The 66,787-nt window shown below is 44.8% G+C and overlaps 1 protein-coding gene and 1 long non-coding RNA gene across 2 annotated transcripts; one reads left to right on the forward strand and one right to left on the reverse strand.

Annotated features, from left to right (window-relative positions):
- Nucleotides 1–1,011: 1,011 nt before the first annotated feature.
- On the forward strand, nucleotides 1,012–18,104 carry LOC119803646. The gene is made up of 3 exons (XR_005283685.1): nucleotides 1,012–1,234; nucleotides 16,922–17,022; nucleotides 17,981–18,104. It is a non-coding gene; the product is annotated as an uncharacterized LOC119803646 (long non-coding RNA).
- A 20,350-nt stretch (nucleotides 18,105–38,454) lies between these two features.
- Nucleotides 38,455–57,854, reverse strand: Mrpl42 (mitochondrial ribosomal protein L42). The gene is made up of 6 exons (XM_038315107.2): nucleotides 57,768–57,854; nucleotides 55,807–55,957; nucleotides 49,325–49,388; nucleotides 46,332–46,416; nucleotides 43,140–43,303; nucleotides 38,455–38,627 (listed from the first exon to the last, which is right to left on the reverse strand). The coding sequence occupies exons 2-6, from the start codon at nucleotides 55,871–55,873 to the stop codon at nucleotides 38,582–38,584; spliced, it is 426 nt and encodes a 141-aa protein (XP_038171035.1). The 5' UTR covers nucleotides 55,874–55,957; nucleotides 57,768–57,854; the 3' UTR covers nucleotides 38,455–38,581.
- Between the last annotated feature and the right edge of the window lie 8,933 nt (nucleotides 57,855–66,787).

Below are 66,787 nucleotides of genomic sequence, written 5' to 3' on the forward strand. Positions count from 1 at the left end.
AGTACTTTCAAACTTCGGTTAGTTGAATCAGCAGACGTGGGCCTGATGACTGCGTATATTTTTATCCTCCCCAGCTCAGAAAAGGTCCGTTGTAGCTACAGCCACCTCCTCCTCTGGCTTGTCTCTGCTCTGTCCTTAAAGATGAAAAATGTTGACTGACATTGATTTTATTTCTGTAGGGGATGTGGCTGTACACACATGTGCTGCGCTGTCCATGTAGAGCTCAGAGGACACCATGGGTCCTGGGGATCCAGCTGATATCATCAGGTGTGATGGAAGCAGTTTTACCCACTGAGCCATCTTGTCCACCCTCCTCTGCTCCCTTCTGCCTCCTCTCCCTTAAACGTGGAGAGCCGCCCTTAATATAGAACCTGTCCAGAAGCTTCCAAAAGCCCAATCACAGATCACTGGAGCTTCCGCTCCCGATGGGGATTTGTGTGACTGGTGTAGGTCTTAATGACACTGGGAATTCTGAGATTTAACCTGTGTCTAATTGGGAACGTTGCTTTCCTGGGACACCTAACCCTGGGCAAACAATGCCCTGCCCAGACAACGCCTTGCACAAATGCTTCAATAGACTTTGTAGAACAAGCATCATATATTAAAATCATCTGCGCAGCTAGGCAAGCACACATTATTTATTTTCTCGAATTCATGTTCTACACTGCTGCCCCCAAAGCCTGATGCAGAACTGGGCCAGTTCTCTGACTCAGATGATGAACACAAGGAACTTGAGGAACTGTCACACACAGGTTGAGAGGGAAATGCCGCCAGGCTGCTGGCATTCCTGCTACTTGTCAGAGTCATAGAGGGCCTCGGGTATTCCTCTCTTTCCAACTGCTCCGCCCAATCAAGTTAAACAGTCCCTACGAGCAAACAAATGTGGCAAAGTTAAACAAATATTTTTTTCCACAGCTGGATTGGTTCATCCTTTGTGTGGGCTCATGTGGGGGAGGGGTGGAGGAAGCACCAGAATGTTTTGATTAAATCAGCTGTTGCCATCAAAGGCTGGTTTACGAACGGGCTGTCGTATTTCCTGTCGGTTATCTACTTAAGTGAGAGTTCTTGGTAGAGTGGAAAGGATTTCTCTCAACAGGAAGTTCACAGGGCTTCTTAACCTAATGTTCTCACCGCCTTACCAAGCGTGAAATCCTCAGGTCAGCCAGACACTTCTACAGGACCGCACAGGAGACCATGACGTTGAACACTCCCTGCATCCCGGTTCCAACGCGAGGTGTGTTTAGGATAACGGACTTCCCACGGTTCTTTGCAGCAGCGTGACGGAGTATTACCACATCTTGCTTCCTGATCGGAAGAACAATGATAATGTTCCTCCGCAGTGTCTGGAAAGGTCTTGGGATTGTGCGAGATGCCACCAAGCTTGTTTAGTTATTAACCACCCAGAGTGAGGGTGACCCTGCGCTAAAGGGGACAATGATGGTGGAAGATGGCGTGTATCGTATCTATGAAGCGCTAGCTGGCGCTTTAATGGTTTTAATCCCACTCCTCCTCGCAGCTACGGGGGGTAATGCTCATAACATTTGCATTTTGCATAAGAACAAAAGTGGGTGAAGAGATAATATCACTTGCCCTGACAGACATCCCAAGAGGCAAAGGTAGGTTCCACACCCAAGCAGTCTGGCTCCAAGGCCAGAATTATACTATATTACCAGATGTCACTAGAATTACTAGTAGGATTTCTTAAGTGTCCCCTATGTGCCAGCAGTGAGGCAGAGTTCTTTATAGGTATACATCTTTAATCGTCATAAAAAAAAAATCAGATAACTGTCATCACCTCACTGACGCCTACAAAGATTGAGTAACTTGCTCCTGGCAACCAGCAGTGGAGGAAGGAAACAGCTGCCCAGGTTGTGCAGGGCACACAGACTTTCCTGCCCTTGCTCACGGGCACTGTGAGCATTTCTTTAAGGAACAGATGCACATGACCGTGGATGTGACGGGGAGCAGATTTCTTCTCCTCTTAGAAAATCCCTAACAGGATGCCCAGAGACTGGTCCATAGATGCAGCTGCTCCAGCCTACTTTCCCTAAAGCCTACTTTCCCGTCCAGCACCTCCTTCCTTCTGGAAAGAACACTTTCTTTTTTGTTGTTGGGGGTGTTGTGGTTTTCGGTTGTTACTATCATAATGTCCGTCAAAGCAGTGACTCCAGACAACACAGACTGAGAATCTTAAAGTTCTGGAACTCAGAAGTCCAAACTGGGTCTCACTAGGCTAGCGTGAAGGTGTCAACAGGGCTCTGCTCCTTCTAGAAGCCTGCTGTAAAGTGTCTTTGCCTGCCCTCTTCAGTTTCTAGCAGCTTCCCACATTCCTTGGCTATAAAGCCGCCCTTCAAAGCTAACACCATCCAGGTATAGTCTTTTCTCTCTCCTTTGCCCCTGTTCATTCCTTTCCACTTTGAAGGACCCCCTAGGATCCCACTGTGGCTCCCCAGTGGTCCAGGATACTCTCCTCACTTAAAGGTCACCTCCCTTTGCCATGTGGCCCTCAAACAAGATCCAGTGGTTGGGAAAAGATCTCTGTGGGCAGTCTAAGAGACTTGGCTCTGCTTTCCACAGGGGGCTTCCCTTTCCTACTCTTACACCATATACTCCAGATCAGAACATCAACTCAGAGGTTACAATGGTACATACCTGTAATCTTAGAATTTGGAAGGTGGAGGCAGGGGGATTACCAGTTCAATGTTATCCTTGGCTATACACCTTGTTGGAGATCAGTCTGAGCTATCTGAGATTCTGTCATTTTCTCTTTCTCTCCATCCCTTTCTCCCTCCTTCCCCCGTCTCTCTCTTTCTTTTCAAAGCAGATAACTCAATAACCTTGACTCAGAGAACGGGCTTGTAACTTTGACTATACTTCGTGGGGAAGAGTTGCTTCCGTTCCCACGAATCAAGCTGATAGGGCAGGGGTGGGGCCTCTTCCTCTTCAGCTCCGAACACCTCTGTTTCAATTGTAAATGCTTGGGACTCTCCTTCCTGCTGGGAGCTACTGTGCCCACCAGCACCCAAACATGGGATGAGCTTGCCTAAAACACAGGCTCTCTCTGCTGTTTCCCCAGGGAGAGGCTATGGGGTCCTGGAAATGGTTTTTAAAAAAGAAACTATAATATATAGTACATGACATAATATATTTTATAGCTAAATAAGGTCTCTTAGGGTTGGCTACAATCATATTTCATTGTATACATGTATGGAATTCTCACGAGTAAAGAAAAATCATAATAAAAATGAAATATCTATTTAGTGGTGCCCCCACAAAAGCCTTCTCTTGGCAGGCTTGTGAACAGCAAGCAAACCAGAATCAGGCTAGCAGTTGACATAGTCTGTGAAAATGATAAAGCTTTTCTTTAAACAAAACAAAACTTGTTTATATTTGTGGGTCCTGGGTTTTTTTATTACAGAGACAGAAAGCACACACATATATACCTGATGCATATGTATGTACATATGCATGTATGACATGGAAGCAGAAGGGAGATGGGGCAAGGAAGGAGACTAGGAGGGAGAGAAAGGGGGAGAGGTGACTAAGGGGAGAAATGAGAGACATGAATATAGTTAACGTACATGATATATTTGAAAGAAATTGTCTTTGTGAAATCTAATGCTATAATATAACGAATATGTATCAGGGCTTTAAAAAAAGGAAAGATGGTGTTTGAATACATCCTCTTCAAACTCTTTATACAACTCTAAGTTCTCTGGACAGCCATTCTATAGCATTGTCAGAGACCTGCTCATCTGTACTGAGCTAGACTTGATGAGAGATGACAAATGTCTAGACGACAGACATTTTAATAAGCAGACACTGTAGGAATGGTCTTTGGAATGCACAGAGTCACCAAGGAACCTGCTTGAGGGATATTCAAGGCATTTAGACAAGTCCAGAAAGGCAGAAGCCTGTCTCGATTTGGCATCCTGTTATAGTCTCCATTGCTCTTTGGAGAACCACTCCCATGTCCTTGAAGTGTGGATCTAACTCAGGGTCTTCTGTGGATCAAATTCGAGGGCAGGGGATGATGGTTTCATGTTAGGGACTGTGTCTCTGAGCTGTGCAAACAAGTAGGGTCTTTCCTCCCTTTCCTGGATACAACTAATCCTATGAAGGTGTCTTAAGTTACTTTTCTATTGGTGTGAAGAGATACCACAAGCAAGGCAACTTATAAAAGACAGCATTTAATTGGGGAGCTCTGCAGTTCCTGAGGGTTAGAGCCCATGATCATTAAGGCAGGGAGCATGGCAGCAGGCAGGCGGGCATGGAGCTGGAGCAGTAACTGAGAGCTTACATCTGATCCACAAGCACGAGGCAAAGAGTCAACTGGGAATGGTTTTGAAGCCGGCACCCGGTGACACACCTCCTCCACCAAGGACACACCTCCTTACTGTGGAATATTAGTTTAAGATGTGTTACATTTGTTTACTCTGTGGAACATTTGTTTAATGATGCAAAGATGTGCTGCATTCTTTTATTCTGCATTTGTTTAACTCTGCGAAGCTATGTTACTTTGGCTGTATAAAACACCTGATTGGTCTAATAAAGGATAAGCGGGGCTGGCAGGCAGAGGAAAGAAACAGAAGTTGAAATCCAGGGAAGAGGAAGCAGCAAGAAAAGGAGATGAGGATGCCAGGGGCCAGAAACCCAAGGCACACAGCCAGCCTCGGAGTAAGAAGGAAAGAAAGACATATAGAATAAAGAAAGGTAGCCGGGCGGTGGTGGCGCACGCCTTTAATCCCAGCACTCGGGAGGCAGAGGCAGGCGGATCTCTGAGTTCAAGGCCAGCCTGGTCTACAAGAGCTAGTTCCAGGACAGGCTCTAGAAACTACAGGGAAACCCTGTCTCGAAAAAACAAAAAAACAAAACAAAACAAAAAAAAAAGAATAAAGAAAGGTAAAAAGCCCAGAAGCAAAATGTAGTTAACGTAATATAGGGTAATTTAAGTTAGAAAAGCTGGCTAGAAACAAGCCAAGCTAAGGCCGGGCATTCATAAGTAAGAATGAGTCTCTGTGAATTTATTTGGGAGCTGAGTGGCGGGCCTCCAAAGAACGAAAAAAAAAAAAAAAAAAACCCTACACCTCCTAGTTATTCCCAAACAGTTCCACCAACTGGGACCAAGCATTCAAATATATGAGCGTATGGGGTCTATTCTCCAGTGGGTTTCTATCTTGAGTACACTGTAGAAGGAACGGCGGGCTGCATCCCACCACCCGGCTGCCGGCTAGCTTTACACCCGAAATAATTACACGGAAACTGTATTCTTTTAAAACACTGCCTGGCCCATAGTTTCAGCCTCTTATTGGTTAATTCTCACATCTTCCTTTAACCCATATTTAGTAATCTGGGTAGCACCACGAGGTGTGGCTTACCAGGAGAGATCTTAACCTGCGTCCATCTTGGAGAGGAGCAGCATGGAGACTCCTATGGCGACTGCCTGAAGCATCTCCCCCACTCTACTTCCTTATTCCCACAATTCTGTTCTGTCTACTCCACCTACCTAATTTTCTGTCTCTTAAAGGGCCAAGGCAGTTTTCTTTATTAATTAACCAATGAAAGAAACATAGACAGATAACTCTCCTCCATCAGTACACTGTGTAAGAAATGGCTCAGTGGCTCACCAGAGGCACCATAGTCTCCCCTCGGAGATTCTTGGGTCAGCTGGGAGAGCTCTGCTCTGACGTCCCCTGTGAGATTTAATCGACTCCTTATGTCTCCGATTCTCCTTGAACAAGCAGCATCACGGGACATTCTCACCGTAGGAAACAGACGCACAAGGTCAGATTTGTTCAGATGCGCGAGGCTCCACACACACAAAGACCCCTCGCTTGAATTGGTGATCCGCTATCACCATCTCGAAGTAACTTCTACGCGGGGAAATGTGCACTTCCACCCTGCATCTCCTCTCCAAACTGTGGAGTCAACGTGGCCGACATTAGCTACGTTTATGGTCCCTGATGGAGAGGACTGATGCTCAGAACGGGAACCAAAGAGCTATGGGTCCCCAAGCACCAAGGTTCAGGTTGGTGAGATGATGAGACCTTTCTTTTAGTGCGTTTATAGCACGTGCTGTGACTGTTCCAGGTTTAGGGACAAAACACTGACCTAAGCAGCTGTGTCGTCTTTGTGCCTTTAACAACATGCCACCCTTCACGCAACTGCCCGCCCAGTTTCACGCGTCAGCTTTCACATATCAGCTATAATGGGACATGAGCCACAGATTTACCTACTGGGATATGCCACAGACACGGTCCTTCTGAGATCACACACAAACCCCAGAAGTCAGGGAGAACTCCTTGTATCCCAGTCTTTGCCTCTCCAATCAAATCAGAATTCGAGTCAGAGGGGTTCATAAAGATGGTAAATCTTCCCGAGATCCGGCCCCTTAGGATGATCCTGGTCTGTAGGCGACAAAGGGTCGGGTCTGTTTTAGAAGGTTTTCAACTGTAAAGACACCAAGCGCCGCGGGAAGTGCCACTGTGTGACAGTCTTGGGAGTGTGGCAGGTTCATCTTGCGGGAAGATCCGTGTTCTACTGTGTCACTCAGAGAAAAGGAAAGACGTCAAGTAGTTGACACTCAGGCAGCAGGGACTGCCCTGAAGCAAGCATCCTTTTCTCCTTGCTTGCTTTATAGAAATGTATGCCTTTGGCCCCTCCGTGTCCACCCAGCCTGACTGCTTGCTTCCTGACGGTTTGGCTGGAAGAAACGCATTAACAGCAGGCACACATGTCTCCCTGGGGAAGATGAGAGCACAGCCCAGTTCTGGGAAGCTTGCTCCTCTCTGCAGCGGTCCTCAAATGTCAACTTGCATCCGGATCATCTGGAGGGCTTATTGAAATACAGACGTAGGCAGTAAAGTGTTTGCTACACAAGCTCGAAGCCCTGAGTTCAATCCCCAGCGTCCATGTAGAAAGTCAGGTGTAGCGACACACACCTCTAACACCAGAACTGGAGAGGTAGAGACAGAAGGACCGCTGTGGTTCGCTGGTCACCAAGTCTAGCAGAATTGATGAGCTTCGGGTTTGGTGGGAGACCCTGTCTGAAAATAGAAGGTAAAGCCAGGCAGTGGTGGCGCGCATGCCTTTAATCCCAGCACTTGAGAGACAGAGACAGGCAGATCTCTGTGAGTTCCAGGCCAGCCTGGTCTATAGAGTGAGTTCCAGGACAGGCCCCAAAGCTACAGAGAAACCCTGTCTCAAAAAAACAAATAAATAAGGTAGTGATTGAGAAAAACACCTGATATCAACTTCTGGCTTCCTCACACATGTGCGTACACACACATGAACATGCACATACACACACACACACAGCCTATAGGGCCCCACCATAGAGTTTCTGATTCAGTAGACGTTAGGTAGGCCCCCTGTCTTAGAGTTTCTATTGCTGTGATGAAACACCATGACCCAAAGCTAGCTGGGAAGGAAAGGGTTTATTTGGCTTACAATTCCACATCTTAGTCCATCACTGAAGGAAGTCAGGACAAGAACTCAAACAGACCAGGAACCCGGAGGTTGGAGCTGATTCAGAGCCCATGAAGGAAGTGTTGCTTACTGACTTGCTCCCCTTAGCTTGCTCAGACTGCTTTCTTATAGAACCCAGGTCTACCAACCCAGGGGTGGTCCCACCCACAATGGTCTCTGCTCTCCCCATCAATCACTAGTTAAGAAAATGCCTTGCGCGCTTGCTTACCGCCCAATGTTATGGAGACATTTTCTCAATTTCAGATGATTCAAGCCCATCTCAAGTTTACACAAACTTAGTCAGCACACACCCAAACTGTGTTTATGCCTCCTAAGTTCTCAGTGCTGCGTCCCCTGAGCTAGGTTACCATCCTTCGAGCCTCCCGATCTAGGACCCATGAAGGGTGAAAGTGTACCTCTAGCCTTCACGCTGTTCCACACAAGTCCCAATTCTCTTTGGCTTCTGACTCTGCCTCTCACTTTCCTCATTCTCCCCTCATTCCTTAGCTCCTCTGTTGACTTCCAAGCCTGCACTCCACCTGAGACATTCTCGCCGATGTTAAAAGTGACATGCTTAGGGCCGGTGAGGTAGAGTTCAGATAGAATTTCCAGGTGTGACGCCCTAATTTGCTGGCTATAGGGATGAGTGTGCCTTCCTATAGTGATAAAGATATTACCCAAGCTCTTAGATCATGAACATTGGCTCTGAGACTAAAAACCCACATCAAACCAGTCAATCCTTTTCTAGAATTTTATAAACCGTTCCATTACACCACAGGATCTACTGAGGCAGAGAAGCGCTGTGCCTAAGGATCCACCCTGTTATGTTACGGACACCAGGAAACAACACTGTTAATCAGAAAACCAGAAGACGTAGATGAAGCCAGGCATGGTGGCCACATCTTTAATCCCAAAACTAGGGAAGCTGATGCAGGTAGATCTTTATGAATTCGAGGCCAGCCTGATCTACACAGTGAGTTCCAGGCCAGCCCAGACTACATAGTGAGACCCTGTCATCTACTCCACCAAAATAATAATAATAATTAATAATAATAATAATAATAATATAATATAACAAGCCCCATCCTTGAGACATTACAAGAAACAGAATGCCTTGCTTTGGGTCTTCTTTTCTAATGTGGTAGCTCTCTCCAGAGAGCCTGGCAGGATATGCCTCTGCACACAGAGTGGGTTTGTAGCACTTGGGTTCACTGGAAGGACTGTCATGGTCAAGCACCACAGACCGAAAGACTAATGCAGTTTGCTTTGTCATGGTCTCAGAGGTTGGAAGCCTGAGGTCAGGTTCCCAGCAAAGATGATTGCGCCTGAGACTTCTGTTTGGCTTGCAGATAGCCATCTTTTCCGGTGACCTCATTTCCCTCTCTGCTAAAGACACCAGTCAGATTGCGTTAGGGAACCGCCCCAGTGACTTCATTTAATCTAATCACCTCACTAAAGATGTAACAGCTTCAAATACGGGGGTGGGGGCTGGAGAGGTGGGGGCTTGGAATTCTCCAACACAACAGCAGTGGAGTTAACTTGGGAAGAGTCAGCGTGCTACCCCTGGAAGAATCTACCTCACTCCCCCATCTGGGGAATATAGAGCTGGATGATTAGGAAGATTTAAGAAGTGGGTTGAGTTGTCCCTCAAAAAATACGTCCGTGTTCCAGTCCCTGGAACCTGTGAATGTGACTTGATTTGGCAAAAGAATCTTTGCAGGCGTCATTAATGGAGGGCTCTCTCCAGAGAAGAGCATGCTGGTTTAGGTTGGGTCCTAAGTCCAATGACAGTGTGAAGAGAAGGGGAAAGTGGAGGGGAGCAAGAGAGGCACATGGAGATGGAGGAGGATTGACACATACAAATGAGACAGAAGGGGGGGGGGGGACTTTCGCGGAAAAAGCAGACATAGGTTCTCATGCCCTTAAACCATCAAACCTGTTACCCACCAGAGTTTCCCTCCTTCTTGTCAACAAGCTTGCCTCTGGTCTTTATCTTATGGCAAAAGATCCCAGATAGTATCAGGATGTCTTCAAGGACAAACTAGACATGGATAGGTGTCTTGCGCAGGAAAGTCCCCTCAAGCCATGAGGAAACTTCCTCGTGACTATCAAACCCTCAGATCACTCCCGAAACTGAAGAGGTTGCCTTTCCTCTCTCTGTGGGCAGCTTAAACCTCCCACCATCAGTGTGGCCCCTTTTCCTCACCTCCGATTTCCTTCCAGATAAAACGGTGCCTCTGTGTTCGTGTTTTAGCCTTAGTTTTTATCTCAATGATCCCCTGGAGAAAGTTCCCTGAGTCCTGGATCACAAATCTTGCAGCAGCCACCAGAGGCTCTGAGAGAGGTGGGAAATTGATTCTCCCTCTGGACCTGAGAATGGATCCGATCTTGCTGGCACATGATAGGCTCTTGGCCTTTAGAACTGTGAGAAAATAAATTTCCATGTTTCTAAATTACCCAGTATGTGATGATTGCTTATGACAGACAAAAAAAGAAAAGAAGCCAATGCTTCCAGTTTCCTTTGAAAAAGGGGGGGGGCTACCTGAGAGTTATAGAAAGTTGGGGGGGGGGGCATTTCAAAACCGCCTCTGGACAGGTCTTGGTGACGAAAAAGTGGTCAAGTCCTCTTTTACTGGCTTCTGGGACCCTACTCCTCATGCTGGGTCCCTTTGCTCAGCCTTAATACATGGGGCAGTGATTGGTCTCACTGTGACCTGATATGCCATGTTTTATTGATACTTACAGGAGACCTGCCCTTTCCTGGATGGGGATGAAAGGGGAGGGGTTTGGGTGGTGGGAGGGGGAGAATGGGGAGCAGGAATGGGAGGGGAGGATGTGGGAGAAGGCTACAGCTGGGATGTAAAATAAATAGTCGAATAAAAAAAAGTGGTCAATTCACCAGGGGACAGTTACTCTTCGAGCAGATGGCTTACAGTGTGTCCAGAAAGTAGAACCGGCTCTTTCATTTCCCAGGCTGTCGGACCCTTGAAGCCATCCTCTCTCTGGCAGACACTTTCATTGGGTAATAAATTAAGAATACTGTCCTAGTTTCACTGAAAAGCCGCTTTCCAAGAAAGCTTAAACTTGCTCTGCACCGTAATATCCGATAACGAACACTGATAGCAAATTCCCGTGCCCGCGTTCGCGATCCCAGGGTCATCACGGGGGCGTCCATTGCTTCGCAGCCACCCAGAGCAGCTTCTCTCTGCCATTTCTAGGAGATAGAAAAGGGAAGGGGAAAAAAAGGAAGAAAGAGGAAATTCTGCATTCGACTGATAACAGAGGAGAAGCAGGCCCATAAAGCAAATTCCCAATACTTGGCTTTATGCATTGAACATTTGTAATCTGCTCATGTCCCTAATCAGAAAAGTAAGGTATATATGCCAGAGCCTTTCGGGAGGTCTCCAGATGGTAATTATGGCAAAGGGTCAGAGGGACAAAAGGGGTGTGTGTGTGTGTGTGTGTGTGTGTGTGTGTGTTTAGTTAAGGAACTGGTTCACCAGTCAGGATATTATGACGAGCCCATAATATAAGGATACATACCTATATACAACCAAATTCAAAATTCAATGTGTAGTTTCTATTGAACAATATAGTACTCACACCACCATGAAGTTAATGGATTTTTTTTCAGGCAAGCCATTGTAAGTCAGGGACTCTGTGTATAATAATGAAAAACTGGAAGCAGCTTCAATGAACTGCTTAACACTGTTCCCATCTAACCCATTACTGAGCCATACACACACACACACACACACACACACACACGAGTCCATTCATTGCTCTTGGAGTGCTCTCTTTAGGTTGCTATTGTAGAATTTTATTATGGAGTGAGGGGGTGTTGTCATCGGATCTCGAAAGTATACCCAAGCCCCCATGTTAAATCTTGGTGCCCAGCCTGTGCCATTGCCCCCATGTTAAGTCTCGGTGCCCAGGCTGTGCCGCTGTTGGGAAGCAGTGAAACCTTTAAAAGATGGGACCTGGCGGGAGGTCTTAAAAGCCATCTGGGGCTTGTTATTGATTACCAGTCTTGTTGCTGCCACAATAGTGGCAAGAAACAGCTTAAGAGAAGGGTTAGTTCTGGCTTAAGGGTTTGAGGATACTCCTCACCATGGTGGCAAAGTCATGGAAGCAGGAGTTTGAGCCAGCTCGTCCTGTTGGGTCCACAGCCAGCAAGCAGAGAGTCATTAACCCTGGTGGTCAGCCAGCTTCCTCCATTTAATGAAAGACATCAGTCTAGGTAATAGTGCTGCCCACATTTGAGTTCCAATTTTTCATTATTATACACAGAGTGCCTATAATATTTTTTAACTTCATGGTGGTGCAAGTGATATTTTTTCAATAGAAACTGCATTTTGAATTTTGTTGTATATATGTATGTAACTCATCCTATACGTATGTAAGAAATTCAGTTAACCTAATCTACATGATCACTCACACACGTGCCTAGAGATTTGTCTCAAAAGTGATTCTAGATCCTGTCTGGTTGACAATATTATGAATCTTAGGGGTACACCCTTGAAGGTGTCTTGTAGAGGCCAAAGCTTTTTCCCTTCTCTCTTGCTACCCAGCCAAGGCCTAAGCAATTTTGTTCTGCCATGTGTTCCCACAGAATGCATGGCCTTGCCCCGCACCCAGTACAATGGGGCCATGATTGCAAGGACTGGGACTTCAGAACTGTGAGCTGGGGCTGGAGAGATGGCTTGGCCAGCAAAGATGCTTGCAGCAGAGACTGCTGAGCAACGTTAGTATCCCAGGGCCCAACTCCTGAAAGTTATCTTCTGGCCTCCATATGTGAACCATAGCACAAGAGTAAATAAAGAAATGTAGAAAATATTTTTTAAGGTCAAAACTAGGAGCAAAAGTAAAATCACCTCTTCATGAATTAGTCACCTCAGGTATTTGTGAGGGAAAGCTGACCAGTGCACCAAGTGCTACCTTGGTCCCTTTCTCAGTCCTATCTCTCCCATTGGCATCCCTCACGGATGTGGGATTCTGTAGTCAGAGGCTGCTCGTTTGTTCCCAGCTGCCCAGAACCAAAATAGTCACACAGAAACTGTATTAATTAAATCACTGCTTGGCCTATTAGCTTGTGGATATTTCTAGCTAGCTCTTACATCTTAAATTAACCCATTTCCATTAATCTGTGCATCACCATGAGGTTGCGGCCTACCTGCAAGTTTGACATCTCTCTCCTCTGGTGGTTACATAGCGTCTCCCTGACTCCACCTATTCTCTCCTCCTCTGTCTGCCTGGAACTCCTGCCTTGCCCTAATCTGTGCTGTAATAGGCCCAAGCAGCTTCTTTATTTATTTTGTTTTTTAAGACAGGGTTTCTCTGTAGCTTTGGAGCCTGTCCTTGAACTAGCTCTTGTAGACCAGGCTAGCCTCGAGATTACAGAGATCTGCCTCTCTGCCTCCCGAGCGCTGGGATTAAAGGCGTGCGCCACCACCGCCCAGCAGCTTCTTTATTAACCAATGGCATTCACAGCATGCAGAGGTGATGTGGGATACCCCTCTGCATAGAGCCATAGAGCCGCTGTGAGAGACAGATGCAGGAGACACACACCAACAGAACCTTACTGTGGGCCACAACCACATGGCAACACTCCACCAACACCTCACTGTATGTTTAAATGCATTGGCTGTCTCTGTGTATTCTTGTAAAGTATTGATTGGTATGGACTTTGGAATAGTGCTGGACTTTTGGGGACCCAGCCAAGAGGAAGTTTTCCTGAGAACATGCAGCTGGGTTTAGTATATTGTGTGTTTATTAATCATGCCATATCTTCTTGTTTTTGTTCAACATCCAAAATTGATTTTCTTTCTTTCTCTTTCTTTCTTTCTTTCTTTCTTTCTTTCTTTCTTTCTTTCTTTCTTTCTTTCTTTCTTTCTTTCTCTCTTTCTTTATTTTTCTTTCTTTTCTTCTCTTTCTTTTCTTTTTTTTGTTTTGTTTTGGTTTTTTTGTTGTTGTTTTTGGTTTTTTTTTGAGACAGAGTTTCTCTGTATAACAGCACTAGCTGTCCTGGAACTCTCTCTATAGACCAGGCTGGTCTTGAACTCACAGAAACCCACCTGCCTCTGCCTCCCTCCTAAGTGCTGGGATTAAAGACATGTGCCACCATTGTCTGACTTGGAATCATTTTCTTAAAGAGAATTTCCAAAAATGGTAACACTTTCTCCAGGCTTCACAATATGGGGTACCCACAAGGTGCAGTACAGGCTTCACAATATGGGGGACCCACAAGGTACAGTACAGGCTTCAGGGCTAGGGATGACTCTGGACTTTGATAGCTCTGTCCTGATCTCATGTTTAATATGCTATTTATAGGGAAGCCCCCAGTTTCTACTTAACATGTATAGCCTGTGATTCAGATATGGCTTTCAACCCACTATCTTCATACACACACACACACACACACACACACACACACACACACACAGAGAGAGAGAGAGAGAGAGAGAGAGAGAGAGAGAGAGAGAGGAAGGGATGGGCTTCTATGTCTAGTTCTGTTGCATTTCCTATTTAAATCAGACACTACAGCACACATTGGCCAGGAGATACTTTCTTGAAAACAAACTGAAATGTACCGGCAGATGCTTTTCAAGAATGTCTACAATCGCTGTCTTCAAAATAGGAAACCAGGCTGAAGTGGCAGGTGCCTCAAATAAGTCTTTGAATTGAGGCTAATGAGGTTCAAATGTTTCTAATTCTGTGCCCATCAAAACGGTGAAAGAGAGAAACGCTTACAATTCTTAAAAGACCCTGAAACCACCCTCGAAAAAAACAAAAGCAAAAAACACACCCCAAATGCTCAATAATTATTATTAACAACTGTCTTCGTATAAAAGACTCCCTTGATACTGGAAATGGAGCCTGCTTCCACTGAGAGAGTCCACGATGATCCAAGGTCAAGTTTGGGGTTTCATGGGGTGGTCTTTATCTTCGTCCCTCTGTATAATGCCTGTCCAGAAGTGTCATCTTGACCTAGGATACTTTCTTAAATGTTGATCTTTATTTCTCAGGCCATTTTTTCATTATAAATAAATAAATAAATAAATAAGAAATATCTGGAACCCGGGAGAGGATTCCTGTCCTCTAACCCTTAGATGCCAGGATTTCCAGACATCTGGGGGCTTCCAGCCAATGCCTCAGGAAAGGCAAGGGCTCGAGGAGGCTCTTAGGAGCAGACTGTCTGAGGTTCAAGTCACAGAGCTTCTAGTGTCAGGAAGAACCATCTTGTTCCAGCCTGGTTGTCCGCAGAAGCCCATCCTTGGAGGAAGGAGAGACTTGTGTGCGCTGGATGTCAATCCACTTCTAGGCAGACTGCGCAGGGAGGCACACCCCTTCAATCAGCCCGAACAGGATGTCGTAATCTTCACGTGATCTTTGCACTTCCAGAAGATCCACTGCGGTCCTGGGAAAATGTCTCCCAGATTATAATCGCCTGGCAGTGCTGGCTGGGGAAACTCAGCTGTTTTCAGATTTTCTTGAATAGGAGAGAAAGCACATTAGGTAGGATGCTTTTCTTCCTGTCGAGGTATTAAAGCATTTCATCATCTTGTTGTCAACATAAATGATTCCCCTATCATATTTCTGCACCCCTATGACACTCCTGACCACTTCCATCTTCCTACAAAATGACTCTCTCTGTGGGGACCACGGGCTGGATGTTCTTAACCACCAAACTCAGTAAGGGGAGAACACCTGGCCCTTGGTCTTGTTAGGAGGAACCAGGGCCTGTAGCCTGAGAAGCCGGGAAGATGGAACTTGTCTGCTCTCCAGCTAATTTTACTTTTTTTTCTTTGGTTTTTCAAGACAGGGTTTCTCTGCAGCTTTTTTAGAGCCTGTCCTGGACCTAGCTCTTGTAGACCAGGCTGGCCTCGAACTCACAGAGATCCGCCTGCCTCTGCCTCCCGAGTGCTGGGATTAAAGGTGTGCGCCACCACCGCCCGGCTCTCCAGCTAATTTTAAATAATTATTTCTGATTATAAAATGACATACATTCATGTTGGTTCCATTTAGTCAGTAATAGTCCAAAAACATTAGATAGAAATTTCTAGAATAATTCATAATTTTGAAGTAACTTTTATTACAGTGTATTACAATCATTCTCTTTATTACTAGTTATTGTAGTTAATACCTTATTTTGCCTAATGTATAAGTTAAACTGTCATAAGTATTGATGGATTAAAATATGACTTGCTACTATCTGTAATTACTGGAAGTATTGGAACATATCACCTGTGATAAGCAAGGACTGACTGTTATAGACCCTGTCTATATTTATTATTCATTCTTTAGAATAAACATGCAAGAATAGAATTACTGAGGCGGGAGAGATGGCTCAGTGGTTAAGGACACTGACTGCTCTTCCAAAACAAACGGGTTCAATTCCCAGTACCCACATGGCAGCTTGCAACTGTCTGTAACTTCAGTTCTAGGGGACCTGACACCCTCACACAGACATACATGTAGGCAAAGCACCGGTGCACATAAAATAAAAATAAAATTTAAAAAAAAAGAATAGAATTACAATCTGTACTATTGCTGGGATAAAACACTATGACTAAAGAAACTTGTAAAAGAAAGTTTAATTTGGATTGCAGATCCGGAAGATTAGAGTCCACAATGGCTTGGCGATGGCATAGAACAGTTAAGAACTCACCTCTCAAACAGCACTGAGGGGACAGAGAACTCACTGAGGGGACAGAGGATGGCAGGACACTTCTGAAACCTCAGCGTCCACACCCCTCCCTTGTGACACACCTCCTCCAACAAAGCCAGTCTTATGTCCCAATCCTTCCCCCAAAGCTTCATTAACTGGGGATGAAGTCGTCAAACACATGAGCCTCTGTGGGCCATTCACCCTCACGACCATACTCTCTGTATTAATGGATCTGAGAAACTTAAGACTATTTGGGCATGGTCGGGCAGTGGTGGCGCATGCCTTTAATCCCAGCACTCAGGAGGCAGAGGCAGGCAGATCTCTGTGAGTCTGAGGCCAGCCTGGTCTACAGAGTGAGTTCTCAGACAGGCTCTACAGAGAAATCCTGTTTTGAAAAACCAAAGAAAGAAAAAACAATTTTTGTTAGACTTTCTAATGTATATCATCAGTTTTGACTCCCTCTTCAAGGGTCATGTGTCCCCGAATAAAGGCTAGGCAAGCATCCTTCTATTCTTTCTATAAGAGTTTTCAAAATAACTCACTTGTCTGATATGAGTCAAAGTAATTGAGGGGCGATAAAGATTGACATTAGCCTATTTAACATACTAGCCTTCCTCTGTTCTCTTCTTATCAAAATCACAGTCACAGCTAAAGAAGGAAGACCATCCTCGTGTCCTTTTGTTCTTTAGAGAGTCAAGTGGGGAAGTGGCTTCTTCCTGTTATGTGGATGGATGTAAGATTGGATTAATCATCCTTTAAATTTCTTATTTCATTTTATGTGTATAGGTATTTTGTCGGCTTCTATGTGTGTACCTGGTGCCTACAAAGGCCAGAAAAGAGCATTGGATCCCCTGGGACTGCAGGTACAGACGATCGTGAGCCAGCAGGTGAGTTCTGGGAATCTAACCCAGGTCTTCTGGAAATACAGCCAGTGCTCTTAAGAACTGAGTCATCTCTCTCCAGTCCCTAGATGAATCATTTCACCACCATATGCATGTGGAGGTTTGAGGAGGAAGTGTAACCGAAATATCCCTGAACAGCAGGAATAACAGTTTGCTTATTAAAACAAAACCCTGAGCACCTCGCTCTGGTCAGTCAAGCAGTGAAATGCCTCATAGTGATGCTTTTCATTCCGGAAGCCTATTTTATTGCAGAGTATTCCTCCGCTTCTTTTATCCTCTGTCTGTGTGCTTGCGTGTGTGCGTGCATGTGTGCGTGTGTAGAAGTGTGTGGTGTCTGCACACATTGCAGAGGTTGGTAGGAGTGAAGGCCAGGGGACATCTGGTATCCTGCTCTATGACAGTCGGTCTTACTCCTTTGAAGCAGGAGATCTTAGCTTACCTGGAGCTACGCCGGCAGCCAGCAAGTCCGAACAATCTCCTCCTGCTCTACTCCCAATCACGCTGGGGTTACTGGTACCTGCAAGGCCGCTCCCAGCTTTTTCTGTGGGTGAGGAGGGTTTGAACTCAGGTCCTCATGCTTGCATAGCAAGTGCCCTGCCCCACAGAACCATCTACCCGGTCCCTATTGCATAGTGTTGTATCTTCTAGCTTCATCTTTTCTTCTGAAACAATTCTCAGAAAGATACCCACTTTCCAAGAAACCCAGTGCTGTCAATCTTGAGGGCGCTACCAGTGCAGCATGCTCAAAGGACGCAAACAGTTCCTTGGCCCAGTGCAGGGTCGAGGATTTGCTGAGTGCGATACATTGTTTGGATGTTATGTTCCGATCGGGAGCTGGTTCGGCAGGAATTTTTCTTTACACAATGGTCTGATTCAGATGGAAATGACTTTTTTCTCTTCCCACAAAGCTAAATAAAACTGAACTGTCTGGTCTTTTCCCCAGGACTACATGCAGCCTGGAGAAATCCACAATAAGAGCACACAAAGGTCCCTTTCTGGATGACCAAAAGAGATTTGAGCAGAGCAAAATGTGGAAGCTACAGCGAGTTCTAGGCCAGTTCACTTGCTCATCCAAAATGGTACTGTATATCTTGTTTACATATTAGTCTGCCTTCCATCTGTCTAATAAATGCCTGAACAAACCAGCTCTCTCCCTCTGTGTGTGTGTGTGTGTGTGTGTCTGTCGTATGGGTTCATGTCTGTGGAGGCCAGCAGAAGATATTAGACCCCCTGGAGGTGAAGTTATTGGTGGTTGTGAGCCAATGGACGTAGGTGCTGGGAACCAATCTCTGATCTTCCAGAAGAGCAGCAAATTCTTGTAACTGCTGAGCTATCTCTCTAACCTCAACAGTGAACATTCTTGAAAAGGATCATAGAACCTTCTCTCTTCTTCCTTTTCATTTCCTTACTACAGGGGAAGTGATTTTGCTTTACAGTAATCTCTTTCCACAAGCCTACCATGGTGTGGTACCTTCCCTCTGGTCCAATGGAGTGAGGTGCATCCATCTTAGAATAAGATTCCCAAAGCTTGGGACCAAAATAATTCTTTTCCTGGGCTGAGGAGATGGATTAATGGTTGCAGCTTTATTGTACAGACATGAGGAACTGAGTCCCATCCCTAGTACCTGTGTAAAACCTGAGCATCACAGACATGTACATACTTCCAGAGTGAAGGCAGATCCCAATGGCTTGTTGGCCCGTCAGTGTGGTTGAATCAGTGAGATCCAGGTGGTAAATGGAAGTTTCTGTCCTGCCTAGTCCCACAGCAGTTCAGTCCCAACAAAACACACAGAGGCTTATATTAATTATAAACTGGTTGACCTATTAGCTCAGACTTATTACTAACTAGCTCTTACAACTTAAATTAATCCATGATTCTTATCTATGGTTAGCCATGTGGCTTGGTACCTTACTCAGTGAGGCATTCTCATCTTGCTTCTTCTGTATCTGGGTGACAACTATAGACTGAGCCTTTCCTCTTCCCAGAATTCTCCTAGTCTGGCCTCTCCACCTATACTTCCTGCCTGGCCACTGCCCAATAAGCATTTCATTAAACCAATGCAAATAACAAATCTTTACAGGATACAAGAGCATTATTTTATGTGCATTGGTGTGAAGGTATCAGATCCACTGGAGCTGGAGTTACAGACAGTTGTGAGCCGCCATGTGAGTGCTGAGAATTGAACCTGGGTCCTCTGGAAGAGCAGCCAGTACTGTTAACGGCTGAGCCATCTCTCCAGCTCCCATACCTGGACTTCTTTTGTGGGTTCTGGAAATCAGACTTCACTTCTTCTTCCATGGCAAGCCCTTTACTAACTGAGCCATCTCTCCAGCTGTGGTTTGGTGTAGCCACTTGAACAGGCAACTCCAGAGTCTTCACCTTTGATCACAGACTTCACCAATAACAGCCTAGCATGGTGGTTCTCAACCTTCGTAATGCTGTGACCTTTTAATACAGTCCCTCAGGCTGTGGTGACCCCAACCATAAAATTATATCTTTGCTACTTCTTGACTGTATTTTGCTACTGTTACAAATCATAATGTAAATATCTGATGTACAGGGTATCTGATATGTGACCCCTATGAAAGAGTTGTCCAACCCCCCCCCAGGGGGTCGTGACCCCAGGTTGAGAACCACTGATCTGGCAGCTTTTAGGGATCCAGCCTTACATGCGTTGTTCCGTTCATTCCAAGGCTTGCAGCTTTTGAACAGCTATAGTCTCCCCTCTCTGCTGACTGCAGATGGCCGCTGTGGGACGTTGGGCGTCTGCTCATGTCAGCACATCTAATGAATCCTGTTAGGGCTGTGTGTGCACACCATCAGTTCTGCTCCTCTGGAGATGCCTATTACAACTTTGCAGTGGATTTTCCTGGTGTCTCAAAGTCACTAATCAGGGCAGCTGTCTCATTGGAATGGATTGTTGCCATAGAGATCACGGCAGACTGGGTCCTCCCTCTCTTACTGTTGCTATCCTGACAGCTTACTGGGATTTTAGTGGGAGACGCGCTCAGGCCCTGTTATCGACACATCACTCTCTTATAGACGAATGGTACGACCAGCACATCTCTTCTGGTTCGTTAATCCAAAAGATTCTGAGTTTTCATTTGCCTTTGGGAGCTTGTTCCTTCAAAAAGAAAACCATAAACGTGTGTGTGTGTCCAAATTTTCCTCTTGTCCAAGTGATTTGCCCATGATTTTTTTATATCAGTTAATATTCTTTTGATTGTAACACTAAGATGCATTTAAATATATTTGCAAAATAATAATGATAATTATTTTCTAGCCAAGTAACTAGGGCTTGGTTTCTCTGTTCATGTACGGGTGATTTATTTCCTCATAGACATGAAACGGCTACAGAAAGGCCAGCCTTAACATGCCTTCAAATTCACAGTCAGCAGACAGTAGACTTGTTTGATGGTGGCATTCGCAAAGGTCTTGAAGCCTCCTCTGTTGCACTGGTTTAATTCATGTGTCCCCCACAGGAGCACATGTGCGGGATGCCTTGAGGCCGGACCACAACTCTGCTCTTGATGGAAGAGTTCCGAGTGTTGCTGGGATCTAGACTTGGAGCTGAGGAAGGAGAATTCCCCCCCGGGAGGAAACAGGAAGTTCATTCTCCAAGGTAGAGCAGGCTGAGAAAACCTCTGGTGGTGGTGTCCTTAGCTTTGCCCCAAACCCAGGGCTCTCTGCTAAGAAGTCGACTGTTAGTCATCTTGGACGGCTGTCCTTCAAATCGGTGTGCATCTGGGTAAACACCAAGATCAGATTTCCTTTCAGCCCCAAGAGCTTGGCCAGCAAAAAGTAAACAGGGACAGCCGGACCTGTGCAAACAAGTCCTGGTTAGACAAAGTGCGAACTTGAGGAGGCTCTTGGAACATTGTATGTATGGAACAAACAGGAAAGAAAGAAAAAAACAAACAAAAAAGCCAACCAAACAAAAACAAAACACTTAACTTTCTCTTTACTGAAGATGTCTTTCTGGCTTATAGAAGAAAGGTTTGAAGAGTGTGAATAGTGAGCTGGAGAAGGTGTGAAGAGTGTGAACAGTGAGATAGAGAAGGTTTGAAGAGTATGAATAGTGAGATAGGGAAGGTTTATAAGAGTGTGAATAGTGAGATGGAGAAGGTTTGAAGAGTGTGAATAGCAAGATAGAGAAGGTGTGAAGAGTGTGAATAGCGAGGTGGAGAAGGTGTGAAAAGTGTAAATAGTGAGATGAGGTTTGAAGAGTGTGAACAGTGAGCTAGAGAAGGTTTGAAGAGTGTGAATAGCGAGATAGAGAAGGTGTGAAAGGTGTGAATAGTGAGCTAGAGAAGGTTTGAAGAGTATGAATAGTGAGGTAGGGAAGGTTTGAAGAATGTGAACAGTGAGATAGAGAAGGTTTGAAGAGTATGAATAGTGATATAGGGAAGGTTTTGAAGAGTGTGAATAGTGAGATGAGAAGGTTCGAAGGGTGTGAATAGTGAGACAGAGAAGGTTTGAAGAGTGTGAATAGCGAGATAGAGAGATGAGGAATCAAACCACGATATAGAGCAGTGGCTTTCAACCTGTGGGTCAAGACCCCTTTGGGGATCCAACAACCATTCCACAGGGGTCGAATTTCAGATATTTACATAACGACTTAAGGCAGTAGCAGAATTACAGTTACGGAGTAGCAACGAAAATGATTTTATGGCTGGGGGGTCACCACAACATGAGGAACTGTATTAAAGGGTCACAGCATTAGGAAGGTTGAGAACCACTGATTTAGACTAAGGCTGTCTCTATGAAAAAGACACTTGGGACGTGCCCGGATAGATATAGACCAACACTACATATAAAGTCAGAGGCATTTCAAACATCTGCCACTTTTATTAGGGAAAAGGCAAGTCATTTGTGGTCACTGTGTCTTATGTCATTTTGAATAAGATGTTGGGGACACTTATGAAAACAATGTTAACTTTTAACAATAAAAACAAAATTAGCTCTTGACTATGTCAATTAAAGCCAGACTCAAACAAAGTCACTGCAGGCAGGAGGGAGATTTCTCTCTAGGCCAAATGTAACAGAAACTCAAGTCAAGCCAGCATAGGGAGATTGTGTGACCTGCAGACAATGAAATAGAGCTGTCTATAATCTCTGGAATCCTCTCTCGCCTCACCCCCTTCTCCCTCCTCTGTGTGTGTGTGCACATTTGTGTGTGAATGTGGGTGTTCACGTGTTGCGAGGGTGTGAAGGTCAGAGGACAAGCTCAGGTGTTGGTGTTCATCTTCCACCACCTCCCAGAGACCAGATTCTCTTGTTGAAGTTTGCTGCTGCTGCTGCTGCTGCTGCTATAGAGCAGGCCAGGGCCTTCAGGGAAGTGCTTGCCCCCACCTCCCATCTCTCTGAAGAAGTGATAGGGTTATAGATGCATGCATTCCTGAGTCCGGTTTTATATTGGCTCTGGGGACCTGACCTCAGGTGTGTGTGACAAGCACTTCACCCACTGAGCCCTCTCCCTGGCCCCAGAGTCTTCTCATTTCATCTGGTTTCTTAGCACCTGCTTTCTTCACGGGGAATCACGCCACAAGTAAGTTGGCTCTACCATCCCCCCCGCCCCCCCCCACACAATTGTCTCAGATAGAAAAGAAGCCTGTTGACCCAGCTCTGTCTTTTCAAATCCTGAAGATGGGCTCTCGGTGCTTGTTCAGCATCAGACACTAGAGTGTTCTTGGGCCAGCTGTAGGCTGCGTTTACTTCTCTTCACCCTAATCAACTATGGTAGGAGGTAGGACATCCCCTCAACATGGGTCCTTTCTAGAAGAAAAGAGTTGGAAAGCTGGGTCCTTTAGAAATGTTCACATCAAACCTCAAGTTTGCTACTCAGTCATAATGTATAGTAAGTCAGCAAAAACGCTTTCATTAATAAGAAAGCTATCGTAGCAATAGGAGTGCTAAGGCACTAAGATGAATTCTTGGTACAGATGCCCCAAATGCTTCCCAGGTGGCTCCAATCTTTCAAAAACAAAATTTCTCTGTTCTGAGACCTCAGGGGCTCCCTTTTCTGCTCTGGGACTCAGATGGACTCTGAGCTCTGAGTTGGATCTATATTTTGTTAGTCAAAAAAAAAAAAGAAAAAAAAGGACATGACTTCACATCTTCACATCTTGGCTGGCTTTAATCTTGCTACACTGTTGAGGATGACCTTAAACTGCCAATCCCCTTCTTCTTCTTCTTCTTCTTCCTGAGATTTCAGGTGTGTATCACCTTATCTGGCTTATGTGGTCCTAGGCTTCACCCAGACATCCAGTCTTTCAAGGCAAGCCCTCTGCTAACTGAGTTGTACACCCGGCCCTTGCTGTCCTTTGGCAAGGTTACATTTTCACTCTCTCATCTCATACCTGCATGATAGAATATAATCATAGCTGCTTTTTTTTTTTTCCTGACCCAGTCTGGCTGTCCTGAAACTCACTACATACACTAGGCTGGCCTTGAACTCACAAAGCTCCGTCTGCCTCTCCCTGCCTTCCAAGTGCTGGAATCAAAGGCGTGCACCACCACACCTGGTGATACCCACAGCTTCTTACAGGGAAGTTTCTCTAAAAGAAATAGGGAACAGGTTCCTGGTTTCTAGATGTTGTGCTCCACTAAAAGAAAGCAGAACTCCTCAGGAGAAAGGCTGATTCCAGAGCTAGGGCTGGAAGCTTGTCTGCATCAGTGTGCTGCACAGCAGGAGAAAGGGAGACCCAAAAGTCATGGACGCAGCCGCAGGAAAGCCTGTGTCTGAAGTCACCAATCCCCTCCTCCTCCTAGAAGCGCCATCCTTCAACTCTTGGCCGCCACCTTCGACCCCCATTCTTCAGTCATATCCTTCTGGAGCTTTCCCTGTCCCCTAAATATATGGGATTTTTCTTGGCTTTCTGACCTCAGCCTTTTCGGCCTTTTTTTCTCTTCATTTTCTGCTTCCTCTTAGGCAACCTTGGCCAATCCCAGCCTCGGGTGTTGTATGAAGACTCTCTGCGACTGTTTCTGGGTGCATTTGTGTGTGAGCTGTAGTGATAACAGGGTCTTAGAAACTGCTTTGGCTAAAAGCACCACTTCCTCCCTGAGCCTACAAGGAAACTAAAAGCAGAGCACAAGCCTGGCATCGGGCCTTCGTTTTGCATCAGCCTTCTTCATCTTGAAACTGCGGGTCAGACTTCTGCCTAACCTCCATGTAGGTATTCCCCTCATCATAAGACCTCTTTGAAAAGTTTCTGCACCCCAAGAAGCCTCTCTGCCGACGCAACAATCCAAATCAGACCAAATCAAACTGAATTAGAAAAAGCCCAGGTTTAATGGATACAAACACTCCCAGATGGCTTTCCAGTCTGCCCCCAGAGAGGAGTCTGAAAAGGAAGATTGGAAAACCATGTGTTTATTCTCTGGGGAGCAGTTTAAATACCCTGTGGGAACGGGTCTTGAGCTTCTCTGGGGAGGGTCATCGTTTGGCAGGCTTTATCAGGGGCAGAGTCTGGACTGAGGCAGCTCCAGGGGAGAGAACTTGGGGTGGGACTTCAATCTGAACATTCCAGACTCTTAGGATATATGAATGCCAGGGGCTGGGGTGGGGCTTCCATCCAAATATTCCAAACTCTTTGGATATCTGGATGCCAGGGGCTGGATTGAAGTTTCCACCCGAACACTCTTCCCCCATCCCTTTCTATCTTTATAATCTGGACCCCCTGTGCATAGACAGATATACATAAAATTATAATTTGGGGTTCATATATGAGAGAGAATGTACAGAATTTGCCCTTTTGAGTCTGGGTTACTTTGCTTAATATAAAAGAGTGACGTCACAGAAAACTGTTTACCCTTCTGTCACAGGTCAAGACTGATGACATCCAGGTCAGAGTAACTGGGTTACCCTCAGCCTTGGGACAGCCCTGTCTCACACCTTTTACAAAGTAATTGAAAATTTCCCGAAATCTTCTCCCACCTCCCATTCCTGGACCAGCAGAATCTCACAGAAAGATCACACCACAGTGATACGGCCGCTATCACCCTCCAATCAATAAGGACCCATTCGAAACACCTTGCAGAACCAGATCTGAGACAACCAACCAGACATGCCTTGACAAGCACCGCCCCCTGCACCGCTTTTCTGTTTAACCCAAAAATTCAAGATGGACTGAGACGCTTAATATCCATCCTCCCCCAACACCGCTGAGCTGAGCTGATTAACATCACTGCACCCAGACCCCCAGTTGAGCATTTGCCCTAGGTTGCTGAGTTGCATCACATCTTAGTGACTGCTCTGTTGCTGGGAAGAAACATCATGACCTAGGCACCTTATAAAAGGAAACATTTAACTGGGGGCTTGCTTAGTTTCAGGGCTAAGTCCATGAAGGCCATGGCATTGAGTACGGTGGCAAGCAGGCAGGCGTGGTGATGGAGCAGTAGCTGAGAGCTCACATCTGATCTTCAAGTTTCAGGAAGAGAGACAGACAGACAAGTGTGAGCACACACACCACACACACACACACACAGAGAGAGAGAGAGAGAGAGAGAGAGAGAGAGAGAGAGAGAGAGAGAGAGAGAGAGAGAGAGAGAGAGAGAGAGAGAGAGAGAGGAAGGGTGAGAGAGAGAGAGGAAGGGAGAGAGGGAGGGCAAGAGAGAGGACTAGGCCAGGGTGGGCTTTTGAAACCTCAAATCCCACCCTCAGTAACTCACCTCCAACAGTTCACATCCTCCCTTCTCACTTTGTCTTCTTTTGAAACAAGGTCTCAGACTCCTGACTAGCAGGAAACTATACTTAGTGCCCATGTTCTTCAAGCAGAAACTTTCAGGAACACACGTGGAGCTGAGTAAGCTGAGCTTATCACCAAACACAGTGAAAGAGAACACTCAATGTGGGCAACCTGGAGGTTTCTCAGGAGAACAGCTGCAGGAAATCTATTGGAGCATCCTTCCTAAACAGTTCCATTGACTGTGGACCAAGCTTTCCAAAATATGAGCCGATGGGACCAGTCTTATTCAACTACCACATAGATACACAAACAGTTTAGACAGACAGACAGACAGACAGACTTAACACAGTTGTCTCCTTAAGCTCCAGAACTATGTATCTACCCAGGTGCCTCTTCCACATCCCTACTTGCTTTAACTTGCTGTTATCTCAAAGATAAACGGAAGAAGTTCTCTTCTCTTTCAGTGTACTTTTCCCCATTGTTGGCACTACCAACATCTTGTCCAAGCAAGTGTCTCAGAAATAATCATTCCTCTTTCAGCCCGGTCCCCACATCCTCCCTTCTCACTTTGTCTTCTTTTGAAACAAGGTCTCAGACTCCTGACTAGCAGGAAACTATACTTAGTGCCCATGTTCTTCAAGCAGAAACTTTCAGGAACACACGTGGAGCTGAGTAAGCTGAGCTTATCACCAAACACAGTGAAAGAGAACACTCAATGTGGGCAACCTGGAGGTTTCTCAGGAGCATTTAGGACTAGGTTGGGTGACAGTGTAAAACATTAAAGGAAGCAGACTTGGCTCCAGATTGGATACACTCAGAAAACAGGAGGATTTTACGACTAAAAATCACAGACTTTATCTCCAAGGAGAGCAGTGGTGATTTGAAAGAAAATGGCTCCCCAGGCCGGGCGGTGGTGGTGCACGCCTTTAATCCCAGCACTTGAGAGGCAGAGGCAGGCGGATCTCTGAGTTCGAGGCCAGCCTGGTCTACAAGAGCTAGTTCCAGGACAGGCTCTAGAAACTACAGGGAAACCCTGTCTCGAAAAACCAAAAAAAAAAAAAAAAAAAAGAAAGAAAATGGCTCCCCAAAGGAGTGGCTCTATTAGGAAGTGTGGCCTTGTTGGAGTAGGTGTGGTCTTGGTAGGCAGGTAAGGAAGTGTGTCACTGTGGAGGCGGGCTTTCAAATCTCACATAGGCTCAAGCCATGCCCAGTGAGCCTCCTCTTGCCTGCCTATCAGTAGGACTCTCAGTTCCCGCACCAAGTCTGCCTGCATGCCACCGTGTCACACCATGATCGTAATGGGCTAAGCCTCTGAAAATGTAAGCCACCCAGTGAAATGTTTTTCCTTTATAAGAGTTGCTGTGGTCATGGTGTCTCTTCACAGCGACAGGAACCCTAAGACAAGGGCAAACCAAAGACAGGGCAGAGCCGTGAGTGGTGGAGCAGCCAGTGCTCAGTTTCCCCCAAGAGGAGGATGTCTTTGTGTGTGTGTGTGTGTGTGTGTGTGTGTAGCCGGCACAGTAACTCTATTCTTAACTATGCTTAGGTAAATTGTGATGTGGACTTACGCTGTCTTCATTCACTCAGGTCCCAGAGAAGTTGCTCGAATGTTAGAATTCTATAAGATCTTTATTCTATAAGTGAGGAAAGACACAACCCTCGGTGTGAATGCTGGGTCATCTGGACGTGAAGAGTTGTGTGCGCACGCGCGTGTCCCCCCCATCTCACTAATCATCACTCACGTTCCTCCCCACACAAATCAGTCATCAAGTCCGGCTCATCCTGCTGTGTATCTCTGAAATCAAGCTCCCCTTAATCCTTTGTGCAGTTTCCCTAATCCAGGCCCTTGTCAGTTGCCACCCTAATCACTACATCAGCCACGTGAGGGTGCCTCCAGCATTCCATCTTGCTTCCGTTCCAGCCTGTCCTCCTCTCTCCACCCTTTAGCCGGAATGAAGCTTCTAAAAATGTCCATCCCTCGCTAAAATTCTTCCTTGGTGGTATCGACAGCTGTGTTCTAGTATTGCATGGCAAAAATAAAAATCAGCGTGGTTAGCAATGCAAATAAACTTTCTCTTTTCTTCCCAGCAAGGAATCGAGAAGGGCAGAAAGCGTATTTGCATAAAGAATCCTCTGAATTTAGAGCCTATTTTGATATTCTTATTCACTCGTAAGAAATTATGACTCATTGAGAATCCACTGGATGGCATTGACTGCTAAAGAAAACCAAAAAACTTGAATGTGTTATTGGCACCGTTAGTACACGTAGAGTGTCTTGAGCAAAAAAAAAGTGCTCAGTTCTAAGTAACACATTTTCAGAGAGATGCTATTAAAAGAATGGATGAATGCATGGGCCCAAAGAACGGCAACCAAGAGAGGAGAGGTTCGGAGAACATGTCATGTGGATAACCAGAAAAAGAAAATCAATTAAAAATATGAAGAAATCTGACAAGGGTTTTTGAATGTCTAAAGAGCTGCCATTTGTAAAATAGAACCCACTTAATCTTGTAGTTCTAGGGGTAGGATCAAGTTTGAGAATGACAAGCCATAGGGACACTGCCCTCAATACTTTCTAGTAAAACTCTAATGGAGTTAGCTTCCTGTAAAGGGCAGAGACTTCTAACTATTAGAAGCATTCATATTGCTAGAGAAAGACAGGGTGATGTGTACAGATGAAACTTTCTCTGTGGAGTAAGTTGTCTCCTCCCACGTCGACGAGGGGACCACAGTCAGTTTGCTTGTGCTTGAACAGTGCGCGCCTTTACCCACCGAGCCGCCTCACTGGCTCCGCTTTCTCGAAGACTCCAATAGCTCAGGCAATAAGAGGAAGAACTGATAAATGGACTAAGTCAAATGAAAATGTTTCCACACAGCAAAAGAAACAATCAGCAGCATGAAGTCCTAGCCCACAAAATGAGAAAATAAAATCTTATTCATCTGGTATGGAGCTAATATCTAGAATATATAAAGAACACACACACACACACACAAAAGAGCAAATGAGAGAACAAATAATCCAACCAACTAGCAAGCAAATGAACAGAAGAGATACTGATCAACTAAATTAAAGTGCATGCCTTTAACCCCAGCACTAGGGACACAGAGGCAGGAGGATCTCTGTGAGTTTGAGGCCAGCCTGGTCTACAGAGCAAGTTCCAGGACAGCCAGGATTACACAAAGAAACCCTGTCTCGCAAAAAAGAAGGAGGAGGGAAGAAGGAGGAAGAGGAAAAAGAGAAGGAGAAGAAAGATGAGCTAATAGGTCAATCAGTTTATAATGAACATAGACCTCTGTGTAGTTCCTTGGGACTAAACGACGGTGGGACAGAAAACTCGGTCAACAAATGGCACCCAGCATGGCCAGTTTATGATTACTGTAGACCTCTGTGTGTTTATTTGGGGCTAAATGGCTGTGGGACCTGGTGAGGCAGAAACATCAGTCAACAGTTAAGGTTTTAACAATATCACACAAATTATTATCTCTAAGTGCTCAGTTTATATTTTTCTTTCTTTTTTGGTTTTTTTGAGACAGGGTTTCTCTGCAGCTTCAGAGCCAGTCCTAGAGCTCTCTCTCTCCAGATCAAGCTGGCCACAAACTCACAGAGATCCACCTGTCTTTGCCTCTCAAGTGGTAGGATTAAAGGCCTGCGTCACTACTCCCTAGCCAATTTATATCTTTAAAAAGCTGGCCTAAATTGGTTTCTTGCAGGGCTGTCAAATGCACCCGACAGAGTTTTCCTTCACTGTAAGCACCACGGGTCAGCTTGCAGTCGGCTGTTTATCTTCCAAATGATCACATAATAAAGAGGATGACCTCAAGCTCACTGCATTAGCCTTTTCCATAATTTATAATCTTTACTAATTCACTGAGAATACTCCTTGGTATACTAAACCGTTAGTATGCTTGAACCAAGAGCGTAATGACTGACATTCTGGGGCAAGCTCCTGAATTTTGATAATTATTGAATATTCTCTTATCATTGCGGCTGTACATCCAGTTGTGTTCTTATAGAAAAGAATTCAAACCACGTTGACTGTAATGCAATTTGTTTTTTCAGTTCTGTGTTGCTTAAAGTTAGTTACATTTGGGGCTGGAGAGATAGCTCGGTGGGTAGGACTTCTTGCTGTTCTCTCAGGGACCCTACATATACTTCCCAGCACCCACATCCAGCAGCTCACAACCACCTATAACTCCAGTTCTAGGGGATCCAGCGCCCTCATCTGGCCTCTTCCGGGAATTCATGTATGCACATGTGCACATACAAATACCAACACACAAATAAATTGGTTTTTATTTTATGTGCACTGGTGTTTTACCTGCATGTATGCCTGAGGGTGTTGGATCTCCTGGAACTTGATTTACAGACAGTTGTGAGCTGCCATATGGATGCTGGGAATTGAACCCAGGTCCTCGGGGAAACCAGCCAGTGCTTTTAACTGCTGAGCTTCAGGCAGGTAAAGTCGGGAAAAAGACATTTAGTAAACAGTTTAAAGACTGCAGATTCAGGGCTGGAGAGATGGCTCAGGGGTTAAGAGCATCACCTGCTCTTCCAAAGGTCCTGAGTTCAATTCCCAGCAACCACATTGTGGCTCACAACCATCTGTAATGGGGTCTCGTGCCCTCTTCTGGCCTGCAGGCATACACACAGACAGAATATTGTATACATAATACATAATACATAAATAAATATAAAAAAAGACTGCAGATTCAGCCGGGTGGTGGTGATGGCACACACTTTTAATCCCAGCACTTGGGAGGCAGAGGCAGGCGGATCTCTGTGAGTTCGAGGCGAGCCTGGGAGGCTACACACACGCACACACACACACACACACACACACACACACACACACCAGGAGTGGGGACCGGCAAATGGCGCAGGGAGTAAAAGAGATTGCCATCAAGCCAGAGTTCAATATCCAGATCCCACATGTTAGGAGAGAATGGAACACCCATCCTTGACACACCAAATAGATGTTTACAACAACAAAAGATGAAAAGAAAGACTACCAGCAGGGACCAAGTCCCCAGCTGACTTCCCCCGCGGCCCAGCGGCCCTTTCCCACAGTCTTGAGATCCACCTCCAACAAATTCCCATTGCTGGGCTCCATTGCCGACAGGCGGCTTCGGTCCCTGGAATCGAGTCTTAACTGACACATCCTCTTACATTTCCTGACTGTGACTAGATCACGCTCAGACAAGTCCTCAGCTTCCTAGGATGTGCCTAGGGGTTTAGCTGACCTCAAGGAAGAAAGCCACAAAGCCCTTAGGGTATCTTGTGTTAGGTGAGGCCATATCTTAGTGGTAGAGTGCTCGCCTAACTTGTGTAAAAACCTGAGGAAAATACCCAGCAAAACACACCCATACACACACACACACACACACACACACACTCACGCACACTTAAAAAAGAAAGTACAAGGACTCAGTGGTCAAGAGGACTGGTTGGTCTCCCAGAGGACTTGTGTTTGATGCCCAGCACCCAAATGTCAGTTCACAGCTGTCTAGCTTTCTATAACTACAATCCCAGGAGATACAAGGGCACTGGGCACCCACGTGGTACACAGACACACATGCAAACCAAATTCCCATACGCATAAAATAAAAAATCTTTTTTAAAATTATATTTTGAAAAGAAAGTACAAAAAAAGAGTTATTGTTCTCTTTGAGTGGGTCAGTATTTTCCACCTGGCCTCAGTTTTTAAAGATGATAGTGAATCACATCCACGGTCGGAAAATGATGTCATTAGAAAAATATAAGTAAGCCAGGAGGTGGTGGCGCAGGCCTTTAATCCCAGCACTCAGGAGACAGAGACAGACGGATCTCTGTGAGTTTGAGGCCAGCCTGGTCTAAAAGAGCTAGTTCTAGAAAAGCTCGGGTTGTTACACAGAGAAACCCTGTCTCAAAAAAAACAGAAAAGAAAAAAAAATAGCCCCCTTGACATTACCATGGATCTTACAGAGCTTGGCTGTTGTCCAACTTAAAAAAAAAAAAAAAAAACAAAAAAAAACTAAAAAGCAGGTTTTTCTCACAACTAGCAGTTATATAAATATTTAATGATAGACTAGCAGAATGACTTCTGGCAGTGATATTTATTGAACCACCCCTTCTCAAGTATGAATATTCAAATTCTCTGCCAATCAGGTTCTTCAAAGTCACAAGCACAGGGTGAGCGGTCAGGCAGAACGCTATGTCACAGTGCCCTCTGGTGGTTTTTATCGGGAATGTGTTCTGCAGGCTGGGGAATCACAACCCACTTAGCTTCACAGGCTTTTCAAAGAGCTGTATTGAAATGAGCATCCCACAACTGTAACTCCAAACGACCACTAAAACCCACAAGTGGTATTGCCTAGGAGGGTCAGTGAGGTGATAAACGAGTCTGTCCCTGACAGGGAAGAGAGGCTGGAGATGGAGAAAAGTCAACACTGGCAACACGTGAAAATTAACATTGCGGTAACTACTTTAATCTACATTTTCAGCGCATTGACGTCTAACTCCCCATAACACTGACACGCCACTGTGTGATCCTGGAATTCTGAAGCTCTGCACTGTCTAGAAATCAAATCTGGATTCACAGTAGCATGCTTTTTTTTTTTTAATCATTTAATCGGACCTACAAGTCTTTTTTTAAGATTTATTTATTGCCGGGCGGTGGTGGCGCACGCCTTTAATCCCAGCACTCGGGAGGCAGAGGCAGGCGGATCTCTGTGAGTTCGAGACCAGCCTGGTCTACAAGAGCTAGTTCCAGGACAGGCTCCAAAGCCACAGAGAAACCCTGTCTCAAAAAACCAAAAAAAAAAAAAGATTTATTTATTATTCATACAATGTTCTGCAGATATGTATACTCCAGAAGAGGATACCAGATCTCATTATAGATGGTTGTGAGCCACCATATCTGGGTTGCTGGGAATTGAACCCAGATCCATCTGGAAGAGCAGCCTGTGCTCTTAACCTCTGAGCCATCTCTCCAGCCCCTGATCTACAGGTCTTATTCTTCCACATTTATAGCATATATTGATCTTCGAAAATTTTTCAGCAGAAATCAACATAATTTGGAGGAGGGTTCACGACAGGGTTTCTCTGTGTAGCCCTGGCTGCTCTGAACTCACTCTGCTGAGTATGCTGGCCTCAAACTCAGAGAACCGCCTGCCTATGCCTCCTGAATTCTAGGATTAAAGGCGTGTGCCACCACTGTCTAGCATAAATTTTGTCAATATAGTTTTGTTCAGTATAAATTTGAAGAAAATTAATCATGTTTCAAAGTTAGCAACACAGTTGGTATTTCTTTCTTCTTCTTGTTGCTTTGTGGTTATATTTATTTATTGAGTCTGTGGGAATTTCACATTATGTATCCCAATCCACCCATCTCCCAGTCCCCTTCCAAAGGAAAACTAACAAAGAAATAATAAAAATAAATTTTTAAAAATAAAAATACCTTTAAAATAATACAAATGGAAATATCAATTTCAATTAAAAAACAAACCAACCAAAGGGGGAAAACAGACAAAATAGAAGAGAAAACAAAACAAAAAAACCCACTTTGCTCCTTTGTCTTTGCCTCTCCATCACCTCTCCAGTCATCACAGCGGCACCATGAGCTGCTGTGTATCATGGAATAGACCCTTTTGCCTGAGCAGCTTCTCTTACAAATGTTCACTGTGTAATGTGTTGTTGGTCAGGTTCAAGGCCTCTGACCTTGGCAGACCATCAACACTGGACCCCCACGGAAACTCTGGGGACATCCCACTGTTGCCCTGAGTCATGTAGACCATGCACTCATGGTTCTGTGGGACCAGTCCTTCGGCAGTCCAGCGTGTCACAGTGTGGTAGATATTGGGGTGTGCCAGCTCAAAGCCCTGAGTGGGTACCCGGGAGACTGCGGAGTGGAGTCTCTGGGAGTCCTCCCCTCAGGCGAGGGGCAGTGACAACTCTCCCACTCCTGTGGTGAGGGGTGGGGCCATCTTTCCCAAGTATGGGGGTCCATTATCCCAGGACCAGAGAGGGACAGGGTCAGTTCTCCCTGGGTCAGTGAGAGCTGGGACCAGCTCAGCAAGGCCCTTGTACTTAAGCTCATGTTCCCTGTGGTGACACGGACAACAGCCACCAACACAGACCCCCAGCAGGATCATTGACCCAGACACTGCTAGCAGCAGCAGCTTGGGCCTGGATGTCTCAATGGCCCTGGGTGGCAGCTTAGGTCTCTCAGATCCGCACGGGCCCACTGACAACATGATCCTCTGGCACCAACATGGCTTCAGGTGTCGGCCCAGACCCTGGGCATCTGGACTGCCTTCGGTGGTAACCTGAGCCACAGACATCGATGCGAACCCTAGCCACAGTGGGGCCTCCAACCCAGACATGGTCCTCGGCAGCCTCTTGGGGAGGATGTCACCATGGCCCTAGGTGACTAAGCAAGCCTCTCAGATCAGCATCACAAGGTGGCCCTTACCTGGACCTCAAGCATCGGCAAGGCCTTCAATGGTACCAGGAGCCATGGACATCGGCACAGACCCTGGGTGCGGTAGGGACACGGAACCCAGACATGGCCCCGGCTGCAGCACGGGCCAGGATCTCTCTGGGGCTCCGGGTGGCAGCCCAGGCCACTCAGATCAGGATAGCCCCTGCTGTGGCATGGATCTCGGGCACCAATGAGACCACATGTGGCGGCCCAAACCTCAGGCATCCTCACAGCCTTCGGTGGTCAACAGGATCCACAGATATAAACAAGGACGACAGCTGCAGCAGGGCCAGGACCTGGCCGTGTACCCTGGCAACAGCCCAGGACCCGACATTGCCATGGCCCCACATCTGCCCAATCACATCCCCTTCAACTCTACAGATGTGCGTACCTCTACAGGACAGGGTCCTCTCTGCTGCTCTCCTACCTATATTTGTCTATGAATTTGCTAATCATAATGGCACCAGCCTTTAGCTTCTTCCCGTCCACCCTGGGCAGCATGAATACATTAGGTAAGTATTTCTGACGAGCTGTATCAGACTTACTTTTGTTGGTGGTGGCTTTTGGAGACAGGGTTTCTCTGTATAGCCCTGGTTATCCTGAACCTTGCTCTGTAGACCACACTGGCCTCAAACTCACCTGCCTCTGCCTCTAGTCCCAGAGGATCCATGCCTTTTTCTGGCCTCCACAGGAACCAGAAATACACATTCATTACAGACAGATAGACAAAGGCAGACAAAACACACATATAAAATGAGTACTATGGCAGCACATATAAACACACAAACATACACACAAATACATAAACAAAATGCTTTTGAAAAAGATTCCCATCAGGCAATGGTGGCACGTGTCTTTAATCCCAGCACTCAGGAGGCAGAGGCGGGAGGATCCCTGTGAGTTTGAGGTCAGCCTGGTCTACAGAGTGAGCTCCACGACGGCCAGGGCTTGAAAATCCAAAAAGAAAAAATAAATAAATAAATAAGATTCCTTACCAGCTAAGCAGAAATCCCAGGGCAGTGATGCTATCAAAGATCACAGTAACTAATTTTAAGCACAGGGCTGCAGCAGTTTGCACAGGCTTTAAAGCTATTTTGTTTTGAATTTATGTGTATGTGTAAATGCAGGTGTCAGGGTCCCTAGAACTGGAATTAGAGACAGCTGTGAAATGACGAGTGTACTGAGAATCAAACCGAGATCCTCCGGGAGAGTAAGTCTTCTTAACCCCTAAGTCATCTCCCCGATCCCGCAGTGTTATATTTTAAGATATCTGAAGGCATAAGTCACAAACAATCCCACACCAGTTTGGAATTATGATTAATAGAATGGTTATTTATTTAAAGGGGAAAAACTTACAGATCACGGTCCCAGCCAACAGCCCTCTGCGTAATAAGGAAGGGAGCCTAGTTGCCGGAAGCAGAGCCGGAAGCCAGAACACGAGTGGAGGGAAGTGGCCGCATTTTTTTAAAGAGAGAAACCACGCCCCAATGGGCTGGTATCTCAGCGGCTATTGGCTGAAGGAGCGGAAGGAGCTCCCACAACAGATATCCAAAAAAAAAAAAAAAAAAAAAAATTATTTTCCTAGAAAGTGCTTTTTTGGGGGGAGGGGGTTGAGACAGGGTTTCTCTGTAGCTTTGGAGCTGTCCTGGAACTTGCTCTGTAGACCAGGCGGGCCTCGAACTCACAGAGATCCGCCTGCCTCTGCCTTCCCAAGGGCAGGAATGATTAAAGGTGTGCACGCCACCACCGCCCGGCCTCAGAAAGTGCACTCGAATGAAAAGAGCGTATCTACCAGCAGAACAGGCTGAAAGGGAGGTCTGGAGTTTAGGTGTGGGTGCTGGCCCTTCCATTTGCTAGGTGGGGTTCAAGTCATCCAGGGTCAGCCATATAAAGAAGGTGAAGCTGCTCCTCAAAAGGATCATCTTGAGAATTTAAAAACCTGTGAGCAGGGCCTAGCAGACGGTAGATGACCAACCTGGAACTGCTTCCTAGACCCAAGCGGTAGCATCTTTTTCAGGCGAATCATAAGTCTCTTCACAAAACTCAAGCAGGATGTGCCCATGAGTACAACCATGGCGTGACTGTTAAAAGGATAACCACTTTCCAACAGGATCTGAGGTCCACTACCCAGGATGGAATTAAGGCTGGGTACTCTAAACCTGGGCAAAAGCCCACAGCTAAGGTCACAGACTCTAGGGAGAACCTATTATTATTTTGCTAAATGTCCATGTGGTCAAACTACCTTCTGAACACTTATGCTTACACCCATATACACTCCGTGCTGCTCTCGGCCTCGGAAGTTTACAACAGGCAACGGTTAATACCAGGACTGGTAACTGACCAGAGTTCTAAGATCAAGAGCCTGCTGGGTGCTTATCCCTAAACCCAGCACCTGCAACGCGCCCTCCGTGGCTCGGGAAACATTGAGAATGGGGCGGGAAGAATGTGAGAGCCCAGAGATGCAGACAAGCGCTGACATTTAGACACGACACAGCCATTGCGTTCATGGAGTCAGAGCGGGCGAGATTATCTGCGCAAAATCAAGCCCGTCAAAAACTCCAGCATCGGGGAGGAGTCTGGGAAATAGCTCACTGGTTAAAAGCACTTGCTGCTCTTTTCCAAAGGATCCAGGTTCAATTCCTAGCACCCATATGGTGGCTTACAACCAATCTGTAACTCCACTTCCAGGCAACTTGATGCCATCTGGCTTCCAGGGACACCAGGCATGCGTGTGGTATACAGACATGCATCAAGGCAAACACCAAGACACTAAATAATTAAATAAAACCAACTAGCACGGATGGAGGGTGAGGCTGCACCCCGCGCTGAGGAGCTACTGGCAACGGATGGCTGCCAGAGGGAGAGGAGTCATTTCCATCAGTGGTGTGGCCAGCTAGCAAGTTGCCCATGCACCAGTACATAACTTCCCAACCGTGTTCATGCAAGCAACCCTGTCGGACTCGGTGGGTCACACACTGTAAGACCCGAAAGTAGGAAGCGGACCTGAGAAGATGGGGTTCGGAGGGAGTGGGATGAGAGGGGAAAAGGGGAAGAAGAGGAATGAAAATGACCAACAAATATATACTGGCATGTGCGTATGTGCGTACGTGTGTGTGAGAGAGAAATAATAAAACTCAAGAGAATCATGTACATTTCAACTATACTGACATATTAACAATATTTTGCTGATGTTGTAAAAATATTTAATTATACTGGACTCGTGAAAATACTGATAGAGCCAGAGGGTGATGGTGCACACCTTTAGTCCCAGCACTTGAGAGGTAGAGGCAGGCAGAACTCTGTGAGTTCAAGACTACGCTGGTCTACAAAGTGAATTCCAGGACAGCCAGGGCTTTTACAGAGAAACCGTCTCAAAAAAATAGGGCTGTACATGGTGGCTTGTTCTTGCAATCCTAGTACTTGAAGTTCAGGTAGAAGGAGTATGTGAGTCCAGAGACAGCTCATGCTATATAATGAGTCTCTGTCAAAAAAGACTTTAATCCCAGTACTCAAGAGCAAAGGCAGGTAGGGCTGAAGGGATGGCTCAGCGTTTTGTTGTTGTTGTTGTTATTCAAGAGTTTCTTTGTACAGCCCTCACTCTGCAGACCAGGCTGACCTCAAACTCACAGAGATCTGCCTGCCTTTGCCTCTTGAGTGCTGGGATTAAAAGCATTGCCAATATACCCAGCTAGATGGCTCAGCTAGAAGCATGAACTTCACCTCCAGAGGACCTGAGTTCAACTCCCAGAAACCATGTTGGGTGGCTCACAACTGCTTTTAAGTCTAGCTGCAAGCCAGAGCCTCTGTGGGCACCTATACTCATGTGTACACACATTTACACATCATTACAAATAATTTTTTTTTCTTTTTTCTTTTTTTGGTTTTTCGAGACAGGGTTTCTCTGCAGCTTTTTTAGAGCCTGTCCTGGAACTAGCGCTTGTAGACCAGGCTGGCCTCGAACTCACAGAGATCTGCCTGGCTCTGCCTCCCGAGTGCTGGGATTAAAGGCGTGCGTCACCACCGCCCGGCTCATTACAAATAATTTAAAATAAAAAGAGGTAGACGCAGGCAGACCTCTATGAGTTCAAAGCCAGCTTGATCTATATAGAAGATCAAGTCAGCTAGGGCTACACAGAGATAGACTCTGTCTCAAAAAAACAAAATAAATAAATGAAACAGAGGGGGAAAAGACTTTAATGTTTCAAAAGGAAAATAAGTTCAAGTAGGCTTCTCTAAATAAGAACTTCAAATCCACAATGTAATGAGGTATACATTTTATGAAGGGTACTTTTATTATTTTCTTACATAACATTTTAATGAATACACCAGGTGCATTTTCTCAGCTGGCAAATAAGACACACAGCAAAACTTCCTTATGCCTGGTAAGTCAAGAGCCGTCACCTGTCTCTGGGAGGATTCGGTTTCTTACGACGGCTGTGATACCTAGAGAAGAAGAAAATATTAGAGGTAAGTGCAATTTTGTGTGTGTGTGCGTGTGTGTAAACACACAGATACTAAGCAAATATGTACTGAATGATTTGAAAGGACAATGATTCCAGGCTAGATTTTTTTTCTTTATGCATACAAACTAGTATCTGGGGTTTTCTGCTGAGTTCTTTACTGAGAGAGGTATTGGGACAATCAATTCCACCTAATTAAAGTCTGCTTACAATTCAAAGTGCTTCACAATCCTGATGGGAAAAGATATACTAGGAGATTACATTAATTAGCAGCCAAAAGCTAATTACTAGCAATAAGATTAAATAAAGTAAATAAGATTAAACATAGGTAAGATCCTAGATAACATGCTTGGTTGTAAGGCTCTGAATAGTCTCCTTCAGTCTGTCCCTTCCAATGAATACAGTCAGGGGATTTTCACAACTTCAGTGACTTGGTTATGAATAATGTTTATGAAGATTAAAGCAATCTGCAATGCACAGGAAGGACGCAAGTAATGATAGCTGGTAAGGAAGTTCAAAAGAGGCTTGGATTCAGGTCACTGGATAATGTGCAAATAAAATGTGCAATAATAAGAGGCTGGAAAAAGAGCTCAGCCAGGAGAGCATCTCCCTGCAAGCACAAGCACTGAGTTCAAGTCCCAGCACCCATGTCAAAAAGGACCAACCATGAGGGCACATGCAGTAGGCGGTGGAGACAGGTAAGACCCTGGGGCTTGCTGACCAGCCTAACCTAGCTGGGGAGCTCTGGGCTACTGAGAGACTGTCTCAAAACAATGGTGGGTAGCTTCTGATAATAACGCTTGAGACATGAAGCTGTCCAATAACCTCCGCACTCCCGCGTACATCCCTCCACATAAATAAACTCAAGTAGACACACAGACAAACAGTAGAGCTGGTGAGACGCACAGGCAGTAAAAGCACTTGCTGTGTAAGTCCGATGACCTGAGTTTCAATCCCTGGAACCACGGCAGAAGACTGACTCCTGACAGCTGTCCTCTGCCATCCACATTATCAGCATGGCATGCACACATCCACACACTTGTACACACACAACACTAATAATAAAATAAAGGGGCTGGAGAGATGGCTCAGCAGTTAAGAGCACTGGCTGCTCTTCCAGAGCTCCTGAGTTCAATTCCCAGCAACCACATGGAGGTTCACAACCATCTATGATGAAATTTGATGCCCTCTTCTGGTGTGCAGGCATACATGCAGATAGAACACTGCATACACAATAAATAAATAAGTATTAAAATAAAAACTTCTTAAGTAAAATGAAATAAAAGACAAACAACTTGCTTATTCAAATACAATAAAAATTACTTATGACACTTTTATATTAAAATAAATGTAGACTGTGTCGGCCAAAACCTCTAACTTTTTTCTTGGAAAAGAGACACAGACAATATCACCTTCAGGTTGTAATCCCAGCATTCAGAAGCTGAAGCAAGATTGTGACAAGTTTAAGAGTTCCAGGACAGACTGGCCTATGTAGTAATAACCTGTCTCAAAACAAAGCATGCAACAAAAAAGAAACACACACACACAAACACACGTTCAGAGAGGTAATTAAGTAAGGAACTTGTTTAGATAGGGAAAAGAAAGGTTGTTTTATTACAGAGAACCAAAAACTTTAGGGAAAGTCTAAAAAAAAAAAAAAAAAAAAAAAAAACTAGCAGGCAGTGGTGGCATACACCTTGAGGCTAACCTGGTCTACAGAGTATTACAGGTGAGCCAGGGCTAGCTACATAGTGAAACATTATCTTTAGATTCAGTTGGTAAAGGCACTTGATTCCAGGTTTAACAACAGAGTCCCATCTCTGGGACCGGAAGGAGAGCCCCAGCGCCCGTAAGTTGTCCTCCGACCCCCACCTGCTCAGTACGGTATGTACCCATTCCCTTCTCTAATAAAAATAATGTCAGGCCAACCTCACCAAGAAGTGTAGTGTGAAGTAGTAACCGTGAGAAACTTGTCTACTGAAGAAGAGAGAAGGGACCCCCTGAAGAGAAACTGGAGCAGTTAACAGAGCTCTGGGAGCCAGAGTCACCTAGGTGCTTAAATGATGACCACTCAGATCCAACACACACAAAACAACAGCTTCCTCTTCTTCCTTCCCCATCCATATGATGGTGCCACCACCCGCCAGAACACCCAGTCACAACTGCCTCCTCTCCCCTATGCTCCCCATCACACACACACTGGTTTCTTTCTTGTCACTGGGGTCAAACGTTTGAAGCAGCCTAAGGGAAGAGGTTGCTTTGGCCAGCTGTAAAGGGATTGGTTCACAACAGTGAGGGAAGCACAGAAAAGCCGCGCTGGCTCTGGCCAGAGGGGGTCAGGTTTCACTTCCCAGAGGCCCAGACAGACCCCATCTCCTGAAGGGGTGGAGACCAAGTGCAGAGACACAGAGTTTCAGATCCATATCCACCAGCACTCCGCCTAACCAGCGCTACTAGAGTTTCCTCCACATCTTATCTGGCAGGCTAGTCCTTCATGTCTGGGAGGTTGTCACCATTTCCTGTATATATCTCTGAACCATCTTTCAAGGTTCACTGACACTTTGTTTATATTCACTGTCCTCACCCCTCAGCTCTAACAACTTGCAAACAAGGAACAGGTTTCCATAAGCTAGCCCGTACTGGGACAGTCTGGTGCCTACACTCAGAAGCTCTATGGGTATAGCCTGCACCAGAGTCAGCTCAGGGGTGGTTACCCAATTGCACCAGGGAATGAGAACAGAGCTCGCTCAGACAAACATAAATAACAAGGAACACTTCATGGCTTGGTTTGAAGAAAGACATGAAAGATGATTCTGGGCTAGGAGTATAGCTCAACAGTGAAACACGCTGTGGGGCCCTAGGCTTGATCCCTAGCGTTGCAAGAAAGGAAATGAGAACTTGATTGGGGGTGGAGGAAGAGAGAGGGAGTGTATCTCAGAATACAGAAATCGCCTCTAAATCACAAGGCTCTGGGTTCAATTCTTAACACTTCAGGAACCAAAAAAATGAACAAATAAAGTAAATATGCTTTTATTTAAAAGGAGGGTGGCAAAATGGCTTAGTGGGTAGAGGCACTTGCCACCAAGCCTCAAGATCTAAGTTTGATCTTTGGGACCCATATGGAAGGTGATCACCAACTCCCCCAAGTTATCCTCTGACTGCCACATGCCTCCCAACCCCAAACAAACAAATAAATAGAATAAAATTTTATTTGAAAAGATGAGAGAAGCCAGGCTGTGGTGGTGAATATCTTTAATCCCAACACTTGGGAGGCAGAGGCAAGTGGATCTCTGAGTTCAAGGCCAGCCTGGTCTACAGAGAGAATTCTAGGACAGCCAGAGATACATAGTAAAACCCTGTCTTAATAAAATAAAACCCAAACAAAAAACAAAAGAAAAAAAACCAAAAAAAGAAAAAGAGGGGAAAATAGTAGATAGGTAGGTAGGTAGATAAGATAGATATACATACAAAAGAAGGGCCTGGGACCTGGCTCAATCTTTAAAGTGCCTTCCATGGAAGCATGAGGATCTGGGTTCAAATCCCCATTGTCTACATAAAAAGCCAACCAGTGTTGCAGTGGACACTTGTCATCTTAGAGCTGAAGAGGCAGAGACAGGAGCATCCCGACGGCATGCTAGGCAGCCAGTCTAGGTAATCAGGTCTGTCTCAAAAAGTAAGGTAGGAGCTGGAGTGGTGACTTAAAGGTTAAGAGCACTGGCTGTTCTAGGAGAACTGGGTTCAACTCCCAGCACCCTTCTGGTGGCTCACGACCATCTCTAACTCCAGGTGCAGGGGATCCAATGACTTCCCCCCTCTCACTACCTAGGGCACAGCATGCATGTGGTGCCTAAAGATGAAAGTAGGCCAAACACTCATATATAATATAAAATAAAAATAAGTTAAGTAACAGGAGGTAGGGGAGAAAACCAGTTAAGTGAGGGGATGGGAGAGGAGACGGAGGAAGGACCTGGACGCTGACCTCTGGCCTCTATGCACACACACAGTAGCATGAAAATGCATATACACACACACACACAAAAACACAGACACACAAAGAAAGATTAGTTCAAAACAACCACAAAAGAGAGCTGGAGCCACGGTCAGACACAGGCGAAGAACAGCACAGTGTGAGCACTGTAAGCAGAGAGGCAACTGGTTTCTAAAAGAGCCAGGGACGCTATTTACTGACCAGTCAGACCCTGCACAACTATTTTTTGTGTAATAATTCAAAATTTGTTAAAAGTGGATAAAGGGAGCCTGGGGAGACAGCTCAGAGGTTAAGAGCACTTGCTGCTCTCACAGAGAATGCAGGTTTGGTTCCATTACATGGTGGCTCCCATCCCAGGGGCTCTGGGTGCTCCTCTGGCCTCCATGGGCACCAGGCACACATGTAGTGAGCATGCTTACACAGACAAATCACTCGTGCACATAACAGAGAAACTACACAAAGGAAGGGCTGAGAACAAGGTCAGTTGAAGAGCGGAGTGAAACTTACTGTCCGTGCGGGTACCAGCGGTGCTTCGTGGTGAAGAACACCTTGCTGAGTTGTTCTATCATGGGGCCTTGCTCAAGCCGCTCGCTTTTGATTTCTAATTTGGTTTTCAGCACTTGTTCATGTGTTTCTTCATTATTACACAAAATGTCTGGTTGAGGGATAGGCTATAAAATAAGCAATAACAAACAGGTGTAGAAATGTAAGCCAGGACGGAACAACGAGCACACTCAGCAATTGATCAGACTTCCTGACACTGGGGGAGCAGCAAGAGCACTTTCAGTTATATTATTCAAATTAGAAATACTCTTCGACACACAAAAAATTTGTGGGTTTCTTTTCCAATAATAAAAGTTCTTATTCAATTCTTTTCCACCGGTAATAAGGTACTTATCTTTTTTTCTATTTCCCCAAAGTACATTTTAGGATCCATATTACCTTTTAACTTGAATGTGACAGTCTACCTTACATATTATTAAGGAGAGAACAATGAAAAGCATAAAAGACCTCTATGATGGTTTAACTAAGAATGGCCCCTGGACTCGTATACTCAAATGTTTGCTTCCCAGGTGGACTGTTTGGGAAGGGTTAGGAGGTGTGGTCTTGGTGATGAGGTGTGTCAATGGGGGTGGTCTCTGAGGTTTCCAGAGCCCACGCCAGGCCGTTTCTCCCTCTGCTTGTATATACAAGCTCTCAGCTACTGCTCCAGCATCGCGCTTGCCTCCCTGCTCCTCTGCTTGTATATACAAGCTCTCAGCTACTGCTCCAGCATCGCGCTTGCCTCCCTGCTCCTCTGCTTGTATATACAAGCTCTCAGCTACTGCTCCAGCATCGCGCTTGCCTCCCTGCTGCCACACTCCGTTATGATGATCATGACCTAACCCTGTGAAACTGTAACAAGCTCCCAATGAAATGCCTTCTTTTATAAGTTGCCTTGATCAGGGTGTCTTTTCATAGCGACAGGACAGTAACACAACAGAGCCTTTAGATAAGACTTTTCTCTTAGGTTCTGATGTTTGTTGCTAAAGGTCAAATGTCTGAAGCCAGGCATGCTGGAATTCACCTGTCATCTCAACACCAGGGAAGCTGAGACAAAAGAGTTGTCACTGAGGACACTGAACAACAGAATGAGTTCCAGGAGAGCATGGATGATAAAGAGATCCAGCCTGGGCCACAGTGAATCTTGTAAATATTATAAACAAGGCATTTGGGGCCGGCAAGATGCCTCAGCAGATAAAAGCGCTCCCTGAGAAAGCCTGACAACCTGAGTTTGCTCCCCGGTACCCACATAAAGTCGGATGGAGAGAACTGAGTCTACAAAGTCACCCCTGGACTCCACCCGCACGATGTGTGTCTCAGTCACTGTTCTAACCATGACAACTCTCATAAAGGAAACGTTTCATTGGGGTGGCTCACAGTTTAAAGGTTTAGTCCACTATCGCCATAGCAGGAAGAATGGCAGCATGCGGACAGTAGCTGGAGAAGGAGCTGGGAGTTCCACAACTGGATGTGGGCAGCAGGAAGAAAGACACTGGAACTGCCTTCAGCTTTTGAATCCCCAAAGCCCACCAATGACACACTTCCTCCAACAAGGCCACACCTCCTAATCCCTCTCAAGTAGTGCCACTCCCTAATGACTAAACATTCAAATATATGAGCCTATGGGAGCCATTCTCATTCAAACCACCACAGAGCAAACATATGAGCCATACACATCATACAGAAACGTGCAATAAAAATAAAAAAAACTAATGTCAAGTGTTAATAAACACTGGCTCTCATTCCCTAGCAGTCTTAATTCTAGAATATTCCAATTTTGACTGAAGCTTAAAATATTTGCCAGGTGTGACAGTACATGTCTTTAATGCCAGCACCTGGGAACCAAAGGCAGGTTGATCTCTGTGCAGGCTTGAGGTCAGCCTGGTCAACAGAGCGAGACAGCTACAACTGCACAGTGAGACCCTGTCTCAAAAAACAACACACACATTTATTTTCAAGTGTACAGATAAAAAGGACATGGGAATAAATTTTGAAGTCTACACCAACACCACTAGCAGACTCAGAATTTTTTTAAAAGCAGTTCTCCTTGACCAGCTTTAGAAGGGTGTGTCTCAGGAAGACAGAAAAGCTACCATGAAACTAAGCACTGAAGCACTCACAGCTCTCAGCCTGAATTCCTGTGTTTTCCTTTTCCCTTCTCCTTTTGTCACATTTATTTACATCTCGTGTGCATGTGTGTGTGTTCCACCATGATGATCACGTGGAGGTAAGATGATAGCTCAGGAACTGGCTCTCCCCTTCTTCTACCGTATGGGTCTCGGGGACTGAACTCAGAGGGCACGTTACCCATGGGACCATCTTTCTGACCTCTGTTTCTTGAGGCAGTCTTATGTAGCTCAGGTGCCTTTAAATTTGATGTGTAGGGGCTGGAGCAATGGTTCAGGAGATAAGTGCACCAGCTGTTCTTCCAAAGGGCCTGGGTTCAATTCCTAGCACCCACACAGCAGCTCACTGTCTGTAACTCCACGATCTGACGCCCTCACACAGACACACATGTAGGCCAAACACCAATGAATATAAAATATAAATAAGTAATTTAAATCTGATATGTAGCCGGAGAACTACCTGGCTCTCCTGACCCTCTTGCCTCTATCTTCCAGGTGCTAAGATTACAGGCATACACCATTTTAAGTGGGCTTGCTTGTTTTAGTTAGGAAGTCAAACACTGGGCTGGAGAGATGCTTCAGTGGTTAAGAGCACTGGCTGGTCTTCCAGACGACCTGGATTTGATTTCTAGCATCTACGTGGTGGCTCACAACTGTCTCTAACTCCAGTCCTAGGGAATCCAACGCCCTTTTCTGGCCTCTGCAAGTACTGTTAGTGCACAGACATATATGCAGGAGGAACATCCATATGCATAAAATAAAAATTAAAAAGTTTTTTAAAATAAAAAAATTTTAATTTGATTTTTGAGCTGGGCAGTGGTGGTGCACACCTTTAATCCCAGCACTCGGGAGGCAGAGGCAGATGAGTTCAATGTCAGCCAGGTCTACAGATTGAGTTCCAGAACAGCCAGGGCTGTTACAGAGAAAAACAAAACCAAAAAACAAAACAAAACAAAAATAAACAGAAAAAAGAAAAAGAATTCTGTTTTCTAGACCCAAAGCAAAGGTTATCAGACAATTCCTCACATACTTTTGTGTGTTCGTACGGGATGTCCACAGAAGGGTGGTAGCACACTATTGTCCGGCCATCGGTTGTCAAAGCGAGCTCTACCTTGCTGGAAAGGGACATTTAGAAATACGGTTAGACTGTGCTCAAGGAAGCATGAGTACTTTCAGGTTTGGGTTTTAGTTTTTTTGAGACAAGGTCTTCCTGGAGTCCAGGTAGTCATGGAACTCACTACATAGCCCATGCTGGTCTCCAACACATGGCAATCCTCTTGCCTCTGCCTCCAAAGTGATTGGATAAGAGATACATACCATCATATCTGGCAGAATGACTTTTGTTTTGAGACAGGATCTCATGTGCTCCAGGTTGGTTTTGAACTTACTATGTAGTCAAGGATGACCTTTAACTCTCGATCCTTAAAATTATACCCAGCAAGAATAATTACCCTTAAAGAGAAAACTAATTAGAAATCAACCCAGACGCCACACGGAAAGCTAGGCCCCTGGCTGCTAGAGAAGGGCAAGGGTGAAAAAGCAACCGTGGCAGTGGTGCAGGCTCCATGCACACACACCAGCGTGCTAGGTGAGCCACAGGAGCAAGGGCAGCCCCAAGGGTACGACTACTGCTGCACATGACATCTGAGGACAAAGCAAGGGTTTCTAGGATGACTTTCACAAAGCCATGGCCAGTCAACCAATGTGGACGTTCCATATCACAGAAGAGGCTGGGGGCATTTAGATGACGCTTTCTAAGACTTCCAGAACACATCAGCCCTAAATCCTGATTTCAAGAGGCTACTTTAAGCCAGGCACGGTGGCACGCACCCCTAGTCCCAGCAGGCCAATCTCTAAGCTCTAGGCCCAGCCTGGTCTATAGAGCAAGTTACAGAACATCCAGGGCTACCCAGAGGAAACCCTGTCTCAAAAAACAAACAAACACAAACAAAAAGTTTTAAGCTTAAGACAGACTATTCTAGACAAAGAGGAAAAATACTGAAAATAGTTACGGAACTTTTCAGACCTAACTGAAATGTTAACTGACAATTCTTACAACTGAATCTAACAGTGTTAATTTGAATTGGCTCTGAGCAACTTTGTGTGTAAGATAAGGGAGGTCCATGCACTATAGAACTGAAGTTTGAAAGCTGACCGGGGCTGCTGTGATGATGGCGCAGTGGGCAAAGGCGCTCGCTGCCAAGAGTTTGATCCCCAGGACCCACATGGAGAAGAGAGTTGTCCTCTAATCTCTATATGCATGTCATAGCCCATACATGCACACACACGAATAAACAAATGGAATAAAAAATGTATTTACATAAGGTTGCTAATTACAGGTTGAGAAACTATGTTGAATATACTTTTATGCTACAATAATAAAATATTTCAATTTAAATGCAAAATTAATCACAAATGTTAAAGGGGACATGCTGCATAACAAGTGACAACCAGGACTATAACAGAAATTTTCAGCTAAACCACCGTAAGAAACAGTAGTGAAACTATAAACGATAAACTGTATACTGCATTATTTTACTATGATCTTACCACTGAACTCTACACATAATTGCAATAACATTTCTGATATTAGTTAATTATCTATTTTTCATTTTTTTACATAAGGAAAGTCTCACTTTATACCTCTGGCTAGCCTAGAACTCAAAGCTTCACCTGAATCTGCCTCTCCAGGGTTGGGATTAAATAAGAGCACCACCATGGCCAGCTCAAACAAGTTTTTAATACCCTTTTTAAGATTCATTTTATGTGTCTGAATGTTTTGCCTGTATGTATGTATGCATACCATGTGTGTTCCTGGTGTCCTCAGAGGTCAGATGAGGTTATCAGATCCCCTGGAACTGGAGATATGAATGAGTTACAAGTCATCACGTGGGTGCAGGGAGCCAGACCCAGGTCTTCTGCAAGAGCAGCACTTTTAACCACTGAGCCAGCATCTTTCCACCACCATCACTTCTTTTTGAGCCAAGGTCTCACTAGACAGTCCAGGCTGGCCTTGAACTCACAATCCTCTTGCTTTAGCTTTCCAGGTGCCAGGATGACCACCACAGCTGGCTTTAGGGGGTTTTGCATAATATATACACTGACATCACTCAATCTGTTCAGGTTCAAAGAAACATAACCCAGTCTTAGTCATCACTAGCTACTTAGTACTCAACAAATGTACAGTTAAAACCAGTATCAGAAAGTTGGCTGTAGAGAAGGCTTGTGGTCTTGCAAAGGACCCTGGTTCAGTTCCACATGGTGGCTCACAAGTCAGTAGCTCTGGTTCCAGATCTGATGCCCTCTTCTGACCACCTCAGACACCAGGAACACATGTGGTGCACATACATACATGCAGACAAAGCACTCATCCACATAATAATAGTTAAAGAAATGTACAAATTCCTGGGCATGGTGGCACATATCTAAGCACTAAGAAAAAGACCAGGAATCCAAGGCCAGACTCAACTACATGGTCAGTTTGTGCCTAGCCTGGGCTGTTTTTTGTTTGTTTATTTTTATTTACTAAAACTTGCGATAAAACACACATAACTTAAGAAAATAAATTGCATTTTTTGTACATCCACTCTGCTCAAACAACAACAACAACAACAACACAAAACCATATCATATGCTATTCTAGTTCTCAGAATAATGACTAAGTTGGATAAACACCACACAAGCGGTGCTGCATTCAGCAGTGCAATTTGGAATTAATCAGTGCCAAACAAAAGATGGATAAATACCTAATCTAATAGATATAAGCCCTAACATAAAATTATAAAAACAAATTAGCTTTTACAAAAAGTTAAAGCCTGCCGCAGAAAAAGCAAATCTGTTATAACAAATGTGAGCCTTCACTGCAACAGAAGAGCAATAGATTTGATCTAAAATGTAGAATGTGTATAATCCAGATACACACTTAATCCATACACACAAGACTCAATTTTAAAAACAAAATTAAAGAAAGACTAATCAGGAGAGCAAACCTAAAATCATTTCAGATGCGGATGTGACACATACCAGTTGTAGTCATCTGGAAGAGGGGAGTAGGTAGACTTTCGACAAGCACTAGACAAGGCTCCATCTGCGAAAACCACAGTAAAATAGTTTAGTTCAGCATAGAAGCAAATTTAAACATTAACCAACATTTGTTTCATTTTTTTTTTTTTTTTTTTTTTTTTTTTTTTTTTTTTTTTTGTTTTTTCGAGACAGGGTTTCTCTGTAGCTTTGGAGCCTGTCCTGGAACTAGCTCTTGTAGACCAGGCTGGTCTCGAACTCACAGAGATCCGCCTGCCTCTGCCTCCCGAGTGCTGGGATTAAAGGCGTGCGCCACCACCGCCCGGCTTGTTTCATTTTTGTTGCTGTTTATTGAGACAGGATCTCACTATACAGCCCTTAGTGTCCTGGAACTCACTCTGTAGACCAGGGTGCCCTTGAGGTCAGATTATCAGCCTGCCTCTGCCTCCCTATTGCTAGGATTAAAGGCATGTGCCACCACATCTGGCTTAAATGCTTTTTTTTTTTTTTTTTTTTTGGTTATTTTCAAAACAAGGTCTCTCTATATAGTCTTCAATTTATCCTGGAACAGTCTGACCGGGCTGGCCTCAATCAGAGACCCACCTGCCTCTAGGCGTGCACCGCCATGACAAAACCAATGTCTGCTGTTGGCTATAGAACAGGCTAAGGACTCAACACGTATGACCATTCCTGCCTCACACGAGTAATGAGCAGTCTGCTCTGGGAGATGGACAAGAAGCTCCAGTACACAGGGTCTGAGCTGTCAAGCTGGGTAAGCTCTAGGGGAAAGGCAAGCTTGCACATTCCAGAAGGCCTTTCTAGAGCAGCTGTCTCCACTGCCCTGAGGATGAAGAAATGAGGCAGTGCTAAAAGGGGAATACAATGTTCCCTACAGACAAGGAATAGCTCAGACCAGAAATAAAAAGAGAAAATAAAAACATTTGGATATTCCAACCTTTCCAAAAAAGAACATCAAATATTTGGGCATTCTAAGGAGCATGGTTTATAAAGACTGTTTAAGTGATGAAATACAAATAATTTGTTCAAAATTAACTTGTCTTAAAATACTCACACTTCAAAGAGTAACTACATTTTCAGAGCACTTACAGACCCAATAGCTATGTTTTGTTCTCTTAGTTGTTGCTCTTTTTCGAATGGGGTTTCTCTGTGTAGCCCTGGCTGTCCTGGAATTTGCTCTGTCGACCAGACCAGCCTTGTGCTTACAGAGATCCGCCTGTCTCTTCCTCCCAAGTGCTGGGATAAAGGCCAGGCAAGCTATACATTTTTTTTAATCTGTAAAAAGTTTTTTAATGTTCAAAATAAGGATATTCCTCCAAATGCAAAGGAAAAACTCAGAGGCAGCTCATATGGTAAAAGTAAGTTCTGAAGCCGGGTGGTCGTGGAACACGCAGTGTTTATATGACCTTACTCACATCGTCTCTGCTATCCTTTTCTGCCCCTAAGTTATCATGAGATCAAACAGCTTCGTAAGTTTTAAAAAACACCAAGTCCTTACCTGAATCTGATTACACACAGGAGTTTTTAATGTTCTCACACAAGGAAGGGCTTTTCCTTTTTTTTTTTTTTTTTTTTTTTTTTTAAGGCAGGGTTTCCTCTCTAGCTGTGCAGCCTGACCTGGAACTTGCTCTATAAATCAAGCTGGCCTTGAACTCACAGAGCTCAGCCTACCTCTGCCTCCCAAGTGCTGGTATTAAAGGTGTGGCCGCCACCACCCGGCAGGAGAGCTTTTTCTGGATGCTCTTTGTACTTTCTCTCTAACTGTTGGTTTTGCTTTGCCAACAATGTTAATATTCTACTTTTTCACATAAAATGTCAAAAATAGGACAATTTAAGTTTGTTCACAGTTAACTGGATATTCTTACAATCCCAGTCAACTCAAATCAGTTAACCATTTCTAATCTGTTGGGTACAAGAGGGACTGAGGATATCAAATGTGGACTAGGGCCACAGTATAAATGTAATGAGCAATCTAACAGTAAAAAGATCATTTCAGTAAAGAGGGACAAAAAAGTAGTCCCATGTTAACTCCTGTGAAGGCTGAGGGCTGTGTGGGGCTGGGCATCACTTAGGGAGAAAGGAGTCTAGGTAGCAGGGATCTTTCTCTCAACTTGCCACCAGGATTGATGACCTGAGTTCCATCTCTGAGACCCACATGACAGAAGAGAACCAATTCCACAGACAAACGTGCAGTTTTTAAAAACAGATGAAAAACAGACCAACTAAAAGGAGAATTATCAAAGCTGGGCACGTGGTTTTCATATAATCCATGTCAAAGCCACAGGGCCACACAGCAAGGCCCTGTCCCAAGACAACAAAACAGTAACTAGCACCAGACTCCATGTACCGCTCTGACACAGACCTTCACAGGGCTCCAAGTCAGCGCATGAGATACTTGCACACCCACCCTACTGCTGCACTGTTCACAACAGTCAAGACAGCCATCAACAGGCAAGGGGAAAGGAAAATGTAGCATATATACACTTCATTCAGGCATAAAGGATGAAATTATGCCATTTGCAAAAAACTGGATGGAACTCAGATTATAATGGTAAGTGGAGTAAGTCACACTCTGAAGGACAGATAGCCGAGTGTGGCCCTCACAATTGTAATCAGGGAAACTGAGGCAGGAATCCAACAAGTTTGAAAGCAGGCTGGATGAAACACTGAAAACAGTAACAACAAAATCCCTAGTGTAGTAGAAATCCTAGTGTCTGGGAAGTGGAGGCAGGAAGATTAGGTATTCACCAAGGGCAGCTCACCTACTAGCAAGTTCAAGACCAGCCTGGGCTAATGAAACTGCCTCAACCAAACAAAAAACAGCCGTGTTGCAGGAGGCCATTTGTTCATTCCCAGCTGCCCAGACCTGAAATAATCACTCAAAACCATATTATTTGTAATACTGTTTGGCCAATAGCTTAAGTGTATTTTTGATGAATTCTTATCTTAAATTAACCCATCTCCATTAATCTGTGTATCGCCATGTGGCTGTGGCTAACCGGGTGAAGTTCCATCCATAGCAGCTGTCTCCAGAGGAGCTACATGGAGGATCCCTGACTCTGCCTTCTTTCTCCCAGCATTCAGTTTAGTTTTCCCGCCTAGCTAAGTTCTGCCCTACCACAGGCCAAAGCAGTTTCTTTATTCATTAACCAATAAAAGCAACACATAGACAGAAGGACCTCCCACGCCAGAACCAGATGTAGCTCAGTGGCAGGGCAATGACCTAGCATGTGTAATTTCAGTTCCCAACACCACAAAAACAAAACTACAGATCTGGACTAGGGATATAGCTCAGTGTGTAAAGCACACACTGTACAAGTGTGAGTGCCCGAGTCTGGACTCTTCACACCCATGTAAGAGTCCTTGGTGCTTTCTGGCCATCCAGCCTAACTAAACCACAAGCTATGGGTTTACTGAGAAACTGTCTCAAAAAAATAAGGTAGAAAGCAACAGAGGACGACAACCTAAGTTGACCTCCAGCCCCATACACATGCCCAGGTAAGCACACCCATGCACATACCACACACACAAATAAAACATATGCGCTTCTAATACCCATGCTGGAGAGCAAGCATAAGCAGACCCCAGACAGCCTAGGCTAACTGAAGATCTTCAGGTCCTAGTGAGAGACCATCTCAGCAAAAGGTTGACGGCGCCAATGGAAAACAACCCAAAGTTCTCGGGCCTCCACAAGTACACTCACACCAACATTCACACCCACCCCACAAAGCAAAAAAATTAAAATTAAAAATTAACACACACACAGAAAAGATAAAAACTGTGTCTCCCCTAATATACATACAGAATATATGTGTAGCCGGGCGGTGGTGGCGCACGCCTTTAATCCCAGCACTTGGGAGGCAGAGGCAGGCGGATCTCTGTGAGTTCGAGACCAGCCTGGTCTACAAGAGCTAGTTCCAGGACAGGCTCCAAAGCCACAGAGAAACCCTGTCTCGAAAAAAAAAAAAAAAAAAAAAAAAAAAACAAAACAAAACAAACAAACAAAAAAAAACAGAATATATGTGTATACATACATACATACATGGGGATTATGGAGTTTTTGTTGTTGTTGTTTTTGAGACAGGGTTATAGTACGGAGCCCAGGCTGGCCTCCAACTTCCTGCAATCTTCCTGCCTCTGCCTCCAGAGTACTGGACTACAGGTGGGCATCCCATGCCCAGCCTGCCTGCAGATAATGTGAAAGCAGAAGGGGCTAGAGAACGGAGAGGGGAAATAAAGGAGGATAATGAGGGGAGGAATATTCCATGTATTCTCTCCTGTGGAAATCTAGGTTTAAATTACGTACAAATATGTGACATGAAAGCAAAGGGGGCTATTCAGGGAGAGGAACGAACCAGCAAAAGGACTATGTATGCACGAAATGTCATAATGAAACTCGTTTTGTATGCTGACTAGAAGATTAACTAGAAAGTAAAAAGCATTACAGCAATTTTATTGTTTATTATCGATATTTTGAGACAGACTCTCACTATGTTGTTGTGGCTAGCCTGAAATTCACTATGTATACCAGATTAGCCTTGAACTCACAGAGATCCACCTACATCTACCTCCCAAATGCTTGGGATTATAGGCCTGTGTCTCCATGCCCATCTCACCCGGTAACTTTTTGTTGTGTTGAGACAGGGTTTCTCCATATAGCCCTAGATATCCTGGAACTCACTATACTAGTCTAGGCTGACTTCAAACTCACAGAGATCCCCCTGCCTTTACCTTCTGAGTGCTAGCTAGGATCAAAGGCCTGCATCACCATGCACAGTTCAGCATAGCAATTTATTTATTTATTTATTTATTTATTTATTTATTTATTTATTTATTTAGGCTTTTTTGAGGCAGGGTTTCTCTGTGTAGCTTTGGAGCCTGTCCTGGAACTTGCTCTGTAGACCAGGCTGGACTCAAACTCACAGAGATCTGTCTGTCTCTGCCTCCCAAATTCTGGGATTAAAAGAATGTGCCACCACCACCCAGCTGGTTGTTTTTTAAAAATGACCTAAAAATCCATATATTATCTTATAAAACACATCATATGTTGAGATTTTTATTAGTGTTATTGTTATTTTGAGACAAGGTTTTACTGTAGCACTGGCTGGTCTGGAACTCTTTATGTAGACCAGGCTGACCTCGAACTCACAGAGATCCACCTGCCTCTGCCTCCCGAGTACTAGAATTAAAGGCGTGCACCACCACCCAACACTATAGTAACTTTTAAAAGCCTAGATAATCAAAAGCTAAATGTGTTTTGTTTTGACCTTACAAATATAGAATGTGCCGGGCAGTGGTGGCGCACGCCTTTAATCCCAGCACTCGGGAGGCAGAGGCAGGCGGATCTCTGTGAGTTCGAGACCAGCCTGGTCTACAAGAGCTAGTTCCAGGACAGGCTCCAAAGCCACAGAGAAACCCTGTCTCGAAAAAACCAAAAAAAAAAAAAAAAAACAAATATAGAATGTGATAAATGAAATATCCAAGCCCTAAAAATGAGGAGCAGGTGAGCAAATGGAAAAGTGGGATTTAGTAAGTTTGAACACTGTTTTAAAACGGAGTTAAGTGAGCTCCAATGCCCCTAAATTACCTATTCATTGCTGGGGACGAGAGGGATGAAAGCGGATTGCTGTGAGAAGCAGGACTTTTACATTCTATTATTTGTGTCAACAGATTGACTATTAAGCATATATTAACACATTTTCGTGATGATCTTCAGAAGAAAAGCACATTTATTTGTTTTTTGTTTTTTTTTTTTTTTTTTTTTTTTGGTTTTTCGAGACAGGGTTTCTCTGTGGCTTTGGAGCCTGTCCTGGAACTAGCTCTTGTAGACCAGGCTGGTCTCGAACTCACAGAGATCCGCCTGCCTCTGCCTCCCGAGTGCTGGGATTAAAGGCGTGCGCCACCACCGCCCGGCTCTATTTGTTTAATGGTTATATCCATAAGGGGAAAAAACTTCCCACAGTATTAACAAATGATTGTCCCTGAGAGATGGGCCTGTGGATTTGCTTTTTATTTCCAAATCTTGAGAACTACTGAAAAAAGTAACAGCTGTAAAATATGCAAAGTCTAAATGTTCCTCCTAAAGGGACGCTACTGTCTACCAGTTCACCTAAATCCTACTTGTGCTTTAACGATGATTACCCTCAATCTTTTACTCAGCATTTATGAATGTACACACACACACACACACAAATCATCTTCTAAGCCCACAAAAGAATCATTCTCTGATATATCAGGTTCTTTTCTCTATCTATTTGGTGATCTGTTCATGTCGGTAACAGCCGCACGATATTTAGTTAAAAGATGTAGCATAATTTATCCATTCCCCTTCTGACTGACATTTAAATCCTGTCTCTTTTTATTGTTGCAAACAACAAGCATATAGAATAACCAAATATTTTAAATATTCTGTACCTGAAGAGGCATAAAACTTTTAAAACATTTTTTTTTCCAAAAGCTTCACTTACTTTGGATTGGCAATAAATGTTTCCAGATAGTCCTGCTTGACGTCACCCATTTCACTACTGCAGCCATGATCTTTATGAGGTGACGTGAACAAAGATATTGTGAGGAGAAACCGCTTCTCACATCTGTTTCTAGGCACACAGATTTTCATTCCTGCTTAAGAGATAAAAGAAATCACGCAAAGGTGAATGTAAACACTACAATAGGATAGGAACTATTAACTAGCACTAGTCTTTGGAAACATGCTTTTCAACTTTTCAGTTCCACACAATTCAACAACAGGGCAAAGAGCAATGACATCAAACTATAAAAAAGAAAACCCGGGATGGAGAGATGGCTCAGTGGTTAAGAGCACTGACTGCTCTTCTAGAGGACCCGGGTTCAATTCCCAGCACCCGTATGGCAGCTCACAACTGTCTGTAACTCCAGGATCCAGCTCCCTCACACATTTATACATATAGGTTAAAACACCAATAAAATAAATAATAAAAAAAGAAAGGAAACTCAAGAACTAAGTCCACTATCATTTCTCTTAACTGCAACCTTCTCAGCACTCAATGTAGTCTGTTTCAGTTCAGCGGTCAGTAGAGATGCGATTACTTAGGAAGCCATTCACACAGAATACTCCTCAAACACTAGTGTGTCTACGTACTAATTCCCAAGTACCACATAAGACCGTATCACTTACAGTAATAGTGTTTCCAATGAAATGAAATATGCAACAAGACCTATCTTTGGCCCATGAAAAGTGTAAGAGGAACCATCTTACGGGTTTTAAATAAAGTGCCCTCGTCACCATTTCATCTTACCGTCACATAACATTTAAAGATGTCAAAGCATATTTATATTAAACCACGAAAATGTAAAGGACTTGCTTCCAAAGACTTCGGAACTCACTTAGAAACTGGAAAATCTGAGGCAAGTCATTAAATAAAAGACCTTCCAAGTATTCTGTGGTAAACTGAGGGGAACAACCACAATTTTTTAAAATATTTATTTATTTATTATGTATACAATATTCTGTCTGCCATGTATGGCTGCAGGCCAGAAGAGGGCACCAAAGCCACCATGTGGTTGCTGGGAATTGAACTCAGGACCTCTGGAAGAGCAGGCAATGCTCTTAACCACTGAGCCATCTCTCCAGCCCAACAACCACAATTTTTATAAATGGTGTAAATAAATCGTATACAATGACCGTGCCCCTATTTTCAATTTGTCTCAATGGCTATCTATGCCTTTCCCTTGCTCAGTAGGCATCAAAGGGACAGTAGGCACAGACCCTCATTATTTGCAGGTTGATTCCTGGCACTGTCAGAACAGGGAGACTTGCTAACCCAGAGTTCATTCAGCGTGCGATAGTGGTGTACAATACTGGCTTGCACTACTGTGGATTTCCTTACATTCTGCGCTCTTTCAGGCAGGTGATAGGAACAAAGGCCGAGAGAAGTCTAATGATGTATTATTTTAGTAGTCCACTGTATAACTGGTGGCATGCATGGGACACAAACCCACGTCTTCCGATTACAAGCCCAAAATCAAAACATTTGTGGGAGACAGCAAGTTTCCTCGGCTCGATACTGAAATACCCGGCAGAGGGTTCAACCATTGCTGCATAAAGACTTTCGAGGGTGAGCCCCTAGGCACCGAATTCCGTTCCAAATCAAACACCCTGGTGGGTCTGTTGGAGGAACTGGTGCACAGGGACCATGACCCATGAACCGACAGAAAAACTTGGATCAGAACGGGTCTCAGGAGTCATAAGAGCATGGTGCAGCCGGACGCGCACCAGCACACCGGTGGTGAGCTACGGAGGAGGCGCAACCATAAGCCAGCCCTTCTGCTGGACACCGGCAGCCTCGCCCTGCGGGCAGCGACAGACAGAAAAGCCTCAACGCCTACGGACAAGCCTTCCACGCCTGTACCAAAGGAAGAGAAGGCAGCGGTTATATACCCAGCTACTCACCGCGGGCCCGCCATCTTGCTTCAATCCGGGTCCTAAAGAAGTCGTCCAGCGCACGCGCCACAGGCCCGCAGGGTATTCTGGGAGTCGTAGTTTTTGTCGGGAAAGTAGCTCTGGTCGTAGATAAAAGGCGGGGAGGGCGGATGGGCGGGTCCCTATGGCCAGCATTTGTTATGGCTTCTTGGCTTGCAAAAGGTGCTCAGACAACACAATCGCTTCCCTTCCGTTTCTAGTAGCAGGTAGTGTTTAAAATAACAACAGCAAAAACAAGTTTATGTTAATACTCAGAGAGACACTAGACTATTATCCCATGATGGATGAATTAAGTTTTCTCAGGGGAGACAAGACGTCAGAGAATTCAAATGTGGATGTTAGAGCTGAGAGGGAGACATTCCGGGTGTGACTTTGTTGACTAGCTTGAAGGTTAGTCAAAGCACAAGAGAGAAAAGACTAAGAGAGCAGATTGGGAGTTGTCTGATAACGGTGGGAGTGAATTCCATTTGGGAGTTGTTGAGTTGGGGAGTCATCTGAGATGCCCAAGTGGTGATATAAAGCAAAGCAGGCTGGTAGATTTGTTTCTGGAGAGGGGAGGTTGGGCTACAAAGGAATATAAAGCGGTGAGAATGAGGGCTGGGTGTGTAGCTTGGTGCTAGAGCATGCCTGGGGCCCTGGGTTTGATCTCCAGCGCCACAAAAACTTAATAAATTATGGGCTGGTGTAGGAAGAAGACGTAGATAAAATGGAAGGTGGCTCCAAACTAAGCCAAGGAACTCCCAATACTTGGAGACCAAATGTAAGAGGTCATGGGAATATCTGAAAAAAGACATCCCAATAAATAAATAATAAACTCAAAACACTAGCAAATAGTTTACATTGGCACACATAAAAGTAGTTTGGCCTAGAATAGTGGTGAAACCTTTGATAGAAACACCACTCAGGAGGCAAAAACAGGTGGATCTCTGTGAGTTCAAGGCCAGCCTGGTCTACATAGAGTTCTAGGACAGGCAGGGCTGTACAGCAATAGCCCATCTAAGAAAAAAATAGTTTGAAATTCAGAGTCATAAAATGGCAAAATAGGCAAAAAAAATCATAGAACCAGAATGAGGTAACTGCCCTGGAAATGATGGGCAAGTTACCCAGTTAGTGATGCCCTGGAAATGATGGGAAAGTTACCCAGTTTGTGATGACCTGGGCTTCCTGCCGCAAAACTTTACAAAGTAGAGAAGTGCCAGGTGGGTAGTACAGACCTGTAGTCTCAGAATTTAGGAGGCTGAAGCAGAAGGATTTCTGTGAGGTCAAGGCCGGTCTGAGCTACATAGTAAGTTCCAGGCTAGCCAGGATTACACAGAGAGACCCTGCCTCCAACAGGCAACCCAAATATATATTATATATAAATAAATAAATATATATATATATATACCAAGATAATTAATATTTGTATAAACTAAATGTAACTGGTAAGGGTGTAAATCAAAATTGTCACATTATGTCTGAAATAACTATGTTAACTGTCATGTTGTGTCTGAAGTAACTATGTTCTACCCAAACAGATATTGCAATTTTACCCTAACCTTCATCTAACATTGATATAATTGTGTTGTGTGGTCTTATCCCTTTAACAACACTGCCTCCCTGATCTTTGGCACAAGACTGCTTCTGAGGTAGCAGCCTGCTTTTGATCACTGGACAAAGAAAAAGGGACTACAGTTTGTATGGTGGTCAATAACTTCCTCACCCACGCTGTGGCGGTACATCCAAAAATTGGGTCAGATTGAAATTTAAATGTTTTCATGCTTTTAAATGGAATGCAGACCATGAGTTATACTTTATTCTCCCTCTAAAGTTTTTTTTATAAGATTTATTATTATGTATACAACATTCCTTCCATGTATGCTTGCATGCCAGAAGAGGGCACCAGATCTCATTATAGATGGCTGTGAGCCACCATGTGGTTGCTGGGAATTGAACTCAGGACCTCTGGAAGAGCAGTCAGTGCTCTTAACCTCTGAGCCATCTCTCCAGCCCACCACCCCTCTAAAGTTCTTATGAGCAATCCACATTGTATTTGCACTTCTGTCTTTTCTTAAGTGTTGCATGTGTTGCAGCGTGGGTGTGGGTTTAACAGTATGGGCTCTCCTTTCTGATGAGCTCTCCTGGAAGCTCTCATACTTTCCGTTTCAATTGAGCACGAGGAGTTGCCTGAAACCAATGGCAATGCCGTTTAATACCAGAAGCTCTGTAATCTGTTTCTCCATCACCTTCATTCCATTTCCTTTTAACAGGCATTTTATTTTTTTATTTTATTTATTTTTTTTTTATTTTTATTTTTTTTGGTTTTTCGAGACAGGGTTTCTCTGTGGCTTTGGAGCCTGTCCTGGAACTAGCTCTTGTAGACCAGGCTGGTCTCGAACTCACAGAGATCCGCCTGCCTCTGCCTCCCGAGTGCTGGGATTAAAGGCGTGCGCCACCACCGCCCGGCTTTAACAGGCATTTTAATAACTGAACATACTATTGTTCCTGAGATGGGAAGTTTCCTATGGCCCTTCTAATCCTGGAGTCCCCTTACCCTTCAGCCCACACTGGGCATCAAAATGTAGCATGTGTACCTGTGTGGATGTGGGTTCACGCGGGTCCATCAAGACTCAGAGACACTTTAAAATGAACTTACCCAGGGCTAGAGAAATGGCTCAGTGGTTAAGAGCACTTCCTGCTCTTCCAAAGATCCTGAGTTCAATTCCCAGCAACCACATGATAGCTCACAACCATCTGTAATGAGATCTGTTGCCCTCTTCTGGCCTGCAAGCATATATGTAGGCAGAACAGTGTATACAAAAATAACAAACAAATAAATAAATCTTAAAAAAAAAAAAGAATGAACTTACCCTTTTGCAGCAGCAAAGGGGTCCAGCCTCAATGGACTGAAGCATTTTCCCTTTGCCCAGGGCAGTTTTATTTTGCTCCATATTTCCAATTAAGCCAGTTGGTTTCCATATGCTCAAAACGATCAATACAATGTCAAGTGCAAATTCTCGATTCATCAGGTACCACAGTATTCCAGATTTCCAGAACCAAGTTTTGCATAGTCTTTTGTGGAGGCCGAAAATTGCAGACCCATTTCCACCTTGTCTGACGGTCAGAGAGTTTGGAGATTTGGCAAGCAGAGTTGCCTGCCCCAACTCAGGAGGTGAGTGCTTGGTTCTTTTGAAATTAAGATAAGTTCACGCCATCCTGATAGGCTGTCAGGATATGCAAATGTACTTCTACTCATTCTTTAGTAACTGTGAGGTCACCTAGGGAAGGCCATCTTCAGAATTAGAGCACCCTGGCTACCTAGACAACTGAACACTAATGATTTGATGTCTCAGAGTGATAAAGCCATTGACGGTGTGAGTTATCCTTTTGTGTCATGTTAATAAAGTCTTTGGTTACCTCCCCTCACCCATTTATGTTGGGTATAAAAATTGTGGAAAAATAAACACGAGTGAATTTCAGAATTTCAGACACTGGAATGCCCTCCCTCCCAATACTTTCCCTGTTTCCTGTCTTATTATGTGTCTTCATAGTCTTTACTTATATTTCTTCAATCCCCATGCCCTTACCCTGGTAAGAAGTATTTTTGTGGAGGTCGGTCATCGACAGTCTTTGTATCCTTGGGAAATTCTCAGCAAGCTTCACATAGGGTGACAAGAGGTATCTGGATTAGAGCTAGGTGCAAGCACATTGGAGCTGGGTCAGGTATAGCCCAGTGGGGTTTAGGGCTAGGTACTAACATTCAGATGCCCAGCCAAGTGTAGCCCAGCTGGAATTATGTCATACTTAAAGCACTTAGAAGCCAGGCATGGTGGCATGTGATTTTAATAGCAGCACGCAGAGTCAGGGGCAGGAAGATCTCTGTGAGTTCCAGGCCAGCCTGGTCTACATGAGTTCCAGGCCAGTCAGAACTATATAGTGAGATCCTATTTAAAAACAAATAACAAAACAACAACAACAACAACAAAACACTCAGGCTTTCTACTGTCAGACTGTCTTCTTTTCCATCCGAATAGCTACTAGGGATGCTGAAGGTTAGAGAGGTAGCAGTGGAGTGAGTTAACAAGTGGGTTCTGGCCTTGACTTTATCAATTTAAATCCAAATTAATATCCTAAATTTAAGTCTGGACTCTCCCACTCCTTAACTAAGTAATTTGGGTGAATTAAATTATGTAATATTTTTAAGTCTCCGTGTATTCTGTGAAAAAGGCAGACAATTATGTTGTTGCCTGTTTCCTAGCCCCAAGGAGCAGACTAAATAACAATAAAATGCTCAGTAGAGGGCTTGGCATCGAGTAATGGCTCAACCTCTGCTGGTTAAAGTTACACCAGATGGGTACTTATAAGAAATATGCATAGTAAATTTATAACCACCTACCCTCAAGGAATTTGATTATTTCCTATGCCCTAAAATACTTTTTCTTTTTGAATGATATGATGAACGTAATAAAATGGGGGGGGAGGGCATGCCTTTAATCCTGTATTCGGGGCGCACAGGCAGGAGGATCTCTGAGTTCGAAGCCACCCTGGTCTACAGATTGAGTTCCGGGGCAGCCAGGGCTACACAGAGAAACCCTGCCTCAAAAGAAGAGGTAAAGGAGGAGGAGAAAAGAAAAATGAAAACAGAAATGCCTTAATCCATCTAAATCTAATGATTTCTAGCTTGAAGGTGGTATATGTGTTAGGACTTACAGAAAGCAGAAGACATACCAAAACTAGGATGTAATTCAAGATGGTATTATTCAAATGAGGTATGGCTGGTTTAATAGAATTGCAGGCAATAGTATTTCTATACCTCAGGCTCAGTTGCACTAAGCACACATTCCTTTATGTCCCCATAGGCCAGGAAGTATGAGAGAGGCAATTCCCAGCCCCCTTGAGAGGAGCTGGCCTTTATCCAAAGCTGCCAGTATGAGGTGACCTTGGAGGAGTGACCAGTGACAATAACCACACTGACTTCTCCAGAATTCCTGCTCCTTACAAATGAAGCCTTAGTCTTACAAGACTGCCCCTTGTTTCAGATGCCAGTGGGAGATTTAGATTGAGCCAATGTGTGTTTCTGCTACAATCTCGGACCCAACTAGACAACCCTGTTACTATGGATTTGATTTACTTTTTTTTCCCAAGACAGGGTTTCTTGGTGTAACAGCCCTGGCTGTCCAAGAACTCACTCTGTAGACCAAGCCGGCCTTGAGCTCACAGAGATTCTCCCGAATTAAAAGTGTGTACCACCACCACCACCACCACCACGGGGCTCCTTTCTTCATCTTCTTTCTCTTTCCAGTGCTGAGTTCGAATCCAGGAAGTCATAACTGTTAGAACGCTCTTCCAGTGAACTACATTCCCATTGAAGAAAACAGACAAAGGTTTCAAAAATCTGTCTAGTCCTAGAAGTGGGCCATCTCCTGAAGACGGTGATGCAATGAGGGATGGAGAGGACTAGGGACAGGAGGTCAAGTGGCTGGAAAACAAAGTTGGGTGGGGCGTGCCAGGTGGGAGGAAATGACAAGAGCGGTTAGGCTGGGTGAGCTGAGGGTGCCTTCAGTCACCGGCAGACCTCAGGGAATGGAATGCAGGACTTCTGGGAACCTGAGAGGGTGGTGCACAGAGACAGTCGGGAGGCTCTGCTGTTACCTGCTCCTGCCACCCTTCTTGCCAAAAGCTGAGTCACCTCCCGTGGAAGGCTCTTGAGAACACCAGTGTCTTAGAAAACAGAAAGCACCAACAAAGGCAAGTGTTATGATGCAGAACTTCCTGGAATGTATCTCCTCATTCAGGACCACTGAGATAATGCCGTGAGGGACTAGGGATGACCCATGATGACTCCCCTCGCATTCCTCAGGCCCTCCCTGGGTTGCTTAACAGTTTGGCTTCTGATGTTGGAGGCAGGCCTGTAAGGCAGCAGGCTTGTCTCCCTGTCTTGTTTTGTGTTGGTATTTAGCCTTTCTTCCTCCCCACCCACGGCTTGCCTGAGTCAGCAGCCATGAACCTTTTCCTCACAGACACTTCTGTCTTGACCACCCACGAAACAGTTTCCCCAACACTGCCAGAAACAATAAGGGAACTTGTAAACAAATACTTCTTCCTGAAGACTGTTGTGGGTTGAAACAGGGCTTCTGTTGAAGGTGACGGGTAGAGGAATATTTTCCAAACGAATTTTCTTTTCTTTCATCCTTTCTCTCTCTCTCGTTTTTTGTAAACAAGGCCTTGCTATATAGCCCAGGCTGGCCTTTAACTGCCTTCTGAATTCTAGGGTTATATGTTAGCACCATCATTTCGGGTCCCCCGCTTGTCTTTTTTGAAGCACACGACCATGGAAAAGCTGTTATGGTCGGCCATGTCTAGCTTTTTACTTATATGAGTATTGGAGATTTCAACTCCGCTTCTCTTACTCTGGCAGCAAATGCCTCAAAATAACTCACTGAGCCTTCTCCCTAGATCCTCTAAGGGAGGTCTTTTGATCACAGGACACCCACACTGGGACACCAGCTACTTGTCTTTATTGCTTCTCTGACACCTTAGGTAAGTGGTTTCCTGTCACGATGCCCCGCCCCCTTCAGAGGCCCAAAACAACTTTGAACAGCTCAGGAACTTAAACCTCCCCCTCCTCCTCTTTTCCGCTTTTGATGCAGGATCTTGCTCTGTACACACCGACTATGTAAGCCAAATTGGCTTGGAATTCAAAACAATCCTCCTGTCTCAGCCTCCTGTTTTAGAATTACACGTGAACACCATCACCTCTGGCAACCTTCCGTCTTTTTAAATCGTGTCAGACGTTTTTTGTAATTGAAGCCTCTATAAAGGTAACACGGCGTACACAGCAGGGGTTGCTGAATGTCTGTTGTGGCATATCTAACTCTTTTTTTTCTAAAGCCTGTCCTGGAACTAGCTCTTGTAGACCAGGCTGGCCTCGAACTCAGAGATCCGCCTGCCTCTGCCTCCCGAGTGCTGGGATTAAAGGCGTGCACCACCACCGCCCGGCTACTCTTTTGGTTTTTTGAGTGGCTCACCAACCAGCTCCCAAATAAATCATGGAAGCGTATTATTATTAGCTACGAATGCCCTGCCTTGGCTTGTTTCTTGCCAGTTTTGCTTGTCTTACATTCTCCTGTCTACCTTTTCCCTCCGGGATTTTATCTTTCTTCCTTCTGTATGTCTTTTTTTCCTTCTTACTCCATGGCTGACTGGGTGGCTGGCCCCTGACGTCCTCCTCTCCCTGTTCTCTTGTTCCTTTTCTCTCTCTCTCTCCCACATTTCTCCTTCTATTTATTCTCTCTGCCTGGAAAACAATAAAGAGGGCATTCTTGGGGAATTCAAGGATGATCCATGTCTCTGTCTGTCTCTGTGTGTTTAAATCTTCAGGCCCCTTTCCCAGCTCGCGAACCATACTGTAGCCAATAGTACACATGTACGGATGTATTACAACCCAGCATAAAACACTTCTCATATTCTTCCTGGATTTTCTGTGCTCATATTCTGAGTTTTCCTTATTGCATTTTCTCTTCTTCCTCATAGCAAAGGGCTGCTTTACAGGCTATTTCATGTCCCACAGACTCTAACGCACCATTTAGGACAGCAATTCTCAACCTGTGGGTCATTCGACCCCCTAAAGGATTGTCTAAGACCATCGGAAACACAGATATTTACATTATGGTTCATATCAATAGCAAAATTGCAGTTATGAAGTAGTGATGAAAATAATTTGAAGGTTGGGGGCCACCACTGATTTAGAAGCTCCTTTAAGATTTTAACAACCTCCTTGAATTCTAAGGCAGTTAATGCTTCTCTCTGTTCCAATAGCACCTTGGGAAAACCTGTTACAGCTGAACACATTAGACTGCAATCCCTGTCTTGTCTACGATGGACTCTTAAGTGCAGCAGGGCATGACCCGCCTCTTCTGCAGTCTTTTATTGTAACCCTGCACCAAGCTGTGTCAATCACGCATGTATTCATCATCTGCTGCTGTTTGTGTGGTAGAATATTTGTGGTGATATTTTGTTTATGATCTAACAAATAAAGCTTGCCTGAGGATCAGAGCCACGATAGCTAGCCATAGAGGCCAGGCAGTGGTAGCACACACTTTAATCCCAGAACTTGGGAGACAGGGAGATGGATCTCTGGGCTACGTGAAATTGGAAATTGATCCAGTCTAAAAGAGAAACAGCTCACAGAGGTGATCCCAGCACTAGGGAGTTGGAAACTGGAGAAATGAGACTGGGCAGTGAGAGGAGACAGGAGCTCAGTGTAGTCAGTCTGAGGTTGCAGTCTGAGGACAGGATCACCCCACTGGTCTGAGCATTGGTAGAGGTAAGAACTCTCTAGTGACTGGCTGCTCTGTGTCTCTGATACTTCAGCTTTCACCCCATAACTGACTCCAACTTTTTATTATTAATACCTGTTAGAATTTGTGTTATAAATTATTATTATTATTTTAAATATTTTTATTTATTATGTATACAGGGTTCTTCCGGCATGTATCCTGCAGTACAGAAGAGAACACCAGATCTTATTACAGATGGTTGTGAGCCACCATGTGGTTGCTGGGAATTTAACTCTCCAGCCCCCACAGATTATTATTTTAAGATGTGTTTCATTTGTTTATGCTGTGGATCATGTTTTAATAATTGGTTTTTTAAAAAATATTTTTTAGGTTTACTTAACTTTATTTCATGTGCATTGGTGTGAAGGTGTCAGATCCCCTGCAACTGGATCTTCAGACAGTTGTGGGTGCTGGGAATTGAACCTGGTACTCTGGGACGCCTCAGTCAAACCCACCAGGAAGCACTCCCCTGCCATCAGGAACTCCTGTGGGTCTCGTGCTCAGAGCAGCTGCAAAACACAGGAAAACAATTTGTTTTGCTCAGAGCAGCTGCAAGCGTAACAAGTTGTTCACAAAAAATTCAGGATCTGGGGGTTCACAGCTCCCAACACCAGAAGGGTAAAACAACCGGTGTGTACTCCTGTGCTGGGAGCCACTGTGAGGTGAGGCCTG

The sequence above is a fragment of the Arvicola amphibius genome, chromosome 17 (assembly GCF_903992535.2).
Source record: "Arvicola amphibius chromosome 17, mArvAmp1.2, whole genome shotgun sequence".
Taxonomy (NCBI): domain Eukaryota; kingdom Metazoa; phylum Chordata; class Mammalia; order Rodentia; family Cricetidae; genus Arvicola; species Arvicola amphibius.

Excerpts from the sequence above, each read along its gene's own strand:
- Mrpl42 (XM_038315107.2), bottom strand. The coding sequence starts at position 55,873 with ATGGCTGCAGTAGTGAAATGGGTGACGTCAAGCAGGACTATCTGGAAA. Across the intron at positions 49,389-55,806 it reads ACATTTATTGCCAATCCAAA|ATGGAGCCTTGTCTAGTGCT; the intron begins GTAAGTGAAGCT and ends TGGTTTTCGCAG. Across the intron at positions 38,628-43,139 it reads CGCTGGTACCCGCACGGACA|GTATCACAGCCGTCGTAAGA; the intron begins GTAAGTTTCACT and ends CTTCTTCTCTAG.